Source organism: Amblyomma mixtum, chromosome 9, assembly GCF_055824585.1.
Source record: "Amblyomma mixtum isolate Tamu chromosome 9, ASM5582458v1, whole genome shotgun sequence".
Taxonomy (NCBI): domain Eukaryota; kingdom Metazoa; phylum Arthropoda; class Arachnida; order Ixodida; family Ixodidae; genus Amblyomma; species Amblyomma mixtum.
This window is the reverse complement of record NC_143020.1, coordinates 65,129,742-65,201,830: the sequence shown is the minus strand read 5'-3', so window position 1 is coordinate 65,201,830 and position 72,089 is coordinate 65,129,742. Positions and strand designations below refer to the sequence as shown.

The following is a 72,089-nucleotide window of genomic DNA, read 5'->3' as shown; positions in this document are numbered from 1 at the left end:
ACGGGTGGCTGGGACAGGAACAGCCAGTTGCTAGTGCAGTGGCGCATCGCTTAACCGCTGCGCCACTGCGATGGTAGTGGCATCAGGGCTGGCCGCCATCTGTGAATGCTGAGTATGACCAATTCTCCGAATGGAGGATACGGAGCTCCGAATGGTGTGCGGTTTGGTTACGAACGCGAACTAGATTACACAAAAAAGACCACAATCGCACCAACAGAAACAGTAGTAGTGCACAATCCTTTCGCAATCATAGCAGGTAGGCAGGCTTAAGTGCCCCCGAAAGTTTTTTTTTTGTCTTTCCTACAAAGGCTGTTTAGACTTGCCAAATTTTTGTGCGTATACTAAAGCTTCTCCCATGTTCCGTGTCGAGTTTGCTGTCACTTTCATGGCAGTGACAACGATTAGAAGTTGGCGCACCTTTAGCAATCGGGTACCGCAGTCTAATCAGCGAGACACCACTCGTATTACCGGAAACGGAGCTTTCGTGAGCTACAAAACAAAAATAAAAAGAAAAAGTGGTGTCATCAACTGCAGATTTCGGAAGTAGTCTGCTTGCGTCTGCACCGATAGTTTGGTATGTATTCCACACGTAATGCGACACCGCCGTTCACTTCAAATCTTCTGCTATCGGCTGTACTTGTGTGCAGTGCAACCGAACCTTGAGAGTGTTCACCAGCGCCACCCTCGTCCATAGCGGCGGAGGCATAGTACGTCCAGTAGTACCGCGAGTTCCACGTAGGAATGTGGTCGAACAGTGAGGGCGGAAGCTGTTCAGGAACCCTCCTATGCCACCTATGGCATCAAGACTGCCAGATTCGAGGCCCTCGTTGCAGTGTTAAGCGGACAAGTGAAGGGAAAAGAGGTGCTCGTGGGTGTTGGCTACCGTCATGCATTCCAGGAAAATCAGTAAATGGTATTTTTACGGAGAGCGATAAAAGGATGAAGTTCCCTTCAGTGTGTCTTCGAGAAGACAGCAACGGTATGAAATATAATTTTTGACGGAATCTCACTCGGTCTGGTTTGGAAATTCATGCCGATGTAAAATAAATAACTTAACATTTTTTTCTATGTAATATGACATATGAACGCAGCAAGTTTTATACGAAAATGATGACGCTACAAGAATTCTCCTCCGCCATCCAGCTGTGACGCACTTTTCAATACAGCATATACGGCCGTACTGAGAAAACCTATGGTTTAATACCTTGATGCTAACGCTAAACGCGGTACCCTCTTCAGAACGTATCCTATATATTTCTCCACAGAATTTGTAGAACTTTGCTTTACGGTTTAAAGTTTTACGTTTAGCAGATTCACATCGTGTAAGTTAGAAGGGCCTTCCTTCTCTGGGGATCGGTGTTGCAAAAAAATCGTGGCTGTAAATGATATAAAATTAACTAGACTTGTTTAAGTTATGTGGAAAATACTCGATTCTCCCCCAAGACGGATGCAATATTGACATATTCCGTCACATTACCCAGGCAGAACAATGAAGAAGTTAGTATTTTTAGAGCACTTTCATGACTTAAGCAAGCACATTGCAGCCCAGAATTGTGAAACATGTTGAACCATGTTGGCTTAAAGCATGAAAAAGATCTAATTTCGGCCCATGGTCGGTAATAGGAAAAAGATTTTTAAGTGAGTGACTACATCAATGTGGGTTCCATCGAGCAAGATTGGTAATCAACTGAGAATCTTTGAAAATTGAAAACTAGATTTGAGGTAAGGAAATGACGCAGTAACTGTCTCACAAATCTCAGTGGACAGCCGAACCACGCTGCAAGTGTAGGGATAGTTTAAAGGAGGGAGTGAAAGAAGAAAATAAGAAAGACGTGCCGCAGTGGAGGACTTCGGAATGATTTCGACCACGTGGGGATCTTTAACGTGCTCTGAAACGGCGGGGAATCAGCATGACCACAGCCGTCTTGTTCTCGCAGGAAATGGACAACCAGTGCAGCTCTGCAGAGTGCCTCAGCGCCGTCAAAATAATCACCGCCGCTTCGGACGTTTCTGCTGACCCGTGCACGAACTTCTACGCATTCGTGTGCGGCCACTGAAGGGCACTGGCCCCGCTTACGACGGAGGCGTCCAGCAGGAGCGCCGTCGACCGGAACGTCTCGTACATGGGTTCGCTGAGGAACGATTACATGGCCGTCGCCAGTGACAGCCTGTGGAGGATCGCGGCTGGGTGGACTCCGCACGGCGAGCAGGTCACCCACATGGCACAAGTATAAGCGTCCTGCCTGGAGTTTTTCGCCGATAGGGTACGTGCATGTGTGCGGCACGCCACAACTGCCTACTTCAAGCAGCGCTTGTTAAAGTGTTTTTTGTATTATCGTGTGCCTGTAGGTTCTCAAGAGTGTGTTCGTTCAAAATGAACTCTACATTTACACTTCAGGCCGAACGTTAACTCTAATGTACAGGCAGTTTGAACAAACAATGTGTTCTCAGCAGAGCGTTGTCTTAGGTATGCCGTGTACCACTACTGTTACGGTTTTTGTAATAAACTCGCTGCGCACGGGTAATGAGCGCATGCGCAGAGATAGTAGAACGTTTGAACTTGCCGCTACCTTGATTTCACTACCGTTGTTGACCCTGCAGGTAAATAGACACCTTTAGCATGCCGTGTACCGTGTTACTGTTGCCGTTACCGGAATGCCGGTAGCCCGCGCGCCTTCACTGCGCATGCGCAAACCGCATGGAGGGCGCCAGGTACCAGGTAGCTGCGCACTCGCCTCCCGCATCGAAGCCAATCAGCGCGTGTGAACAGGTGGTGGGCGAGATACCGGTATTCCGGTAGCGTTTAGCAACACAGTTCATGGTACTGCTGAAGGTCTGTATTGCTAAAGGTGTCTAATGCGTGTGCGCTTGCGTCGAGTGCACAGCTAGCGCCTTACGCGTGCATGTTTCAAAGTTGCACGCTGGCTATGAGAGACGTTGTAATGGAGGGATGCGGGTCAGTTTCGACCGTATGGGGTGTTTTAAGGTAATCTTACATCGCACAGCAAACGACCGCATTTGCATTTCGTCACCCTCGAAATACGGCCGGCGCGCTCAGAATTCGATCACGCTACCTTGTACTCAGCAGTCGAACGTCATAGCCACTAACTTAGCCATGGCAAGAATAGTGTAGCAGTAACTTAAGCAGTATAGAGTAAATTTATGCTGAGACTCTCGTTTGAAAGAGATCGTTGTTGTTGAGGACGAGGAGGCAATTTTGATTTTCGCTGGATATATTGCCCTAGCTGGCAAACTATGTGGCAGGCTACTGTGATTAAAGATGACACAACGATAACGTGCAACCTACGTGCACAGAAGGCATTCTTGAAGTTTCTCAGGGTCTATCGCTTCTTTTCACTTCGGAGGGAATGTACGGTGTAATTTTTCACGCTTTTCCATTCTTCTTCACGCAGCCGCTAAATCTGACCACCGCTTGGCGAGCGGCCAACATATTCATCGACCTGTGGCTCAAGGCGAAGACGTTCCAGGAGTCATTTTTCTTGGCCGTGACTCACTTGCTCACTTTACGATTGCTGTCCGCTCTGAGAGTTGCGTACGATGGCCAATTCGTCAACATCTCGCCAGGCACCTCCATACTGCGTCACGTGAGCGCCGAGTTCCGTGACGTGATCGTGACGCGTGCCGTCAAGACGTTGCTGGCTAACAACAAGCACGTGAATGGCGGTGCACATCGTCAAATGCGTGAAGGTGAAAGCCCCGGAAGTGACAATCGGTCTTTCGAAAAGCAGGCGGTGGACGCCATATTGAAAATCGACGACGTCTTCTTCAAATTAGTGGGTAGTCCTTCCAGTGCTCCGGTAGAGGTTCCAGTGCACAAGCTGGACTCGTCCCAGTGGAACTGGACAGGAGTTTTCGTGGCGCAAGCTTCTGTGCAGTTGACGACCTTGCCTCTGACGGCTAGAATTACGAATCTCGACGGCGTACGAAGTATCCTGGAATCCCTGTCCAGCCAGAAGGACATAATGGTCGCCAACATCTACTTGATGCTTGTACCTCTGGCCGAGTTCTTCGCACTCGAGGAGCGTGTTAGGGTGCATCGGCACATACCGGAAGATGATGTCAAATACGAAGTCTGCATCACGGCTTTGGAGACAATGTTCAGAGATGTATATCGCAGCTGGATAATTGCTGAATTTCTTAGTTTTGAGGGTGCGGTCGACATGGAACGCGTTCTGAACGGTGTGTTGAAGGCGGCCAGTATGCATTTGGAGATATCCCAGGGTGCCGTCCTGGACCATGGGAAGATGGTGGCTGCCCGCCTTCCATTTCGAAGTGAGTGCATGGTGACAGCAGTTAGACTGATTATACTATCGCGCTTGGTGTCAGCAGAGGATTGTACGCAAGAATATGGCCCTGGAAATCATCGATTTTTACTGAAACGTACAGTATCATTGAGGTCACGCATACTTTTTGTAAAGTATCCTAGACACAACCGGTATTTACGCTGAGACCACACCTACTTTTGGCATAAGTATTTCAGCTACAACTGCCATTAACTTTGTTGTACTGTTTACCGTGAGGATCGTCTTGATGCGACATTGTTCCAAAAGGTGGCGCGGTGTTTTGGAAAGTTCAGAGTAAGGTATTTCGGTTCTCGGAAACCTTGCAATATTTATACGACGCCGACGGTCGTGAGGATGTCAAACGCAGCACTGTTTACAGTATACAAGCGGCAGCTGTGGAAGAATTACTTCCATTAACACGATTTTTGTTCGCTCACCACATTTCTCGCAGTTGCCAACGTCACTAAACCTATCGTCATGGCCAACTATGGGCCAGACTTCATCGCCAACGCTGTCCGGTTCGTGGCCGGTGGGGGTCGGTCTGTTAGGCCTTTACTGGACTTCGACGTGCTGTCAACTTCCTGGAGTGACGTCGATGTGGTCGACCGCCTACTAATCCCCGATTTCTATTACGCTCAAGTGGGAGAGCACGCGTTCTGAACTACGGCACCATCGGATACTACCTGGCCCGGGTGTTCTTTCAGGCCGGGTCTCCCAGGCAGCACTCTCGAAATAGGTTTCCAAATTATTAGTTTCACATAAGTTGTTCGTACAGTTTATGGCTGGTGGAGCTTGGCGTGCAACAGTAAATTTCGAAACCGTAAGCTAGGTATGCCTAGGCGTTGTAGTATATCTGAGGAACCCCAGAGCGTTGGAACGAATCCTACGACTAGAAAAATGTGCGGTGATCTTGCACTGCGTAACAGCGCAACAACCAACTCAATTTTTCAGTTCAGTAAGACCAAATCAGCACATGATGCCAGCGGGCACATTGCGCCCTTTATATCTCATCTCAGCAAGATGAAGCAGGGCTTCAATAACAAGGCTACATACATATTGCCAGGACAAGCAGTGATTCTTCTACGTAGGCGCACCTTAGTTTTTACCGGTTTCCCTTTTATCAGAGGGTTGGGCCGCACACGCTGCAAACTAGAAATTTTCTTGGTGTTCGGCACAGTGAAACACTCAATTCGTATGTCGCAGTTGATTAGCGAGTTGATTAGCGTAAGAGTTAACTTTTAAATGTACCTACCATGTTGTGTATTTAGCGAAACGTTTTTTTTTTCCTTTTTTTTTGCGAATGCCACTTTAGGAGCTCAGGCTGGGACTTGACGGAGCACATTCACTGCCTGGCCTCTTATGCGAGAGACGCTTCCAGACTCGAGATGACCGGAGACAAACCCTGGTGGGAAGACGTGGTCCAGGTGCGCTGGGCCGCCGAGACCTCCTTCGCGGCGTCCTTGCTGAGTGATTCGCGGCTAGCCGAAGAGAGGGCGCTCGCGCAGCTCTTCTACCTCCGCCTGGGCCACACGTTCTGCGCAATGCCCGGAGGCGGCAGTGAGCGAAGCATTGAGGCGACGACGCTACGGGTGGCCGCCATGACTTTGCCGAAGTTCGCTCAGGCGTTTGGTTGCCCCGTAATGGCGGGCATCGGGTGCTGACACTGTCCTTGCGGTAGAAGGAGACTTACGCGTGCAGAACTCCGCCTTCTCTTCTTGTTTCTTCTTTTTTGGCTCTTTGCCCGCTGAGCAACGAGAAGAAATAGGAGGACTTGGCAAACAAGTTTTTTTTTTAATGCATTTCCAGGAACTACCTAACGTATGCACATCAGGTACTAAGCAAAGCGAAAAATTCCGAAATTTAGCGAACAAATATAATTGACATCGTATGTGCACATTGTTAACATGTGGTCTCAAGAGATGGAAGGGGAACATCCTGCTTTGAAAATAAAGTTTTGAAGAAAAGTGACAATGTGCCGGAGAACAAGGCGGGGAAGTTTGCCTCATGGCACGAGTTTAAGGGTAAATAGAAATAGCAAAAGTAATCGCGGTGCTATGTATACAAGCCTTGAACACAACCCACCATCAGCGCTTCACTGAACATGCTTGTTGACCTAAATGTTACTGTCATAAAACTATTACAAATGCTTTCAATTGTTTTGTCGCCTTCGTGCACTGCCTATAGTGGAAACTAATGGTGGTCTACATTGGAACAGGTTGTGTTACGTGGACAGGATGTGCGCCTTGTGTTTCGCGGAAATTCATTCACATTCGAAGGAACCCAAAGAGCTCGGTGTAATTGAAAGCTGTATATAATCTGCATAATCCTTTCCAACCTCTACGGGCGTCGCATATGGGGCTCATTAAGTTTCTGAGCCAATCATGCTCGAGCGTGGCACAGCGCCGCCAGTTTGGTGCGTTTATGACTTTTTCTTCGAATCTTCTCTGTTCTCAATTTCAACTAATTATGTTCCCGATATTTCCTTGTTTTTCTTTAAAGCAAGCGTAAAGTGTTAGTGCCTTTAACTGGGAATCTGACGCCAGAAATTTTTACCACCTGTCTTGTTATTTTGTGCCTTGTTTGGTGTTCCATTGGTTTATAGACACAAGCGGAATGCGCACCCCAGTTTCTCCTCCTCCCGGTGTACATACAGTTGAACGAGAGGCAGGTGGGATTGACACGAGTGGACCAGCGAGTTAGAGAGGCCCAACAATCTTCGTCGTCAGCAGGTGAACGCTTTTACGGGGACCATAAACTACATTCTCTAGATATTCTAGATATTGTTATGTTCCCGCCGACTGCTATTTTCATACTGGTGCATGATGGATCCAGAACTACAGAAGACCAGAGAGTTCGAAACGGAAAGCAATCCGAAAATAGCAACGTTTCTCCCGCGACACATATGATGGTGAATACGAAATATTGCCAGCGCTGTTTGTCCAACGCAAGAGAACGAGAAGAAACTACGGCAGAATCATACATCGAGGAAGCCAGGTATACTGACGAGAACAATTCCCGACGACTGAAAATGACCGCAACGTCTACAACACGCTTTACCTCAGTGCAACAACGGCGACAGGAACAAAGACGTCGCCGCCGAAAACACACAAAGCGACGAATAAAAAGCGTCCTGGCGTAATCCAATACCCACCACTTCGCCTTCTTCCCTCTTATTTTACGGCACAAATTGAGTTCTGTTTCGTGCCGCCTGTGCAAAGCTGTTGGCAGAGCTAGCAAAGTGTCGGGTTTGAAGGAGGCGATGGTGGCGCCCTCACCTCTCCCTCCAGAGAAGTCCATATTTACAGACACGGGCAACACGCACACGAGCTTTTTTTTTCTCTTCCGCGCGGGGAGCCTGGCTGCTCTGAGTTGGATCGGGGTATTTGTCCATTCCCGCTTCGGTGATGGCGGACACAGAAACAGTGAATGAAGTGAACACGTCCCCTTAATCAACCCTCTTGTGTATACACAGGATATGGACGCGCTGGCCCACGCGTGCTGTCTGGTGTGAGGGCGCCCTTTGACCGTAGAATCATTGAAGCCTCCGCCATTTCTTTGCTTTTCCTTTTACGGTAACAGCTGGAAACCATGCCACAGAAAGAAAGACAGCAGACGACGTGCGGCAAAGAGCAGGCAACAAAGAATATAAAGGAGGTGACGGAGGACTACCGTCCCTGTTTGCCTTGCAGGAGAAAGTGCGATGTTTAGTTCAGTATCGTTTCTTTTCGTCTGGACAGGTTACCTTTTGGTCATTTGCTTTCAGTCGAACCTTGAAACCTCACCGAAGAGGAAGGTTTTCTCTTAGTCGTACACCGTTGGCGTCGGATGGTGGCGTTCACTTTTTGTTGACTTTTATACTATCTTTTCGACCATGCATACGCGTACTCTGCAAACACATGTACACTGCCTTAAAGAACAAAGCCTTTTAGAGGACCCTCTTTCCACAGCATTGTCTCTCTTCCTTTCTCAAAGATCCCTCATTTTCTTTCACCTCCTCTATGCTAAAGTCCGCTCGGTTGAAGGCCGCTGCGGCACTGCTGTCCTTGCCCTATTAAAACATACACGGCCGCTCTATAGACAACGAAACTTGACTGTCCTTGCGCCCGATTTCACTCCCGGGATTCTTCATCGTTTACCATTGGTTGATGGGACGCAGCTGTGAGGCGTATTGTTATTTATTGCTTGCTTTTGGCTCAGCTTCTCAAAAAGACTGCAGTCTGCTCTTTCTGTCGCCGGTGATAATGCTGCCACTTGTCGTTTCTGCACCGTCTTTTATTTTTCGTGGCCAGGAATACACTGCTATCTGACAGCCGATGCGCTAAAAGAGCCATGAGAAATGGAACCTAGTAGCTTAAGACGCGGATTGGAACAAACTGGAGAGGAAAAATTTTAATAAAGAGCTCGCTAGTCTCATGTCCGCCGGGAACTGCCGGCCAGAGTCAGTGTTAACGCACTTGATGCAGTCCAGTATGTTAAAATTACTTTCTCAAAACCGGTTTCCCTGCTCCCTTCGCTCGCCGAAATCAGTGCATAGCTAAAATTGAATTATAGCAGCGATCAGCTCGTAAGGCCTTGACTTCTCGAGGCTTTTGGCAAATTGCACCGATCAGTCTGTGAATAGCCAACATACAGGTTTGGTCAATTCTGCCAATTAATGCTACAAATTTTTGTGACAATACTTTTACGTCGGAAATACCACGCAACCCAAGTCAGAGAAAGCACGAAGAGGATTACATGTTACATGTTTCTAGTTAGCCCAAGAGTACGCAGGGTGTGCCCGAAATCAGTAGTAAAGCGCCGTGCAAAGAGCACAAAGCGTACGCGGTGTGCAGTGGTAATAACACACGAGCTCCCGATCCTCGTATCCTCCTCCTTCCGACCAACATGTCCTGCGTCCTGCACGCCGGCCTGCGTCATGCGGCCGTGCAGCACCATTCCCTTCTCTTTTATACCCAGGGTTTAGCCTACACGGATAACTCCTTCGTGGCTCCTAGAGGTTCCTGCGGCTACGCACTGTACCATCCACACCTCCCTGCTCCTGAAACCCACACCAGCGGGCCGTATCTACACCCTCCAGACGCATTGTCCCTCGAGGTCCTCCTCATTGCGCATGCCCTCCAGTCATTTGTCCTCCTTCCCTCCCTCCAAGCGTACACAGTCTATTCAGACTCACAAGCCGCTGCACAACACATACAGACACGCACACTAATCCCTTTACTCCAACAGGAGGTCGAACGGGCGGTGTCCGCACTGCAGCCTTCCATCATTTTCTTCCGCTGGGTCCCTGGGCATTCAGGGATTGAAGGCAATGAGCTGGCCCATCAGCTTGCCCGCGACACACTTTTCCGGGCACCGTTGATCACGTACCTGGCCCAAGCCCTCGGAGGACGGTGGGCGGCTCACTCTTCGCCGCCTTATAAAAGAAGTCTACCTCGTGCTCCGCCTCGACAAACGCCTTTACCCTCCGCCTCATCCATCACTCACGGTGTCGGAGGCTCCCCTTTTTCGGTACATCCAGATGAATGTAGTCATCACCCCGTCCTGCCTTTTTCGATATCGCTATAGATCGGACCCTTCTTGTCCCAACTGCCCCTGCATCTATGCGGACCTGGCCCATTGCCTTTTCTATTGCAGGGCTGCTCAGCAGTCGGGTTCCTCCCCCCCTCCCCTCCCCTCCTCCTCTCTCTCTATCCATCCCCACCTGGCTCGACTAGCTTGGCGCTGAAGGGGAGGAAGAACAGTGACTTCTGGTCGCCCAGGCGGTCGACATGCTCGGCCTGTAAATAATGGTCGAATGACTATACTACTACTGTTATTACTACTACTACTACTACTACTACTACTACTACTGCTACTACTACTACTACTACTACTACTACTACTAACAACACAGTTACAAGCGACATTTGCAGTGAAGCTCGCTTTCAGTGGGGGGCGTGTTCTTTCAATATATTAGTCCTTTTTTAAGCAGTTATTTAACCAATTTTGAGAAAAACCGTAAAATGCACTCATGCTTTTATGTTTCCCGCTTACATATTCGGGCGTATGAAAGCAGTTGAAAGCAATTGTAAGCACATAAAAGCTTTTGAAAGGCAAAGAATGCGGGCGTATAATTTTAGTGTCCTTTCAAAAACTGAAAGGATAGATTTAGCCAAGGAACAGGCGAAGTTTGGCATCCAGCCCACGAAAAGATAATTCAGGAAATTCAGGTCCGAAACAAGTGAAGGTCAACAAGCCATTGTATCAAGGAAGCACGCTGTTCTCTGAAATAAAGTCGGGATTCATGCTTTACGGTGTTTTCTTTTTTTTTCTCCCTCTCGCCCGTTCTTATGGAGCACAGCGGCAAGTGGAACCAGTCTGCTTATATTTTCCGTCTTCAATGCGATCACGGGAAGACTCTGCTCAAGAAATGAGGTTAAAATAGTACAAAAAGGTGATGTTTATATGTTGCAAGGGTCTGCGGCATCGTTTAAAAAAGGAAAAAAAAGAACGCAGAGGACATGGCAAGTCTCGATGCGAACGACAAAGTTTTCCGAAGGCTCTCTTTTTACAGAAGTCTCGCGTCAGCTAGTCCAACTAGGATAGTAGCCGCCGCGGTGGCTCAGTGATTATGGCGCTCGGCTGCTGATCCGAAAGAGGCGAGTTTGACCCCGGCCGCGGCGGTCAAATTTAGATGCACACGCTAAATTTTAAACTCCCGTGTACTGTGCAATGACAGTGAGCGTTAAAAATTCCCAGGCGATCAAAATTTCCGGAACCCTTCACTATGGTGTCCCTCATAGCTTGAGTTGCTTTGGGACGCTAAACTGCCTCAAACCAACTGCAACAGTAGTATTTTCATTGTTTCCGGTGTTCTTCCTCTTGCTTCCTAGGCCTTTGGCATTTCTGCTTCAAAGAACTGACTTTTGGCAAGAAAGTAATTGATCCAAAATGGAAACAATCTTTCTTCTATTTCGGTGCCCGCACCATATCTCTGGCTTCACGTTGACACCCCACTTGGTCGTTCCGCACGGGCCGCTTTTTCCCGTAGGAAATCATTACCACATGCCACCAAGCGTTGAACTTCCGCGTTAGCAGTTGTGTAACCATCATTCATTCGATAATTTTATTTTTGTATAATTTCTCAACTTAATCATAAGCTTCGACAAATGGGCGGTTAAGGAATAAAGCAGGTTGAATAATAAGGAAAATCGTTTGATATTCAACAAGAAACCTACACCAAGGGCAACACGACGCCAGGATTGTAGCTTGGCTTGTTGTTCATTTGATGTTGAATGAATTTTGACTTTCACTCTACATTGGTCGTGCACCAGCCAGCTGAGAAACATTCGAAACAGATTATTCCGAATATAAGCATTTTTATTCCTTTTGACGCCTAGACGAATTCACTCCAATACTCCAAAAACTTAAAAACTGCGCGGTAAGTTTAGGCCTAACTAAATGAAAAAAGCAACAAACCACTAAAAAATAGCGGGCCAAACAATAAAAACGCGGAAACAACTACACCCCATCCCCTGTCTCGGTGTTCGTCGAAGCTCCTGCGGCGGTGATACTCAGCCGACGCACAACGAGGGTTTCGCATAACCGGCTGCCAAGAAGACGTGAACATTCTTTGTTTGCTTTCAAGGATAATAAACAACTTGACGCGGAGTGAAGTGCCACTCGTGCCAACTTGAACAAGAAGCCGACTCGTTAATTACGGGCGTCGCTGCTAAAGCAGAGCTCGTCGGTGGACTCACTGGCGCTGTGGAGTAGTGCCTGCTTTCAACAACCTTGAGGCGGAGGCAAAGATTGTTTTTCGAAGTGATCTGAAGCCAGGTTACATACTGGTGCTGGATTTATACAGGGTGCTCCTGCAAAGCATTTCCTTGAGGAGTGCGTGTATTGTATGCAGTCACCAGCGTATTGCACTGGCAAACACAATTTGCTTGTGCTATAATGGGAATTTGTACGCACTATAAGGATTCTGCAGGATGGTAAACCAGCGAAGAGAAATGTAAACATGCATTCTACAGATGGAGCTTCATGTGGAGAGGTGGCTTGCAACGAATTTCATTCTGCATGCATACGTTAGATTCGTGGAAGGTCATTGATTTTGCTTTTCATTTTTAAGATGTTATTTTCAATCACAAACTTTTTACATCCACATTTTAATGTCCGATGAAAGCAGCAGTGGTGCACATCCTTCAGTTCATCAGTCTTCCATCCGACCTGCAGCGTATTTTCCCGCTCTTCTGCTCGCTTGTACATCTCCTTGCAAAATGAGTCCGGAATGAGGACCCATTTTCTCGTATCAGTGTAAGACTCGTTCCCGTCAGGAACGCATCGGAAAAGGAGAGCTTTCCGCGAACCTGGGCCGAAGTAAAAGCACGAAAGCTTAGCTCAATTGAGCTCATGCGTGCCAAGAGCTGGAGAGCGACGCATGCCACAAAGTTCGGCACTTTTAAGAAATAGTCAGTGAAAGGCTAATCTGAAAACTAGATGGATAAATGAATAGGTGCACCGATAGACGGTCTGATGGACGGGCAAACGGACGGGCAAACGGACGGGCAAACGGACGGGCAAACGGACGGGCAAACGGACGGGCAAACGGACGGGCAAATGAACGGGCAAAGAACTGACAAACGGATGGACAAACGGACTGACGAACGGGCTGAGAAACGGGCTGACAAACGGACGGCAAAACGGGCGGACAAACGGACGGGAAAACAGATGGTCAAACGGACGGACAAACAGACGGACGAACGGGCGGACAAACGGAGGGACGGACGGACAAACAGATGAGCAAACAGCAGGGCAAACAGAACAGCGGGCAGGCGGCTAGAAAAATTCACCTCAGTCAGATCCCGCGCACTGGACGGAACTACTTGCTGTTAAGCAGACTAAGTTTCAAGCCTCCGCTACATAACGCGCGCAGCGGTTGCCAGTCGGCCGCCGCGTGAAGAGGACGGCACACAACAGAACAGATAAAGCAGCTCTCGCGAGAAGCCAGCAGCGAGGCGATTTCTGCGAAGTTTGTTATAACGCAGCTGCCTCGCGCCCTCCCTCTAGCTGGCAAGCGTTTTTCTTTCCTCGTGCACGTGGTGCCGCACTCAGCGCTAATTGGTTTGGCTTGGTTAATGGGGTTTAACGTCCCATAGCGACAAAGGCTATGAGAGACGCCGTAGTGGTGGGCTCCGGAAATTTCGACCACCTGGGGTTCTTAACGTGCACTGACATCGCACAGTACACGGGCCTCTGTAATTTCGCCTTCATCGAAATTCAACCGCCGCGGCCGGGATCGAACCCGCGTCTTTCGGGTCAGCAGCCGAGCACCATAACCACTGACACCACGGCGGCTCAGCGTAATTGCTCGCTGCGCGCGGCAGGACCTCCGAGCGGCCAGAGCGAGGCTCAAGTGTCGGGATTCAGTAATGACACACCGCCGTTGCAATGGAAGCGTTTTCACGTCCTTTTTGAGCTTTTTTCTCACTGTCCTTGGAGAATCATGAACGGGTTATAAATGATTATTTGTTTCACAGGTGGGCGCATGTACAGTTGTTTACAAGTAGCGTCGAAGGTTGTGCGATATTATATTGAACGGAAAGGTCTAATATTTCCTCAGGTTTTGAAGAAGAGTACTGCACCCACTGGGACCCGCTTGTGGAACAAGCATTTGCCGTGGGGATGGTCGTCTACTCTTCTATATTTAATTTTTTCAGCAGCCATTCATTTTCTCCTCAAGGGTAAAAATTTCTTTCAAAATTCGATACACTTGAACCCACAGCTATTTTAAACATTTCGCAATGTTAACGGTCTCCCAAGCAAAAAGCTGCAGCGACAGCTTGAGGAGGCCTGGCATCGGCGGCAGGCAACAGTGACAGCAGTACAAAAAATTCTATGCAAGATATCTTTTGCTGTACCTGTAAAACAGTCATATTTTATAATAAATTTACACGCAAATGCAAACACAATCTCTATCACATATTTATTAATGAGAGACACAGGAATATAACTTTTGATTCATTTTATTTTGAAAACTTTAGAAACAATATTCATAATCAGTTAGAATCTTAAGGAATACTGGAAGTTCCTGGACTTTATAATCTAATTATTTCCACGCTGAATTGTTAGAGAGTCGCTAAATGCTAGACGTTTTGCGAAATATCAGCACTGCCCGTAAAAGCACAGCGCAGTAGTTGCCGCCGTTATGATGCGAATCTTGTGCAGTCACGAATGCTGTGCTGGTAGCACATACACTTTCTTTAAACTCTGTTTAACCTCCGATAGTAAACGCTGGACGCCGTTGGTCTTACAGTTTACCGTGGCTCCTTGGTGTTAAGGGCGGCTATTTTGTTCTTTTCACTTCCTCCTTTTTCTGAAATAAAGATCTCCTAGGAGAAGGCATCGGCAGGAGACGCCTTCATCGCCTACCTGAATTAAGTAAATTATTGCATTAAAGCTGCCTGCCCTTCCCTGCCATCATGCCATGCCATGGCATGGCTTGCACTGCCCTACCCTACTTTTTTGCCCACCTGCCTGCCTGCCTTTTTACGGCGAGAGCCTAGTCAGTGTTCAATTAAAGCCCGCTGTAGTTGTAGTCGCTGTAGTTGTCCATTCTTGGCATGGCTTCGCCCTCAACCGTTTAGGCGCCAAGCGAAAGGAAGCCAAAGAAAGTGCCAAGCCATTCCTAGACAGAGAGAAGAAATAAAGGCGAATAGGAACGCAGATAAGAAAGAAGACAAAAAAAGAAGACAAGAAGGTGGGAAAAAATGTACGCACGCTGCCTCAGAGAAAGAAATGGACAAGAAGGTTCCTACCGCTTGTTTTAACTAAGTGGTGTAGCCTACTAGTCACTAAAGTTTACAATATTTTCGTTTCGTTCTTGATTCCTTCCTGCGTTTATTTCAATATTAATTCCTCTCTTTCTGTCTTCATTCCTCATGAGCTTAGTACGGTTGCCGAAGATTATTAGCACTTCAGAGCATTCGTGTTCACAGCACTCATCCATACGGAGTTGCTAGAAAGCACGCGGCGGTACTGACGGCAGCCATGGCGTCGTCATTGAAGGAGCCGAACTAAAATTCTCGCTGCCAGTAAGGCATACCATCACTGAGCGCCATTTACGCGGTTGAATGAATGCTTATGTGAAACGGCCGGGACGCGTCGGTCCTTTCACCCATGACAAAGTGACGCAGTGTCTGTATTGCGCCAGGATGCAGCATAGGGGTATGTAGAAGCGCCGCAGGAGCGACGCTGAGAACCCAGTTCTTTATTCGTGCCTTAGTCGCGGTTTACTCGTTGTTCTCTGCAGCGGACGGCTCAGATTAATCGTTGTCGTCGCCATGACCAAAAAATCCATCGTCACGTTGGCCATCACATCCTATTTCAGGTTAAGCTCATTGCGAAACAAAGCACGTTGCAGACCACCTTCTACTTCTTTAGTGATTACCAGCTGTGCTGCCTCTCCTCTTGGCTAGTCTCCATCATCACATGCCAGCAGGGTTCCCAATAACAGACTCTACAGGAACCTCGACTGCCTTTCATCAGCCCTGTCCCCACACGAATGCCATTTATTCGCTGCAGAAGTAGTTGTTTAGCGCTAATTACAGTAGTGCTAGTAGCAGTAGTAGTAACAGTTGTAGATGTAGTATTAGAATAAGTTGTAGTTGCAGTAGCAGTAATGGCAGTAGTAGCAGTTGTAGCAGTAGTAATGACAGCAGTAGTAGCTGCATTATGAGATGTATGACGAAGGGAAATGTCTACGGGCACCATAGCTGCCTCACTGAATAGCCTGCTCCTGAACTATCCTCTGGAAGAAAAAGTAATAGCAGCAAAGACGGCAAGGTGGGACGTTTTGTTGTGGTATGTTGCCTGCAGAGGACATAGAATACGTTTTAGATAATAATTTCATAGTAGCAATCAAGCAAAAGAAATGAACATGGATATGCGGGGCATGTAATCCGAAGCCAGCATAACTGATGGGCCCTTAGGGTGTTGGAATATATTCTAAAAGAAGGGAAGCAGAACAAGGGACGCCAAGTCCAGGAGGGCGGATGAGATAAACAAGTTTTGCTGCAATATGGTCGCAGCTGGCACAAGAGAGGGTTAACTGGAGAAATATGGAAGAGGCCTATGTCTAGCAAAAAACAGCGGTAGGCTTTTGATGCTGATTGTCCTTGTTCTGTTTACCAGACATCTACTAGGCCTTCGATACAACCCATGGCAGGGCAGCTCGGGTGAAAATCTGTGCTTTAAGAGGGCGGGCAAGCACCGAAAACGCCTCCTGCCAGGACAGAAAATCTCTTAAAGCCAACAGTGGAACCGAACTTTACGTGATCTTCATCTTGGCCACAAAAAAAAAAGTTCGGCTCACAAAACAATCTGAGCCCCTCGTGCCCTTCTTTTTTTGTCGCAAGCTCCCTGTGTTACAGCTCTGCCCATGGAGAGCACGAGCCTTGCAGCCGCAATCTCGAGCAAGAGCACGGGCTCCTGGAAGCTCGTGTTCCGAAGAAGCAGAAGGCAGACACGATGCAGCATCCACCCACGGGAGAAGATTTCCTGTCGCCCCTTGGCAGCGGTCGCCCAGGAACCCGGACTTCCGGCTTGCACAGCAAAGCGCTGCGTTATTCCGGCATCGGCCTTGGCTGCGTCTGCGGGGTCTTCCTGGCCATAGCTACCAGCGCGCTGGTGTGGTTCGCGATCCACTGGACAGCCGAGCAGCAGCACGACGACACGAGTGGCACCGAGAAGCCGTTTTGCTGTCCCAACGAAGCGGCCATGCTGTTCGCCGTCATCGACCGCGATCAGGACCCCTGCACCGATTTCTACGCGTACGTCTGCAAGCACGCCCTTGACGACGGCCTTGTTGAGAACGACGTGGCCTACGACATGCTGGTGAGTTTGTACGGGCATATGTGGGAGGATTACGTTGTAGTAGCTGCGATAGATTACACGAAGAAGGCAGCAGCGAAAATTAGAAACCTCTGAGTGGAGATACTCGGCCTATATTCTAGCCCAAGCACTTCACACTCGTTACACTGCGAAACAGGCAGTCAGCGTTCCAGATATCTCGATAATGTTCCTGTCTTTCGTCAAGGGCATACGAGTGAATGTTTTGATAACTTCAGTGCACAATCCCGCGTTGTGCAATTTACGGAAAGGGAAGAGAGCAGGAACTGTCAGATTTATTTCTTCATTGTGAGCACGGATGCATTTATTCTACCGTTGAACAACAGTTACAAACAGAGGGCTTGAAATACAGACTGCGGCGTCTCCGCTCGCGGCACTCCGAGAGGGAACGCGCGGAGCCAGTCAGGGTTGCCAGGCCACTTATGAGTTTGGCTGTTCCAGGCGGCGAGTGGCTTGCACCTCACATCCCACCCCGCCTGCAAGTCCAAGTCCTCTTGGACAGGAACAATAGTCTACTAAGGCAAAGTCGTAGTCAAGCAGTCGCTTGGGTGGTGCACGGTGACGCTGAGGTCGCTGACTCGCTGAACCAATTGGCTGATCCGGCTCATTGGTCATAGGTGGCATTTGCTCGGCATTGTCTTCATCAGGACTCGGGATAGGTTGCACGGCTGCGCATGTAGGCTCCACTAGCACTGGGTCAAGGTACGTAGGGTGGTACAGTTTCATTTGACTTATGTGCAATGTACGCGCATCTGGTGAGGGTGTGGCGGAGTTCGTTATGCGCCGAACGTCGTAGGTGACGGGCGTCCTTTTCCGTGTCACCTGGTAGAGTCCCTTGAACTTTGGCGCGAGCTTTTCAGTTCCGCCAAGTACTGGCTCTTGTCTTCGCACCCAGACAAAGTCTCCGACGTCAAATGAGGCGCTGCTGTGGGTGCGGCCGTAGATTCTCTTGCGGTTCATTTGAGCTTCCTGGGAGTTACTCGCAGCCTCGCTGCGAAGGTCTGGCAAGTTCATAAGCCTGTCACTAATGTCGGCAGCTTGCGTTGTGGGGACTTTCTGATATGGGAGTTTCGGCAAAAATCCAAACAGAAGCTCGAATGGCGAAAATCCTGTACTTCTGTGGCGGGTTACATTGACAGCGAAAGCTGCTTCATCGAGTTTGGAGACCCACAGTGCCTGATCATTGTTGCACAGTTTTCGGAGGACGGTCACAAGTGTGGCATTGGCACGTTCCACCAGTCCGTTGCTAGCTGCCCTGTAAGCTACTGCGAAGTGTATGTTCACACCATGCATATGCATGAAGTTCTTGAACAGGTGTGATTCAAATGACTTGGCATGGTCACACAAACAATCGTCAGGAGCACTGAACCTGTAAAACACTGAGTGGAGATGTTTCAAGGCATCTTTTGTAGAGGTTGTAGGCACAGCAGTTTCATTGTGGAAGTGTCCCAGTATAGGTGCTGTTGTAAGTGCGGAACGAAGGGCTTCAAAGGCTTGTTGACACTCAACTGTCGACTCGAAGTCAGCCTTTCGGATGGAAGCTTGCAGAGGTGCGGCAACTTTCGAGAAGTTTGGAATGAAGCGCCTGTAAAATTTAGCTGTCTGAAGCCAAGATAACAGGTGCTTTGACGAGCGTGGCATGGGCATGCACATGATTGCGGCAATCTTTGATGGGTCTGGCTGTTTCCCTTGTTCTGAGATCATAAATCCCAGAAACTTCACACTGGGGACAGCAAACTTGAATTTGTTCAAAGAAACTGTGAAGCCGGATTGTAGAAGGAGAGTGAGGGTCTCGTCTAGGAGATCGAGAAACTCTGGAAAGTTATCACCGAACACGATGATGTCGTCAAGATATGTGCGTACACCACATCTTGACTGTCGGGCTTTGAGTCGAAAAAATATTTGGTGCATCGCTTTCTGGAAGGTAGCTGGTGCATTTTTCAACCCAAATGGCATTCTTGTCCACTTGAAAGTTCCCTGGTGCGTGATGAAGGTGGTTTTTTCTTGGTCTTCATCTTTTACTTTAATCTGCCAATAAGCGCAGCAGCGGTCAAGGATTGCAAAGAGAGAACTTCCTGCAAGGTCGTCAAAAATGTCATCGGCGCGAGGAAGTGGTTGGTATGTAGTTAACACATAACCTCTTTTTGTCTTTCTGCGTCACGACAATGGCAGGAAATCCCCAAGGTCCAGATGAAGGACGGATGATGTCATTTTGAAGAAGAGATGCTGTTTGGGCTTCGAGGAACTTCCGATCACTGGCTGTGTAGCGGTATGGTTGCCGTCCATAAGGCTTTGAGTCCGGCAGTAAGTTGATCTCGTGCTCGATGCCTTCATAAAGGCCAATGTCATCAGGACTGGTAGCGAAGAGACGTGAGTGGCGGTGCACTATTTTCTTCACTGCTTGCTGCTCTTCGGGCTTGAGTTGGGTCTCGATGATGATATCAGGGAAACTGTTGGGCGTGGATGAACATGGCTCAGAAGGAAATACGCTGCATGAGGCTGGCTGGGCTGGGCTCTTGTAGTCTGCTGGCTGAGTTTGAGACTGGGCTGCCTTGTTGAGCTTGCTCCACACGAGCTCGTGTTCGTCTGGTTCAAAATCCACTTGTAGGGGTTCGCTGGTGGTATGCGGTGGGTCAAAGCGAGACAAAGTTGATGTTTTAAGTATCACTGCATTGGACATACGCGGTTACAGTTCCTCTTAGCACAGCACGATAGTGTTTGTAAAGGGCTGGCAAATAACAGGAAGGCGTGGCGGCTTGAAATGAAGTTCCGCTTGAGCAGCATAAAACCAGTCCTCTCCCAGAATAAGGGGAAGGGCATTTCTCTGAAGGACTGCGGCTTCCACAATTGCAGAGAGGGGGCCTACGCTGATTCGCAAGAAGAAAGATCCCTGAGGCGCGACGGAGCCTCCTCCTACGACGAGAAGGGGTGGCTTTGTCCACGGCTCTATGCTGAGGTTTTCAGCTAGGTGGCAGCGAGGATAGTGACGTTCGAGCCACTGTCTGGGAAGGCATTGATCTCTCCAAGGCCTTTGACGTCAGCAGTGATAACTGCAAACCTGAGCATGGATCCAAGCAAAGGGTCCTCGGGGCGGCCGACACATGCTGTTGGCGCTTTAGGGATTGTTTGCGTCTTGTCTCGGGAGGGCTGTCCTTTCTCAGTGCAGTTGCTAGCCAGATGGCCCTTTTTCTTACAGCTATAACATACTGCTTCGCTTAGGTCTTGCCCTCGTCTGTAGGCAGGTGCACCATACTTGGAAGAGATTGCCTCGTACCGATGTTCTTGGTCAGCAGCTGGTAGGTTTGATATTCTCGGGGGCGGTAGCCTTGCACGGTTTGGTTGCTGGTAGGTGCTATTTATAGGTCGGGAAGGCGGGCGGATGTCTGCAGTGCTCTCGGTCGTGGCTGTAGCACTGGAGGTGATAGGACGCGGCTGTCGACTTGGAATTGGCGCGGATGGCTTTGTTAGTCTAGTCATGCGAGAGTGGTCCATGGCACGATCAACCTCTGAAGCGATGCTGACGAAATCCTGGACAGTCTTCGGGCGTTGAACGACGATCGCTGTAGCCACTTGCTCATCACGTATGCCCTGAATTAAATACTCGATGCGCTCTTTGTCACTCAATGAAAGCGGGCACCTTCCAATTATCTTGAGCTTGGCGAGAGTATAGGAAACCAGGCTCTCACCGGGGCTTTGCTCACGCGCACCGACAAGTTCCTGCCACTGTATAAGCGACAGTCGCTCGCCGAACTGCGCTATAAGCGCTTCCTTCCACTCTGACCAAGTTTTTAGCTGGTGGCCAGTGATTTCCTTCCAGTCAGCGGCTGGGCCACGAAGTTTTGAGAGGGCGATGGCTAGCAGGGTAGCGGGTTCCCAAGAGGCAAGCTGTTGGGTGCGCTCGAGATCGTCTACCCATCGGGCTACGGATAACCCTCCGTCGCCACTGAACGTCGGAAGCGTTGATGACAAGTCCGGCAAAGTTGTTACGTGCACTGCTCTCGTAGAGGCTTGTGACAGTGATAAAGCTAGTTGATTTTGAAGGTAGGCGGTCAAAATCTGCATATTCTGTACGGGGTCGGCGCTGAACACTGGCATAGGTTGAAAAACTGGTCACCTTGAGTTGGAGCGGGCTGCGTCTCGGTGACTGATCCAGTTGTTTCCGGTAGCAGGACTCGTTTTGCGGCAGTGTCAGCAAGGATGCGAGAAATAAGTTCGTCCTTGGAACCAGTATTGTCCAAATTGCGTTGCGATAGTTCATCTCGCAAGAAGTCCACTCTAAAACCAGCGAGGTCCGAGGCGGTGGCTTCCTCCCAGTGTATGAGCGGCATGGCGGCGGCGGCGGTGAGACGGGCGTTGGGCTTCGGCTGCTGGTGCTCGACACACGTTGACTCTGGCTTTCGGTGAAGTGGCTTGCGGCTTCGAATGGGCGGGCTACACCGAGGTTCGGGACGTCGACTGCGCCATATGTGAGCACGGATGCATTTATTCTACCGTTGAACAACAGTTACAAACAAAGGGCTTGAAATACAGACGGCGGCGTCTCCGCTCGCGGCCGAAGGCTCTCTCAGTGTTGCCACAGCGTTCACAAAAGTAGTAGCAGATTTTAATGCCAAAAATCAGCAGAAATCAGTAGATGTTCACATATGTTGCAGTCACTTGTTTGGGCGTGTTTTCTCTACACGGTATGAGTTATTTCTTTAGTACGGTACGATACAGTGGTAGAAGACAAGTGTCGCTATCATAATAACAAAAGCAACGGGGTAGAGAAAGTAGCGATTGTTGCGAAAACATGTGCCCCGCCATGGAACTCCCTACCGCCAGCACCGCGCAGCATAGCGCAGCCGACGGGAACCACGGTGCCTCAGTCAACAGTTCACTACATTCGTATCTCCAGTGAAAGAAAAGTTTTTTATTTGTCTTAGACAGTAACTGTTGTTAACTCATACACTGACAACAAAATACGAAGTGAACATCGAAAAGATAATGACAACATGCAGTGACTTGTAGAGGTTTCTTAATCGGTTCACTGACACCGAATACCACACAATACAGTTAATGATTAAGAAAATCAACGTGGAAACATGCGTCGCCTTCATCTTGGAGGTTTTTGCGCCATGTTTCCATCCTGTTGAGCAGTGGCTTCTCTACACTGATCTTGAAGCACGATGAAGAGGCAATGAGGCGCTTGGTATGCAGCACGGCACATACAGTGTCCGTTGCAAGTTTGTTTCTTTGCTTGGTTTCTAGCATGTTAACAGCAGAAAATACCCTCTCAACCGCTGCACTTGAATGTGGCAAACAGAGCATGGCCGACACGAACTCCTTGAGTGCTGGGAATGCCGAAGTCCCGTCACTGTGTGTCATTCGGAATATCGAGCCCCAGAACTCATGCAACGTTGCTTCTTCGGTTATACTTATGTCTGCGTTCCTGAGGATCCGCCATTCAGTATCTAAGGTCTGCAAGGACCCCTCAGCAACCACATGCGGGAAAGCTCCTGCTAGGGGGGGGGGGGGGGGGGGGGTGCAATTGATGCAACCGTTCCAGTCCTGACAACAATGGGGTCTAGAAGCTCTAAGTTCGCCAAAGAAGGATCTCGGAAGGGCACACGCTTTAGAATCTGCTCTACGCTTTCGATGTAGAAGTCGAGGCAACGCTGCCGAAAGAACTTCCTCATTTCTTTTCGCACCTCACCGCCGCACTCTGCTCACGATCACGCGCGTTCACGGCTCTGCTTACAATGCGCCGGGAGAAAACGAAACCTTATGCCACGAATCCGGCGGCTGCACTAGCTAGCGTATATCTTTCTTTTTTCTTGGCTGCCAAGGGCTCATAGTCAGCTTCTGCGTTCCGGGCTGCAATTTGTGTACGCCGGGTTTCATGAGAGCAAGACACCTAGAAATGCCAAAGCACGCTGCTCGCTGCCAATCGTCCCCCGGGCCTTGCGCACTGGCGCACAGGCGTAGTGAACCTTATCCGACGCCAATAAATACAACACCGCAAAAGCGTTCACTCCTCTTGCAACCGACGCTTAGCGCTGCCACGCCGAAACCCGCCTCTAGCATTGATCCAAGCGGTAAGGCTCGAGGGAGCCCACTTCGAAGTGCCTGTGGCTTCAGGATCAGGTTAGGAGGGTTTAACACGATGAAGTTTCCCTCTTACGATGTAGCTCTACCGTAGCCGTATATTCGATCCTACAAGGGTCATTTCTTTAACCTACACCAGCTACACCAGTGTAGCAAAGCTTCATTGGAGGTATTGGACGTTTGCTACACTGCTGTAGCTGGTGTAGGTTAAAGAAATGACCCTACACTTGACTTCGTGCTAAGCTGTGTTCGTGCGCCACACAGGGTAGATGAGTGAGCCGTTGAACCGGCAGTGGCTGATGCAACCTGGCCATCAGTATCACTATGTGTCACCTAAAAAAAGACACCTAAAGACACTCTGTAGAACCAAAGAGTAGAAGTTTGTGTTCCTTTGTAGTAGGAAGAAAGCAAAAATCAGCAGATTTGATGAGGTTATCACTGAATCAGTAAACTTTTTAAAAAATCAGTAGATCTACTGATAAATCAGTAGCAGTGGCGACACTGGGCTCTCTCCCCGCCTCGGCACTCCGAGAGGGAACGCGCGGAGCCAGTCAGGGTTGCCAGGCCACTTATGAGTTTGGCTGTTCCAGGCGGCGAGTGGCTTGCACCTCACACCATATACACCTAGACATACGGGTCCAAAATATCACTTCTGCTGATATTCCTAGCGACAAATATTTTGACAGAATTGCATCACAGTGTGGTTTGTTTTCAAAAAAGTTCTAGCATTACAGGTTGACAAAATTTTCCACTAGCCGAGTGCACGCAGATGCATGTATCTGGCATCAAAGAGAACTGCTATGTGCACCTAAGAAAAGCGTTAATTTTATGTCAAAGGTAGAATGAATGGGAATAGTGATATGCCTAGGCCTACACTAGTCTGAAGGGAACACTGCCTGTTATATTTGAGTGAGTTTTGGGCTGCAATCAATGCCATCGCCCTTATGAAAGGTTGCCTTTCTCACTGCCTCGAATCGGAGGTTGAAAAACTGGACACGCTTCCATAACGGGTGTCCAGTTTTCTACTTTCGATGCTTTTTACGTTGTGTGTGACCTAATCGTGAGAGTGTCCAGCAACGCCACCCCCGTCCTTGCTGCGCACGTAGTACGTCCTGTGTTATTGCGAGTGTCACGTTGAACAGGATCGAATGTTGAGGATGGAAGCTGTGCGTGAACCCTCTGATGCTACAATGTGGCATCAAGACTGTGAAAACCGATGCCCTCGTTAACCTAATGAGCAGAGAATGGTAAGGAAATGAGGGGCTGGTTACGACATATAATTTAATAAAGCCAACAGTCATTGAAGCCAAGTAAGGCATAGGGTAAAACTTTCTATCTTTTTTACTTGTGGCGTTGATCAATAGGAAATCAATAACGTAATCACTTTATAGCTGTGTTATGTCCGCGGTTGGCTTGATGAAACAAGGCGTTTGCGAGCACAAGAACTATTTATTAGAACTCGACTCAAGCGGTGCGCGCTAGCGGCCGCTCATCGGCACGATCCGAAGTCATCTCCCGTGTCCAGACACGGCCGTCCGGTGCAGACAGGAGAGGGCTGAGGGAAAAGGAGGAAGGGAACGTCGAGAGGTTCGTCGGCCCTTCGTTCACACACGCAACCCGAACACAACACCACGGCGGGAATCGCGCACTTGCTGAACGGTTCGTTTGTCCCCGTCTACGCGTCTACGCGCAAGACACAACACTTCCTCCCCCCTTAGAAAGGGGCCTGGTAGCGGTCAGGAGGCCGGCGTGCACGTGTGGAAGCGCGCTGTAGTACGGCCGTGGCATCAGAAGAGGCGCTTGCCTTTTCTGTATTTGGCGTACACCTTGCGTGTTGGAGCGGTGTGTCCTCCGCCACGATATCCCAAGCCACGGTACCAGGGGCCGAAGGGCTGCTTGTTCGGATCGGTGTCGTTTGCGGCGGGGCCTTCAGAAGACGAAGCTGGTCGAGGTGTCGGCAGGCAATACCCCCCTCCATGTATACGAGCCAGGATCTCTTCCCAATGCGTCTGTCTATTACAGCTGGGGCCCACGCCTGCGGTCCGTGGAATTTTCGAGCAAGAACATGTTGGCCTTTTCGCATTCTCTTAACGCGGGGAAGATCGTCTTCCTTCTGTCCGGTTTCAGGTGCTGGCTCCGGAAGGACGGCACTCAGGTGGGTTCGCAGCTCGCGGGCGAACATGAGCTCCGCTGGGGTGCGGCCGGTTGTGTCTTGCACCGTGCTGTGCTGTTTGAAGAGAAAGCGGGCGATGCTTAGCTGCAATGACCCAGCTTGTTCCTTCAGTAGAGCTCGCTTGAGCTCCGCCACGCATCGTTCAACATGGCCGTTTGTAGCCGGATCGTAGGGAGCCGATGTGACGGCTGCGATACCGTTTTGTCTGAAAAAATGCCTGATCTCCGCTGACACGAAGGCGCTGCCGTTATCAGAGGCGATTTTTCTTGGCAATACAAACATGGCAAACAATGTTCTCAACGCCTCAATGACCGCAGCTGACGTTACTTTGGTCATCTGTTTGACCTCGACCCTTTTAGTGTAGGCGTCGACAATAACAAGACACGTGCTTCCCTCGACCGGTCCTGCAAAATCGATATGAATAGTGTGCCAGGGCTCACTTGCCTTCTCTTACTGCGGGGCCGGGACTTTTGGTGGTGCCTTTCGGTTGTTTTGGCATATATTGCAATTCTGAGCACTTACTTTGATTTTGCTGTCAATTCCAGGCCACCACATAAAGCTTCGGGCGCACTTCTTCATAGCAACAATGCCTCGATGACCTGCATGAAGCAGTGACATAGCATGCGCGCGTAATGCTGGTGGGATAACAACTCGTGACCCATAGGTGATGCAACCGCGGTGCGTATTTAACTCCGTAGCTCTCTTGCGATAAGCGTTGAAGCTTTCTCCCTTTAGTCGGCCCACGTTGCCTTCTTCAATGGCGTTGAATAGCTCCGATAGAGATGGGTCCTCTTGCGTCGACGTAGCAACTGTATCTGCTGTTAGCGGCGGGTCTGGCAGGGCCTCGAGCATCAACACGTCTCCCGGGTTACGTGGTCCTTCGTGGGTCGTGCTCAGCGGTAGGCGGCTCAGTGCGTCTGCATTCTGGTGCTTCTTCCCCGATCGGTGTACAAGGTCGTAGTCATATGCTGACATTTTAATGCACCAGCGTGTCATGCGTAGTGACAACACCTGCGGTATTAACTTCTGGGGCCCCAAAATGCCTAGCAGTGGCCTGTGGTCTGTTATGAACGTTACCTTTCACCCAGCGATGTACTGGCGAAAGTGTCCGGCCGCGTAGACCACAGCAAGCCCCTCGCGATCGAGCTGAGAGTAGTTGCGCTCTGCTGCTGATAGAGTGCGTGACACAAAAGCAATTGGTGCCTCTCTTCCTTGAGTGTCAGCTTGTGAAAGAACAGCACCTACTCCGTAGGGTGATACGTCCCAGCCTATGATCAAGAGCTTGTTCTCATCGTAATGTTTGAGGGCTGTACATTGCAATAGAAGCCGTTTAAGGGCCACGAATGACTCCGGTGGCTTGGCGACCAGGTCCATGGGACCTCTTTTTGCAGTAGTTTGTACAGGTCGTTGGCCACAGTTGCTCGCTGTTCTAGGAATCAGTCATAGAATGTAAGACGTCAAAGAAAGGATTGCAGTTCCTGCTTGTTAGTTGGTGCTCGTGCCTCGGTTATTGCTCGCACCTTGTCATCAGTTTGATGGATGCCTTCAGCGTCAATTACGTGACGAAGGAATTTCACCTTGGGTACGGCAAAACAACCTTTTTCCTTGCTTATACGCCAGTTTGCGTTGGCTAGCCTTTCGAACACTTGTTCCAAACGTGCAGCATGCTCCTCGTCTGATGCTCCTGTGACGATTACACCATCGAGATAAACGCATGTTCCAGGAATTCCACGAAGTATTGTCTCCATATACCTCCGGGAAATTGCAGGGGCTGCCACTATGCCAAATGGCAGTCGTTTGACTTTGTAGAGGCCCTTCAGCGCATTGATGGTAAGCAACTGAGATGCTGATTCGCTCACCTTCAGCTGCTAGTACGCTTGCGTAAGGTCCACAGTGGTGAAAATTTTCCCTCCGCGAAGTGTGCTTAAGACCTCCTCTGGCGCTGGCAGTGGGTAGGAGAACGGCTTGGTAAACCTGTTCACTGTGCTTCGGTAGTCTCCGCATAGTCGTAGGGTGCCATTATTCTTCCGAACTACGACGACTGGCGTTGCCCATTCGGTGTGTTGTGTTGGTTCAATGACACTTGTTCTTGCAATTTATCAAGTTCCGCTTCTACTGCAGATCTTAAGGCAAAAGGCACTGGCCTTGCTTTGAAGAATTTAGGGCTGGCGTCATTGAGCAACTCCAGGTCGACAGGTGGTCCCTCGTGTCCTGGGATGTCATCGGAGAAGACTGTGTTGTACTTCCCTTAAAGGCATTCCACCATTGACTTCGTTCCAGTCTAGTGAACGCCGCCGATGGCGATCCCAACTGCGTCAAACCAGTTCCTTCCCAGGGGGCTGGATCCACTGTTCTTAACAATCAAGAGTGGCAGCTTGCATTTCTAGTAGCGGCAGGCTCTGACCTGACCACGTCCTGAGGTGCGTGTCGTCGTCTCTTAGTCTGGGTGCGTGCTCTGGCCACGTTGTTCGAAAGGTGTCCTCGCTTATAAGGGTGCATGCAGCTCCGGAGTCGACTTCGAACTGGATCAGCTTATTGTGCATGGTCAAGCAGGCCATTATTTTCTGACGCGTGCCGATGTTGGCAATGGTGTTTAGGTCGTACAGCGCTGACGGAGGTGATTGAAACCCTTGTTTCTCAACTTGTGCCGCGACTTCAGAAGCGTCTACGTTATGATTGCGTGACTGGGCCGATTTGCCCTGCTTCTTTTTTGTTATACAACCTTTCTCGATGTGCCCACGCCTGTGGCAAAAGTTGCATATAGTATCTTGAAAGCGGCACGTCTGCGGATTATGCTGTTCGTCACAGCGCCAGCAGCGCTGGACCTTTGGAAGTTTTTTCGAACTTGCCTTCATGTTGTGGCTCTGGTTGTTCGAATGGCTTGTCTGGTGCACTGGCTCGATAGATCGCCGCATTTGTCGCTGCTGCTGCCCCGCACTTTCCGTTCGCAAGACGATGTCATAGGCTTTCGTAAACGTCAGGTCCTTCTCCGCGAACAGGCGCTGTTGCAAGGACTCGTCACGCAGTCCACACACAAATCGATCACGCAGCATGATGTCCAGGCGGAGTATCGTGGGGTTAGTTAGCGACAGGGATGACGTTGCTCCGGCTGATTGTTCGGTGGCTGCTGTGCTCGCAGGCAGCGTTCGAAAGTTTCAGTCGGCAGCCAGTTTCATTAGTGCCGCAACGTAGGCACTTGTTCTTTCTCCCTCCAACTGGTCACGTCGTTATAAACGAGCCCGGCTCTAGACTTCGGATGGCCGCGGGTCGAAGTGTTTCTGCAGTGCAGCTACGATGTCGTCGTGGGCCACGGCAGCTGGAGTGCTCGGCTGGACTCGAGCGCAAACAGTGTCGTTTGCGCTCTAGTCCGAGCGCAGATCCGAGCAAACGCTGGGCTCGGATCTGCTTCCTCGTCGCCAGTGTTATGTCCGCGGTTGGCTTCATGAAACAAGGCGTTTGCGAACACAAGAACTATTTGTTAGAACTCGACTCAAGCGGTGCGCGCTGGCGGCTGCTCATCGGCGCGATCCGAAGTCATCTCCCGTGTCCAGACACGGCAGTCCGGTGCAGACAGGAGAGGGCTGGGGGGAAAGGAGGAAGGGAACGTCGAGAGGTTCGTCGGCCCTTCGTTCACACGCGGAACCCGAACACAACACCGCGGCGGGGATCGCGCACTGGCTGAGTGATTCGTTTGTCCCCCATGTACGCGTCTACGCGCAAGACACAACAAGCTGAAAGATAATTGACTGTGAAGTTAAAAAAAAAACACATGCTGCCCGTAGGACTGGAACCGGCGACTGAACAGAGGGCGCAGAAGATTTAGGTTCAAGATCGAACGACATAACACCAGGGACGTGTCAAATGCGTTCAACTTTTCCTACAGAAGATACTTTACGGACACTTATGAATTTTTTTCACGCAAGGAAAGCCTAGGGTAATCTTTCCATTTTTTGTTTGTGGCGTTGATCAATGGGAAATCAATAATGTAATCACTTTATACCTGAAATATAACTGACTGGAAAGTCCAAGTAAAAACAGCCACATCCTGCCCGCCGGATTGGATCCGACGACAGAACAGAGGGCGCAGATTTGAGTCCAAGATCGAAAGAAATAACACTAGTGAAAGAGTCCCGTAACGCTACCTAAAAGAGAGCAGTTTCGCTTACAACGAATCTGAGAGATAATTAGCACATTGGTGAATAAGCTATTGTTTTTGTCACCGCGGACTTCTGTTTGCAGGCGGATGTTCGCTCCAGCATCATCAAGGGTACCCACAACTACGGAAGTCAGTCTGCAGCAGCGCTCCATGCCCTCTTCACATCGTGCATCCAGGAGATATGGCAGAGAGATATGCGAGCCAAGGGTGCAGTAGCCGCTGTCTTGGAAATTGTCAACTACACCAGGCGAATGAGTGGCGCAGACCTACTTCGTTTTGGGCTAGCGGCTCGTGAGTGCTACAAACTGTCGTTCTTCTTCGTGGTATATCATGGCACTGCTAGCCGAGGAACGAGGATCACATTCGACAGGGTGACTCTCCGGGTAACCCGCTACAAGCGGTACTGCGACGCTTCGTGCAGCGCCATCGTTCTCTCCACCCTTAATGCCCACTTTGGCACGAACTACACCGATGAGGAGATGTCCAAGTGGGGAGAGAAATTACTGCCTGCCAATTCGAAGTTAGAAGCGGCGTCTTTGGCGGAGATTTCGGAAGCTTTCGGTGGTCTGGAAGTTGCGAAGTTCAAGGACATATTGCGCGAGTTTCTTATTGACACTGACCAGCTGGAATCACTTCGCGCGAGCTCCAAGGACACACTCCTTGCAGACATACGGCTCCTAAGCGAGCCACGAAACCAGCCTATGTCCTTGTTCTACATGCTGCTTGTTGTCACTTTGGACGCCATGCGCTCCATTCAAAATGACATCGCAGTAGATTCCCCAACCATGACTAGTGAGAATATCTGTCAGACACACGTGTTTCGAAGCAGCCAACTATGGCGCGTCACATACGTAGCTGCACTTGCAACTCCCGCCAAAGACCGCCAGTTGCACAACATCTTCGAGACCACACGACGTAGGTTCGTGGAATACCCCCGAATCCTGCGGCTGGTCGCGGCCGGGAATGACACGAAACGCTTCCGGCAATTTATCAGCAATATGTCTCTTATGCTACCTGGTGACCTCGTCTTCAGGGAGCCCGCCGTTCCCAATATGTCCGCGGAGGGCTTCGTTCGGAATTTATTCCTCTCGCTGAAGTTCGAGTTCGACACCAAAAAGAAGAAGGCACGGCAAGGCGTTCCCTGGATTAGCGATGACAGCGAGAACAGGGTTGTGGACCGCATCTTTTTTGTGAACGATACTGCCCTCTACGTGACGTCAGCGGGGTACGGTTGGTTGAGTTCGGGCACCATGGACCCGATGCTCGCTGACGCAGCCGTGATTGGAAGTCGTATGGCAGCCCTGCTGTGGACCAAAGTGGCTGAGTGGAAGGGCTGGTCTCGAGAAACGAAGGCAGCGTTGGAATCTCACAGGTGATATATGCCGAAATGCCGCCGCTAATGCTGCAAATAAGATACACACCCCTGCTAAAGGGGCGTCTTACCACGAGTTGTGGCTTTCGGTTACGGTCGCGTGAGATAACACTGACATCGCTTTTTGTGTAGTGGCCAGAGGAAAATTATTATAGATGACTTCTAAACAATATTTCATAACGATTCCATTTAGTTCCGCTTGCAAGATATGTTGAGGCGTCGCTGATGAAATACTACATATTTATATCGTTTATACCCTCAAGGCATACAGCGTTGTAGAGAAGAGTACTAAAGAGTTAACTATAATGAAAATAATAAAAACAAATTTGTCAAAGAGTAGAAAATTATAGCGTGTTCATACCTTACATTGCGTACAACGTTTCAAGATACCGAAAAGTCAGTAATCATGCCAGCCTAACAGGGAATTTTACAGTTATTGGACGTGCTTTGGATAAATGAATTGTGAATATACGCTACAAGAACGTGGAATAGGGCCAACCATATGCGTATAGTGCAGTCGCCTCATATACGGGCGTTCTCAGCGAAAGCGAATAAGAGTTTTTAAAAATAGCATCTCTAACATATCGCCACCACCCACGTCGCATTGTTATATTGCTGCTTGCGGTCACCAGAGAACAGGGGAGTCATGTTAACTAGTAAGTTGTTTAGCTACAATGTATTAGTAAAATTTTTAACTGCTGCGGTGAGGCGCCTGGATACGATTAGAAATTTGTAGCCAGCAGTTGGTTCTGGCTATACCTCTGTTAATAATTTCGAGAATGAGATTACCGTGGGAGCCTTGCCAAAGGAAATTCTTTCCATATCGCGCCCTTCTCTATAAACCCCGCTCGTTCGATGTGCCGTGATGCGAAGTCTGTCAGTCACGTCACTCCGAGCCACACATGTTGAGTGCAGCGGTGAGGACTTCAGTGAGGACGTGAGAGCTCGTCTTGTGTTACGTGGCCCACAGAGTGACGCATTGCTATAGACATCGTTTCGCGGCGCGCGCTTTTCGAAAAGGATGGCCGAAATTTGTTTCGCAGCAGCGCCGAGCGAAGGCGTGTTTTCGGAATTGTAGATAGCGATATGGTTGTTGCTAACGCTTGGCTACAAATCTCGGACTGCAATCAAGGACCTAATTTAAATATATAATTATTTAAAATTCTTTAACCAGTTGATATCTAAAAAACGTTTTTTTCATGTTCGCTTAAGCTACAAGCTACGGTGGAGGAAGGGCCTCACTGCGCAGCTTGTGACGATGACGAATCTTATGAAAGACTCGCAGCCGTGCAGTGTTTCGACTGGTGCAAGCCTGTTAGGCCTCAGTTAGGTTCAATACTTGATACACTCGATGTACTATTCTGGTTCTCTTCTAATAAATTGAGTAGAGTCATCATCATCATCGTCATCAGCCTGACTACGCGCACTGCAGGGCAAAGGCCTTTCCCCTGTCTCTCCAATTAACCATGTCCTTCGCCAGTTGCGGCCACCGTATTCCTGCCACTTTCTTAATCTCATCCGCCCACCTAATTTTCTGCCGCCCCGGCTACGCTTGCCTTCTCTTGGAATCCACACCATTACCCTTAAGGACCAGTGGTTATCTTTCCTGCGCATTACATGCCCTGTCCAAGCCCACTTCTTCCTCTTGATTTCGACTAGGATGTCATTAACCCGCGTTTGTTCTCTCACCCACTCCGCCCTCTTCCGATCTCTTAACGTTAAAACTATTAATTTTCTTTCCATAGCTCGCTGCGTTGTCCTTAACTCAAGCTGAGCCCTCTTTGTTAGGCTCCACGTTTCTGCCCCATAGGAGAGTACCGGTAAGATACAGCTGTTGTATACTTTTCTCTTAAGGGATATTGGTTAACTGCCATTCATGATGTGAGAGAACCTGTCATATGAGCTCCACCCCATTCTTATACTTCTAGTTATTTTAGATTGGCATTTGTGCAGAGAAATTTAAAAAAAATCGCATCGTCTTAACGGAAACCATGTTGAACGTGGTGCCCAATCAATTCGGCTGGAGAAAAATTCGTGGTCCCAGAAAATTTAACGCTGTAAAGTATTGCACAATCGTCATGAGCCTAACCTCATCCACTGATGAAGAATGGCCTCTGATAACTCTTCGATTTACAGTACTCTATGCCATCTCAAGCAATCTCATCTTTGCGAACTTCCAAATTTCATCCACCAGCATTGCCCTCCCATGCACCCTCCTACGCTTGTCCTCCCTTGGACTCTTCTGCGTTGCCTTAACGGAGTAGCGGTTGTCTTTCCTTCTCATTACAAGTTCTGGTGTACAAATCAAAATTTGTAATTGCGAACCGAATATCCTAAAATTGCATTTTTGGAACGAATCAAACAGTGCACGTTCAGGATTATTTCAGGATTAAATGAAATATTTTATTCAGATAAATTTTGAAATGTAGGAACAATTATCGAATAAATGGCAGCAAGTTGAAGTAGGTACGCCTCAGGTTTCCACAACGACTATTTCTGCCGCGAGCAGTCTCTGCGGGGAGGACTCAGCCCCAGCGGATTGGTGCGGCGGCTTTCGTAATGCTTATACCTATAGCCTTCAGTAGTGGGCGCCACAATATGTTTCGGCCAGGTTTAGCAAGATTCGCCCTCACGGCCACTCTTGTTCGCCGTGGCTAATCTCTTGTCCCACACGCGGACTCCGATGTGGCGCTGGTTTTCTCGTGGAAGTCATCAGTAAAAAAAGTGACTTTTTAGTGCGGATGAACAGACGGTCATAAAGTTAATATGCTTACCTATTATTACGCGCGTTCTGGGGGCGGCGAGTTTTGCGTTTTTCGACAGCAGCTGCATGTTGAACTCCGTCAATTTTAACTCCACATGTTCTAAGGAACGGAGGTAGCCTAAAATCAGTGAGGAGAAAATTGGGCATAGGTAAAAACCAGATGTATGCGCTAAAAGACAAACAGGGCAATGTCATCAGCAATATGGATAAGATAGTTGAATTAGCCGAAGAGTTCTACACAAATCTATACAGTAGCGAATGTAATCATCAAGTTGCTGAGGGAGGCAGTCGAGCACAGCAATGGGACATCCTGCCAGTAACGAAGCAGGAAGTAAAGAAAGCCTTAAGAGCAATACAAAGAGGGAAAGCAGCTGGTGAGGATCAGGTAACAGCAGATTTGTTGAAAGACGGAGGAGAGATTTTGCTACAAAAACTAGCCACCCTGTATACGCAATGCCTTGTGACCTCGAGAGTACCAGAAGCTTGGAAGAACGCTAACATTATCTTAATGCATAAGAAAGAAGACGTCAAGAACTTGAAGAATTACAGACCAATCAGCTTATTGTCCGTTGCCTACAAGGTATACTAAGGTAATCGCTAATAGAGTCAGGACAACCTTGGACTTTAGTCAGCCAAATGATCAGGCAGGCTTTCGTAAAGGATACTCGACAATAGACAACATTTACACTATCAATCAGGTGATAGAGAAATGCGCAGAATATAACCAAGCCCTATATATAGCCTTCGTTGATTACGAGAAAGCATTTGACTCAGTGGAAACCTCAGCTGTCATGCAGGCATTGCTGAATCAGGGTGTAGAAGAGTGTTATGTGAAAATATTTGAAGATATTATTTATAACGATTGCACAGCTACTATAGTTCTCCGTAAAGTCAGCAATAAAATTCCAATACGGAAAGGTGTCAGGCAGGGAGACACGATCTCGCCAATGCTCTTCACTGCCTGCTTGCAGGAGGTATTCCGGGGACTGGAATGGGAACAGTTGGGGATAAGAGTTAATGGAGAATACCTGAGTAATTTGCGATTCGATGATGACATTGCCTTGCTAAGCCACTCAGGACAAGAACTGCAAATCATGATCAATCAGTTAGACAGGCAGAGCAGAACGGTGGGGCTAAGAATTAACATGCAGAAAACCAAAGTAATGTTCAACAGCCTAGCAAGGGAACAGCAGTTCGCAATTGGTAGCGAGGTGCTGGAAGTAGTAAGAATATGTATACTTAGGGCAGGTAGTGACCGCAGATCCGGATCATGAGAGGGAAATAAGTAGAAGAATAAGAATGGGGTGGAGCGCATATGGCAGGTTCACTCAGATCATGAATGGTAGCTTACCAATATCCCTGAAGATAAAAGTATACAACAGCTCTATCCTACCGGTACTCACCTATGGGGCAGAGATGTGGAGGCTAAAAAAGAAGGTTGAGCTTAAGAACAACGCAGCGAGGTATGGAAAGGAAAATTATAGGTTTAACGTTAAGAGATAGGAAAAGGGCGGAGTGGGTGAGGGAACAAACGCGGGTTAATGACATCTTAGTTGAAATCAAGATGAAGAAGTGGGCTTGGGCAGGGCATGTAATGCGAAGGCAAGATAACCGCTGGTCCTTAAGGGTAACGGAGTGGATTTCAAGAGAAAGCAAACGTAGCAAGGGACGGCAGAAAGTTAGGTGAGTGGATGAGATTAAGAAGTCTGCGGGGATACAGTGGCGGCAACTGACAAAGGACAGGGTTAATTGGAGAGACATGGGAGAGGCCTTTGCCCTGCAGTGGGTGTAGTCAGGCTGATGATGATGATGTTCCGCTTCGATGCCTTCAATGCTTATTAGGTTTTTAGTTATATCGCACAAGTGCTCAAAACAATAATTCAATTATTTGATTCCTAACCCATTCCGCTCTTTCACTATTCGATTCCTATAAGATTGGGTTCTTAATTACACTATTTGTATCTGATTATGTTCTAAATGCTACTATTACCACGCTCCTAATTGCACGCCCTTACCATGCGTGTTTTTTCCTCTTTATTTTGACGGCAGCATAATTACCTGGCTTTTCTTCCTGGACCCAAGCGAGCCTTTTTCTGTCTCTGATCATTGCACATCTGGTTTTCCTTGCTATAGCCTGCTGCGGTGTCCGCAATTTAAGTTCAACCCGTGTCGGTAGTCTCCGCATTTCTCCCCATTAAGTTACGTGCTGCAAGTTACACCTGTTATTTTCTTTTCGAGGCATATATTTTCTTTTCCAAGAGTCTGAATACCTGTTCTGCAGCGATATCCCTCATTCCTCTACTTTCCCTCTTCCCGCTATGCCACTGATGGGCTTCCGCTTCACTAGTTTCTTCGTTCCCTCTTGAAGTTTGAGCAAATTCGAGGCCTTACCCTCCTACGGTGGCTACAACGCACATTTCCGAAGACCTCCACATCCTACACGATGCGAGGGTGAGCGCATAGTATGAACTATATTTCATTTTTAGTCTCTCCTTTCGGACTCTTCAACGACGACTTGGGAAGCTAGGATGCAAACGGAAATTCTCTTCCGAAATGTGCTTTAGAGGCTCGACAATGGTTGGAGACTACTTGGCGAGCCATCCGTTACATGGATGATATGGATGCGTGGATGCCCGCACTGGTTACGGCGTGATTTTGTTGAGAATGTCATATATGAATGAAGGCTGAACATTTGAAGCGCCCCTTTATTGACTTGAGGACACGTTCGAAAAACTTGCTTGCCCTCAAATTGTGCATGCTACCTCGTGAAGCTTTCGCCAGAGTTACTAGTGAGGTAGCAATGTCTCGTGGCTGAATCAGAAAAGCTTATATAACGCTTGCCAATACGGCGCCGATAATTGAGTGAAATTTTTTCTTCTATTTTCAAGTAATATTTAGGCAACGTGAGTCATTTTTGTTGCCCGTCGGTGTGTGACAGCGGGTGAAATTTTTATAGGTCACGTAGTTTAACCGAAAAATATCCACGTATGATTCAAAAGTACCATAAATCATTTTGGATAGGACTATTGCTCTATCTATATGTTTCTTAATACAACTTAAAAATTAAATATATATGTATGAACACGCACGCATCTTGCAACGCTATATCGCTTGTGCGAGTACTCTAATGCAGCCTTATTTGAGAGCGCACGCTTGTACAGATTCCTAGTTAAATATATTACTTTACTTCGCAGAAGATAACCTTAAAATACATGACGTTACATTTGCAGAGGAGGTTTTTTTCATAATACAAAGTTAACTTTCGTAGCAAATTAATATTGTGCGCTCACCCAGGCATTTTGCGGGATGTGGAGGTCCTCGGAATGGTGAGTTGTAGCGACCACAGGAAGATAAAGTCCCAAATTAGCCTAGACTTGTAGAGTGAATAGAAACATCTATTGAGGCTATAGACCAACAGGCTGCAGGCTTGCTATTTCAGGAGGCGAACGATCTTACTGTGAAACGCCAAAGCATGAAAGCCGCTAATCCCATACAGAATGGAGCAAGTAGAGCTCTCAGAACTAATCAATAAGCACAAGGTAACCGACTTAACGAACTTAATATGGAGAGAATCTAGCATGCTTTAAAGACGGGAGGTAGCCCAAAAGATGGCGAAGAGGAAATAATGTGTAGACAAAAATCAGATATATGCATTGTTAGCCAACCTCCCGATGCGCGGCGAACGCGGGCAGCGGAAAAAGCGCAGTCGTCCGACAACCCTGGGCGACGGGGCGACCGGCAACCCTGGGGAGGAAGACGAAGGAGGAGCAGACGCAAGATGGACGCTGGACCGTACGAACCTATGTAATCACTCTTAGCTAACCTTGCGAAAAAGTAAGGCATCCTGCCGTTAATTCGCGCCCGAACACAAGAGATAAAGCTTATAATCAGAAGTGGGATGTACCGCCTCCGAAAGCCTGGAGCAACGGGCGAGAGGCAACCAAAGCGACGCCGACTACGTGAAGACAGCAGCGGTGAGCCTCCTTCCATTACTCGGACTCCCTGAAGTGAAGCGGTCAGCTAGCAGCCACCCCTAAGGCATCGCCATGCCCCAAGACAGGGAAATAATCAAGTCGCTGACGACGCTCACCGAACAACTAGCCCACGTACAGCTGTTGGCAGCCCAACACCAAGGCAGCGCACTTGTTACAGCAATGCCGGACTTGTCGGCATCCATTCCCGCCTTCTCGGGCACCGCCATAGCGGGGGCCGGAGCGAGAGAGAGCGCAAGGGAGTGGATATCGAATGTCAAGATGGTGGCGGTGCAGGCCGGCTGGAGGGACGGTGTCGTTTTCGCTGTGGCAGCGTCGAAGCTCAGCGGGACTGCCTTGAAGTGGCACAGAGCAAGGGGGAAGCAGCTGGAGACCTGTGAGAAATGGGCGGAGGAGCTGCAGAAGGTCTTTCCCTACGACGAGAGCAACCCGCTTGCCCTCTACGAGAGAATGCTCGGCCGTACGCAAGGTCCACGCGAGTCCGTTGTCGACTATTTTTTCGACAAGAGTTACCTCTGCACGAAGTGCGACATCAAGGAGGACGCTTCGCAATGGAAGAACCTGATCATTGCGGGCCTGCAGAATGCGAACCACGCTGCGATACTGCGGCTTAAAGCAGCAAGCTTCACTAAATCATTGGAGCTGCTTGAGGCGGCAAAAAGCCTCGAAGCAGGGGAGGCAGCCTACCTCAGCTCCCATGGAAGCCACCGGCCACCCAGCCAGGGCGGAAGCAAGCATGTGTCGGCCACACCAGCAGGCGTGGAAACGAAGCCGAAGCAGATCGAGCAGCACTTTAGCGCTGCAAGGGCCGCAGAACCGAAATGTTACAGATGCCGGAAATACGGTCACGTTGTCAGAGACTGTCCGATGCCCGTTCACCGCAGAAACAACGAAACTATAAAGCCGGGGGTTGGGCAGCCATCACAATACGTGTCTGCGTCTTGGACTAGCGAGCTACCCAGCATCAAGTACGTCAAGACAGCGGTGGTCAACCGGAAGAGCTATGATGCGCTCGTCGACACCGTAAGCTCAGTTTGTACGATCAAGGCATCTGACGCCATGGGTTGTTGCTCTAGTTTCGAAGAAGACAACCTGGAGCTCTATGGATTTGGCCAAAGCCCTGTGAAATGTCTTTCGAAATTCAAAACAATAGAGATTGATGGCGTGAAAGGCGAAGACGTCATGCTTCATGTCGTGCCGGATACAGCCCAGTACTTCTCTGTTATCATTGGTCGTACCTGGACGGAGCTGCCTAATATCGCCTATGTCAAGGTCGACAATACATTCAAGGTAATGGACAAAAGAGACAAAACATTCAAATATCTTGAACCCTTCACCCAAAACCAAGCCATCAAAATCACGGCAAAGAACGATGTGGCCCTCGAGCCACGTTCAGTGAATTTCATCACAGCAAATGTAGACCTCGAAGGCGAGACTGACGTCCTGTACCAGCGAAAGAGTACGATCACTGGAAGCGTGTTTCATGTTGCCAACAAGAAGCTCAGTGTGCCTGTGGCAAACACTTCGGACTGCGAAAAGGCTCTGAAGAGGGGGATGATCCTGGGTCGAGGAGAAGAAGTTAAAATTGACACAGCTGAGCTCAGTACAACGAGCGAAACAACGCAAGTGAAGACGGCAAGCGCGGATCCGATTCACGAAGATGCTGTTGCAACAGGTAACGGTGTGAAGAGTGAGGAACGCCAAACCCTACTCAAACTCCTCAACCAACACCGCGAGTGCTTCGCAACGAATATTGATGAGCTAGGCTGCACCAACCTCATCGAAATGGACATTGTCCTGAAGGAAGGAAGTAGGCCGGTTTCTTCTAGGCCCTACCGAACAAGCAAAGAAGAGCGTGAGACAATACAGAAAATTGTCAGCGAGTGGAAGGCAGCAGGAATTGTGATGGAGTCACGGTCTCCTTACGCAAGCCCGGTACTTCTCGTGCGCAAGAAAAACGGCGAACCGCGACTTGTAGTCGATTATCGGAAGCTGAATGCACAGACAGTCAAGGACAAGTACCCCTTGGCACTAATTGATGACGCTCTCGAGCAGCTCGCAGGAAGCAAGCTCTTCACAACGCTTGACCTTGCACATGGATTTCTCCAGATCCCTTTGAAGGAATCTGCAAAAGAGAAGACCGCCTTTGTGACCCCAGACGGAACATGGAAGTTTGAAAGACCCATTTTTGGACTTTCGAATGGACCAACAGAGTTCCAACGCCTTATGAACACAGCTCTGGTAAATCTCCGTAACACCATAGCAGTATGCTACTTGGATGACATCCTTGTACCTGCGAAAAGTTTTGAGGAGATGCTAGAAAGGCTGACGAAAGTGCTTCGAGCTCTCCGCGACGCAGGACTGACACTCCGACTTTCCAAGTCTAAATTCGCGGATCACCAAGTCGAGTACCTTGGCTTCATCATCGGTGAAGGCGGCCTGAGACCGGGAACAGACAAATTAAAAGCAGTCGACGAGTTCTCAGTGCCGAAGGACCTTCATGAAGTCAAAAGGATTCTCGGGCTCACCAGCTTCTTCAGAAGCTTTGTCCCGCGCTACGCAGCGCTGAGCGAACCGCTGAGTCGGTTAACTCGAAAAGGCGAGGCATTTCGCTGTGACGAGGATCAAGAAAACGCATTTCAGGCCCTGAAGAGCGCACTGACATCACATCCAGTGCTGCAGCTCTACAATACGAAGGCGAGAACAGAGGTGCACACCGACGCCTGTGCTAACGGGTTGGCGGGCATTCTTCTGCAAGCGGACGACAATGGCGTCCTACATCCCGTATACTACGTCAGGAAGAAGAGAACAAGCCTTTGTGTTAAATTTCATGATTTGGACAGCCTTCGGACGAAAGCGAGGACGCTTCTGATGCCAGAATGGCCGAATGTTAGCGAACCTCCCGATGGGCGGCGAACGCGGGCAGCGGAAAAAGCGCAGTCGTCCGACAACCCTGGGCGACGGGGCGACCGGCAACCCTGGGGAGGAAGACGAAGGAGGAGCGGACGCAAGATGGACGCTGGACCGTACGAACCTATGTAATCACTCTTAGCTAACCTTGTTAATAAACAGTTCGAAAAAGTAAAAAGGCATCCTGCCGTTAATTCGCGCCCGAACACGAAGATGAAGCCTATAGCATTAAGAGACGAAGAGGGAAATGTCATCGGCAATATGGATAGAACAGTTAATCTAGCCGAACAGTTGTACAGAAGTCTATATTGCCACGTATCATTGCAGTGTGTGTTCGTTCACGCTCAAGGCAGCAGGAAAGGATCGTTATCACTTTTGTTCGTGGCGCGAGAAGCGACCAGACTAATCTCGATTGTTCGCAGCCATGAAAGGCTGCATCTAGGTTTTTCCAGATTACCGTAGATGATCTGGACCTGTTATCTGCAAGTTTCCTTGCCGGCTTTAAATTGAGCGATGCCGCGAGCAGCGGACATTCGTAGTTCGACGACCGACGAGCACGCTTGTTGCTTACGCCGCCGCCGAGTGATTCAGTTCTTTTGAGGGCGCAAGTCAGCCCAAATAAAGAGCTTCGTTTACAAGTCTTTCTGGTGTCTTCCTGACCGCTGGACTGCCGTCACTACAACGTGACAATATAGTAGTCAGTGGAATTAGGACGTTAAAGGGAGAGTATTTAGCGTAAAGCCATGGCGCTTCCCACTAGTAAAGAAAGATGAAGTAAAATAAGCCTTAAAAGCATTCCAAAGGGGGAAAGCAGCTAGCGAATATCGAGTAACACCAGATCTGTTGAAGGACTGCGGGGATACTGTACGCCGGTAGCTTGGAAGAACGCTAACATCGCCTTTATCTATAAGAAAGGAGACGTCAAAGACTAAGAAAGTCACCTAGCTTACTGTAGTACTGTACTACTGTAGTAAAGCTTACTGTAGTAGTCGTAAAAACATTTATTTGGGAAGAGAAAAGTTGGGGGATATAGGTTGCGGAAGCGATACATTTGCAGGTTCAGGCTTGGTCTTCCCTATTTCACGATCCCGTAGGCCTCCGCCGCAGCCTTGGCCTTCGTCACCCGCATAAGCTGTATGCTCGGTTCGGAGTCACTCAGGAGGGCTTCCCACTGCTCTAGATTAGGGCTATTTACCTTAGGTAGTAAATGGCATTTTCAAAGCCCCAGGTAGCATTCTACGTCGTAACACCCCCCCCCCCCCCCCCCCCCCCCCCTGTGTCTACCGGCCACATTTTGTGATATATGGCTCTGCTTGAGTAGGTGTCTGCCGTCGTCGGAGCGTGGTGGCCTCCTCTCTGTTGAGGTTGTCCGCCGAGCACAGCACTTTTTGCGCGCTCCCAACAATGCCTTCATTGCCTCGCCGAAAGATTCTGATGTGCTGAAGGGTTCGACCGGCAAACCCGCCCTCCGCTTCGTCAACTCTCGCGCAACCCTGACGGATAACCGCGTGTGCCGTGACATTTCCCTCAACCCCACTGCCGGGGATCCAAATATTGGAGTTTTCTGTGCCTGTGTTGTTTTTCTTCGGAGAGGATCCTCGCGGCTTTGCGGCCGATGCTTCCAGCTGTGTATGCCCATAGATGCAGCCTGCAGCCTGAGTATCCGTCGCTATACACTAACTCACTCTCTATCAATTGGCCTCAGTCAGGACTACAGCCACGGCGATTTCTTCCGCTGCCTGCTTTGCCTTTGTGCGCACTGACGCACCGGGGATTATTTTTCCTTTGGCGTTCACTACAGCTACCGCCCTCGTGCTTTCCACCGTTCTGTGCTTAGACGCGTCCACATACAAAACCATCTGTTTTTTCTTTCGGAGCCTGTCCAACTCCGAAGATCTCGCCGCCTACTTACTTTGTGGTTCTTCGTCTCCATGCTTTTCTGGGCACCGGTTTAACCAAGAAAGTGTTCCTCCTTTTCCTGTTAATGTCTGTTTTCTCTTCGCCCTCGCCTTCTGCGGGATATCCCAGCTTTACCAGTAGTGCTCTAACAGTTGCCTACAATATATTTACTTGGTAATCGCTAATACAGTCAGGACAACCTTAGACTTCTATCAACCAAATGATCAAGCAGGCTCTCATAAAGGCTACTCGACAATAGACCATAATCGCGCTATCAGTCAGGTGACAGAAATTTTCTATATATGTAAAAAGAACTATATATCCTTCACTGATTACAAGAAAGCCTTTCACTCAGTCGTAACCTCAGCAGACAGGCAGACATTACGAAATGATAGTGAAGATCAGCCTCACGTAAAATTTCTGGAAGATATCTACAACGGCTGCGCAGTAAACACAGTCCTCCAAATATCGGCGATAAAGTTCCAATATCGAAGGGTGCCAGGCATTGAAACAATCTCTGAAATACTGAAAGAAGTTTGGGATGGGAATAGCTGCGGAGAATAGTGAATGGCGAGTACGCTAGGAGCTTGCAATTCACTGATGACATTAGCTTGCTAACTCATTAAAAGGATGAATTGCTAAGCATCATCAGTGACTTTGACAGCGAGAACAAAACGGTAGCTCTAAAAATTAATACACAGAAAACGGAAGTGATGTCCAGCAGTCTCGGAAGGGAATGGCCGTTTGCAATTGGTAGCGACGTGAAAGAAGTTGTACTGGAATACGTCCAATGAGCGCAGCTAGTGACTGCCGTTCCTTATCACGAGAGGGAAATAACTTGAAGAATAAGAATGAGGTGGACCACAGTTGGCAGGTTCCCTCAGATCATGATGGCTGTTTACCAGTATCCCGCAAGAGAATAGCATATAACAGCTCTATCTTACCGGCACACACCTACAGGGCAGAAACGCCGAAGCTAACGAAAGGTTTTAACTTAAATTGAGGACAACGCAGGGAGCTATACAAAGAAAATTATAGGTGAAGCGTTAAGAGACGGGAGACGGCAGATTGGGACATGGAACAAACAAGATATAATGACATCCTAAAACAAACCAAGAAGAGATCGCCTAAGGCAGGGCATGTAATGCGAGGACAAGATAAACGGGGTCGTTAAGGGTAACATTCTGAACTACAAGAGAAGGCAAGCGTAGCAGAGGGCGGCAGAAAGTTATCTGGGCAGATGAGGTTAATAAGTTCGCGGGGATACTGTTAACGCAACTTTCAAAGGACAGGGCCAGTTGGAGAGTTATGGAACAGGCTCTGTTCAGCAGTGGCCGTATTCAGGCTCATGATGATGAATTAGTGCACAATTCTTGAAACAACGACATGCTTAAATGTTAAATATGGGCGTGTTATTTCCTGTTTACGAGTTCTGACAGTAGTTTTCACGCAGGCAATGCCTCATCGGCAGCTCTATCGACCTCGATGTGCTCGATAGCGTGTTTTCACTGGTGGGGCTCAAGCACGGGCTGGAAATCGCTGCCATTGTCGGAGCGGCAGGCACCGTCTTTACAGATGACGTCACACCGGCGGCTCCAAGAGCAAGCTGGTACAAGATTCGGGACGCCTGGAGCCTCTACCGGATGTCAGAAGCACAATTCTTCTACGCACGCCTTGTGTACTTCCGCTGCAGCCTCACCGCATTCTTCGTTCAGCCTTTGATTAACGAGCTGACAAGAGGCAACGCTGACTTTGAGACCGCATTCCAGTGCCCGGCGAGCAACAAGTCTAAGAAAATCAGCGACTGCATGAACCTTACTGTGCCACGTAGCTGATGCACTGTGCAGTGAAGGGACCCTTGTGAAGATGCAACGCGCATGTTCACCTTTTAGCCTATTTTTTACGGCCGCTCGACAGGTAATTTGTTTCTTTCTTCGATCAGAGAGGCTCTCGCGGTTGATAACTCCGTTGACATCCGATCATTCATAGATAAGTATCAGAGATCAGGTGATTACCCAGCTTTTGTCAGTAGTTTATTCATCATGCTTAAGCTTGTTTAGTTCTGTACCTTTCAGATTAACCTCTCGCTTCTGTCTGAAGGAAAGTTATACACGTATAGAAAATGTTAACCGAATATTTTTCTCGGAAAGAGCTTTTCTGCTCCTGTGATTGTTGACGGAACTAGCCAGCTTACCTCGCCAACCACTAGACTCATGCATCTGTGCATGAAAATTGAAACAGCGTATAAACAGACCCAAAATGTGTCATTGTTTACCTCAGTAAACATTCTATTGCTCTGCGTTGCACTTTTCATTTGTTTTTCAGCTACGCGCAAGTCAAAAGTACAATTTTGACGACTTTAATATCCGCGTGCACTCACCGTTCTCCACTTTCTTGAGTGTACCAGGATCATCTCAAAGAACTCCAGGCGGTCGAATTTTCCGGAGCCCTTGCCTATGGCGTCCCTCATAGGCTGAGTCACTCTGGCACGTTAAACCCCGATAAACCGTAAACCATAAACTTGAGGAGTGTGCGAGTAAACTTGTCCCTGATATTGGCAACATGGGTATCCGCGCTGACTCACACAGGCCATTGTCGGAGGTGCTGCTTACTGTAGACTGTGGCTTTGAAAAGAGCATTTCTCACTCATAGCAATGAGGCTTATAGCGCACAGTTCCCAGCTCCACCCTTTTCTCTCCAAAACATGTACTGAAAATGAAGTTATTTATTTTTATGTCCGCATCGTCTCGATTTCCGCATGAATACAAGCACAGTTGTTTATTGCGTGCTCCATATCTGTCATCGATATTGAGAGAAGGAAACCTGGCGTAAAATAAGTGGATTCTGAGGTTACCTTACGAGTGGAAAGCGATTGCTTCGGATTTCACATCCGTCGCAGCTTCTGTTGCAACTTCTGTGTGTGTTTGCGACAATTCGTTTGAAAATTTTATCCATCAACAGCCATAGTCCTGTTGTTTGCGGCAGTAGTATATTGTCACGTAGTGGTGACCGCAGTCCAGCGAGCAGGAAAAGAATTGCTTCTAAACTAAACTCTTTACTTTGGCTGACTTGCGCCAGCAAAGGACTGAATGAGTCGGCGACGGCGTAGGCACAAGCGAGCTCGATGGTCGGCGAACCGAATTCCCGACGCTTTCGGCCGTGCTGTATTTAAAGCTGATAGCCAACTGTCGAGATAAAGCGTGCAAAGTTACTTAAACATTCTGGAACAACGCGGAATCAGCAATGCCTGGATGCGATCAATCGAGATAAATCTGGTCGCTTCTTGGATCAGAAACAAAGCGAGAAAGCGGCGTGCCGGCAGCTTTGAAGAATGAACAAACAGAAATTACAAAAATTCGCGGCAATATAGTGCAATATTTGCATTACAGCCAAATATACTAAGTTCGTGAAAAGTGGCGCCCATTCCTTAAGAGCTCTATCATGCGCGTCTATTTCTGAAAGCAGGCCTACCACGGCGCTTTGCATGTGTCCAGGGCGCTCATGTTTTGCTCGCCGAGAACCTTGCAGCCAAACATCAGCTTCAGGGACGGAATCAAACTTATCGGGGTGGAAGCATTCACGGCAGCTGGTGGGAAGTCGGCTGCCTAACTCAGATACCTAACGGTGTATACTGCACAGATTTGTGGCAATTGAATTGGATTGAAAAACATTTATTGCGTCGAGAACAGGTTGCAGGAGACAGGTACTAGATAGCCGCTAGCCGATGGCTGGCGGCGACCTAATTGGCCAGCTCGATTGCCCGTACTTGAATCTTGGGGTCCGAGCTGACCAGCAAGGCCTCCCACCTGTCGGGAGAAGGGAGCTGTATGAACTCCGCGGGAGAATACTTCCTCCCACCTTCCTCCCTCCTCTTACGGCGCGGTTCGGGTGTCCACCGAGATTGCGACAATTGCTTCGCCATTACCTTCCCTCAAAAGCGAACTTTCAACTTTGCACTATGGGAGAGTTTCAGTGCCCGAAGAATGTGGGCACGAATCCTCCCAACATCCCTGTCTTCCATCCCACAGCGCGCACGCTGTGTGAAGACGACGAAGGCCTCGCGAGGTACAGTGTTAACGTAATGCTTACGTGATCATAGAAAGAAGCTACGCCGGGGTCGTAGTGGGACCAGAGTAACCTTGCTATGCTGTAAAAGTCATTGCTCAAGAATTGTTTCCTGCCTACCACAGCGCCCGCCGCGTTGGCTCAGTGGTTAAGGCATTCATCTACTGAACAGGAGTACCCGGGTTTGAACCCGACCGCGGAGTCCGCGTTTCGATGGAGGCGAAACGCAAGAGGCACCCGTGTGCTGTGCGATGTGAGCGCACGTTAAGGATTCCCAACCGGTCTAAATTCTTTTTGAGCCCTTCACTACGGCGTCACTTATAGACACAGTCGCTTTGACACGTTAAACACCCATAAATCATAAAACACTATTAGCGCTTCTCGAGCGCCACTTGACTGTAACTTTGACAAACATCCCGTGCTCCACTCTATAGCGTTACGAACGATATTTGGTCAAATGATGCTGTCCTTGACGAACGCCGAGTGAGCCTCTAAGTAACAAACAAAGAGACGTCTCAATGAACAGCACTCCATGGTCTGAAAAGGCGATATAATACAAAAATAATAAAAATAAACGTAATTCACCTCAAAACACTAGTGTGTAATTCCGTAGGCGCCAAGTAAATCAAGCTCAGACGGCGCTTACGCATACTTCCATTTGGGCCGTCATTCACGGGCTGATATTTCTGTTCCTGCATATCTGCCATGCAACACGAAAAAGCCGGTAGACAGCTCGCGAGGAGCAGCTTACCATAACGGATTTGGCACCGTCTGGCTTTCCGCGCGTTAAGGACAACACAGCGGCACAGGCATAAGCAGGTTCCGCTGCTTTTAAAGCAACTTAAAAACGAGGATAGGAAGGTTGTCGCTGAGCAGATAATCTCTTCTGCATACACAGCTCGTCTTAGAGTGGTTTAGGGGACCAAAATTCATGAAACATAATCCTGTGGACTTAGCGTGAGCGGATGATTAAGTTGGATTTAGTTCAAAACTTAAACCAACGTAATCCACTGGAGAATACGCCCTCGACACCGACAAATCCGCACACATTGTCGTTAGCGCTAGAATGATTTTCCGCCGTCTCGCGCTTATATGGGGAAAACGTAAAACAAATCAATTTCACGGTCATATCTTTACCATTCGCGCTCTTGCCGCATGCATCTTTATCTGATATGCGGGACCACAGAGGGCACTTGGTTTAAAGTTTAAGTTCTCGACTCGCGCTTTAAAACGACTACTGTATTCGTGAACAAAAAAAAATCTTAGTACTTTTTCCATGCGTGCCGCGTCTCCCACCGAATAGTATGTGCCACACTTTTCGAATAATTAACAAGTTGCAAAGCGCAACCTTTGTTTTATCTGTGTTTGTGTTCAGAAAACTGGTATGGGCGACATCAGCGTGTCATCGGCTCCGAAGCAGAAGGTGTATGGGGAGGAACGAAAAAAATGCTGCAATTGTTATTGTTGCGTCACAGCATTTTTTCATGCCAATACTAACGGCAAATGTATAAATTGCAGGTGCTAACCACGTAGAGGACGATGCTCTTTGAGGCGCTTCTAACGGTGTTTCTAAGAGATGGACACATCCTTGAATTCTCACACCCGTCTTTCCCACCTTTAATATTAAGGCTGCTATAGACTAGTCTACAGATGGTCTATGGACCATCTATAGACGGAAGAAAATTAAGGCAGTCATAGACTTTAGTCTACAGACAGAATATAGACCGTCCATAGAAAAAGGAAATTAAGGCGGTTATCGACTTTAGTCTATAAATAGTCTATAGTGCATACGCGAAAAAATTACGGCGGTTATCAAGTTTACTCTATAGACAGTTAACAGACTGATGGACTGTTTATAGACAAAAGTAAAAGTCTAAATAATGGCTTGAGAGTCTACAAAATGTATATTGAAAGTCTGTATATCATTTTTATACAGGAGGGATAACCCAGCAGAACGGTACCAGTGAGCGCCGATCAGGTTTGGTTTGGTTTATTTTATGGGGCTTACTTTCTAAAGTGCCTCAGGCTATGAGACACACCGTAGTGAAGGGCGCCGGAAATTTGGGCCGCCTGGGGTACTTTAACGTGCACTGACAACGCACAGTGCACGGGCCTCTAGAATTTCGCCTACATCGATATTCGACCGCCGCGGCCGGGATCTATCATCTTTCGGGTCAGCAGCCGAAATCCAAAACCACTGAGCCACCACGGCAGAACGGTGCCAGCTACTGCCGAATATTTCGGTTAGTTGCATGGCACTCAAATCAATAAGACCACCGGAATCCCGATATATACCCAACGGAAACAGCCTAGAGAAGCGACAGAAGTAATAAAACGGTGCCCAAAGAGTATAAAGTGAGGGGAGGGGCGTAAGGCGGGGTTCGGGGATATGCACCCTAAAAGATAAAACAGGCAACAGCCAATCGACAGGAAGCACAACACAACACCGAAAGATGTTTGCATCGAACGATCAAGCCTCGTCCATTTCGTGCAACTCAGCGAATGTTATGTCGACTGCACACATGGGGCAAGAAGAGGGGATAACCAGTAGGGCTGAGCAGATTAGATTACTTTGTACAAGCTTCGGAGCCAGATGAGACAACACTATAACTTTGGGAGTTACTGCTCTACCCGGGTTCGTTCTTTGACCCGCGTTCTTTGTGTCCCGTGTTTCCAGTTTAGCAAGAGATTATGCGAGATTGCATTAGATTGCATCCGATTACCAAGTAAAAAAAAAAATTGGTTAGGTGAAATTGTGTTGAATCCATAGCTTCCCCGCAGCGACGGAAGTTATCAGTTTCGTGCGTTGCATGATCTGACAGTTGGATTTTATAGATAAACTTTCAGTACCTGCCTCACCGTTCGGAACCACTGGAACCCTAAAATATCTCATATTTCTTCAAAGCGCGATCAGAACGGATTAAAAGATTTTATGAACCTTTCTATTCAAATCAAGATGCATCTAGATTTTTACTTACCGTTTTCCGTACACTCTGAAGGCGACGGGCGTGGAGCCACTTATACATCATTACTTTTCCTCGATATAGATGCTCAGACTATTTGTGAGGAACGAGTAAATGAGATTTGCTTTGAGGTTTTCACGTACGCAAAACTTTTTCTTCAAGTGCGAAGGAATGGACTTGGAGAAAATGCGAATCAGATGGGGGACAGTAAAGTAACAAAGAAGGGCCGGCGAGAGTTGTTGAAGGTAAAGTGCGCAGGTTTAGAAATCGACGAGCTTAAAAGAGTTGAATGTGTAAAACTTGCAGGTAAAGCATGCAAAGTCTTTTTGGGCTAGCATTTGAACTAGTGATGTCATCGCCGATTGAAATCTCGACGCCCTTCAAGCTTCTCCGCGCATCACAGCGCCAAGTTGAGGGCGCATGATGACGTCACCGAAGGTATCGGTGGAATTCCAATGCACAAACACCTACTTTGAAGGAAAAAAATTAGCTGGGGTATAGCTCTAGTTAAAAGTTTAGCTCTTTACGGTTTAGAGTTTAGCTCGGGATACGTCATCAACATGGCGCCCGATGCGGACGCATGTGCGCGCTGCTCGCAGCCCATTCGTGGTAGGCAGCAATTTTTGCCGTGCGCGTCTTGCAGGCAGCGTTTTCACTGCAAATGCATCAACATACAGGCCGAGGAATACATCCTCATGGAATCCGGGACCTGCAAGTACAAATGTGTTCATTGCGTGAAGCGGCGTGATCCTTCGGCGGCAGAGCTTATCGGCGGAGCTGGCGACACGGAAACGCCTCCCGAAGTGCAGCGCTCTTCCGTGGATTTTCAAGACTCAGATTCCATCAGTGCTTCTCCGAGTGTTATCTTAATGCTACAAAAATGGCTAGTCGAATGGATGCGTAAATTTATGAGGTGCGACAGCTTCGAGCGGAAAACGCGCTCCTGCGTGTAGCTTCGAGTGGCCTGAGTGCATCTGTTCGTACCGCCAGCCAGAGTGAGTGTTCGCATTCCGACTGCCCGGAATCTCGCAGCTACGCTTCAGCCGGGGCGGCAAATCTGCCTGCTGGAATGTCGGCCCCTCCATGGAAGCTTCCTGCTCAGGACCAGAGTACTCATCTGCCACGCCCGTCGAAAGCGGTGAGCTAACCACTTCGGCCTCGAGCAACGTTTGGCACAGCTAAGCAGTCCATGCTTGCTTAAAGTAGCGCCCAAACTACCGGCGAAGAAAAGCTTATTTGTTTCTCGCCTGGACCCGATAACAATGGCGTCGGACATACAGGAACTTTTGGCGGACACAGTAGGTGACAAGCTTGTTACTTGCACAAAACTGAAAACGAAGTACGATACATATTGCTCCTTCCACGTTTCTCTGGATGAGCATTTATTTGAACTTCTGAGCAAACCCGAAGTGTGGCCTGATAATTGCTTATTTCACCCTTTTTATGGAAAGCTGTGGTCCTCACGGCGCTTTCATGACCCTAACGGTGCTCTAACTACATCCGAAAATGGCACAAGAAATTAAGCTGTATCACCAAAACACGAGAGGGCTGCGAACTAAAAGGGAAGCTCTCTTCGCGAATGCATACGCATGTGAGTATGACATTATGTGCCTGACGGAAACATGACTAAACTCATCATGTTCAAGTGCGTCTTATTTCTCAGATGAGTACGCTGTTTTCAGGGCCGAAAGGGTGTATTCTGACAGTATTAAATACGGGGGCGGAGTTCTGATAGCCCGCCGTTCTGCGCTAAATGCATTTAGGAGACCAGACCTGGAGACATACGAAGAATGTGTGTGGTTGGAAATTCCAACGTGTGACAAATCGCGCTATCTAGTCGGCTGTTACTACTTTCGACCAAATTCTCCTCCTAACGTTTTTACCGAACATTTTTTCGGATATTGGGGAAAAATCGTTCTTTTCGAAGTACAAGGTTCACATCTACGGGGACTTTAATCTTCCTTCCCTTAGCCTGCCTTAGGCAGCAGAGACTTGCAATGAACTTTCAATTCACATATTTAAAAGATATTGGACATCTCGATAAGCTTTAAATTCACTTGCACGCTACCTTCATGTAATTATTTATTAGTACCTCAAAGGCCCACTAGGGGTATTACATGAGGGGTGGGCATACATATCATTGAAGAAAAAAATCAGTGATGAATGATTTGAAGTATTCCAGGCCAAGATGGATGAAAGCTTCAGCGGGGAGGTCGTTCCAGTCTCTTGCGGTCTGGGCGAAGAATGATTTTAGGTGCGCAGAAGTAGATGCTCGAGGTGTATGAACAGCTTTCGGATGACTGATGCGAAGTGAAAGGCGGTATGCAGGGGTGATAACAGATTGGCTGAAATGCGAATTATAGAACTTGTGGAAAAGGCAGTCTGGCTATTTTTCGACGGGATTCAAGGCTGGGGAGGTTAGCTTTTGTTTTCAATGCTGTTACGCTCGTATGATATGAGTAATCAGAATATACGAATCTTATCGCGCGGCTCTGGACGCACTCAAGGGTTTTGGCTAGGTTAATTTTTTGGGGGTCCCAGATTGAGCATGAATATTCAAGTTTAGGACGGACAAGAGTTAAATAGGCGGACAGTTTTACGGAAGCAGGTGCCAAACGCAAGTTACGCTTTAGATAACCAAGAACACGGTTAGCTTCGTTGGTTATGTTCATTATGTGGGTGGTCCAAGAGAAATCCTGTGTAAAGCTAATACCTAAATATTTATATGAAGATGCGTGTGTTATCATGGAACCGCGAAGGGTGTAATTGGGAGTAGGATACGATTGACGACGATGAAATGATACTAGCGTTGTTAACGTTTAAAGACATCAGCCAGTTTGCGCACCACTCTTCCACAAGTCCTATGTCGTACTGCAGATGGTAAGTGTCTCTGTTACAAGTGATGCTCCGGTAGATGACGCAGTCGTCGGCGAACAAACGAACGGTGGAAGATAGATTACTTAGGAGGTCGTTGATGTAAATTAAGAATAGTAGAGGTCCTAAAACCGTGCCTTGAGGTACGCTGGAGATAACAGGGGAGATGAAAGATGCATGATTGTTTGCCCATACAAACTGCTGACGGTTAGTCAAAAAATTCCGGAGCCAATCGCACACTAGTGGGTGGAGGTTTAGGCGCGAAAGTTTAAATAAGAGGCGTTCATGGGAGACTTTGTCGACAGCTTTTTCAAAGTCTAAGAAAAGAGCGTCGACGGGCGTGTTCGTCTCCATACTAGAACTGATGTCATGAGTAAAGAGGGCCAGTTGGGTAGAGCAGGATAGGTTTTTCAGGAATCCGTGTTGAGAAGGGTCAAAAAAGCTGACAGACTGCAAGAAGGTCATGATGTGTGAGTAAATTACGTGCTCCATTAATTTAGAGGGAACGCTAGTGAGGGAGATGGGACGGTAGTTCTTACTAGACGATGGGGGGCCTTTTTTGTGTACTGGGATGATTTTCCCCACTTTCCAGTCGTGGGGTACAATACCGGACTCGAGTGATTTCTGGAAGATACGACAAAGAAGAACAGCTGCAACGTTTTTAGTATTCTTGAGAACTTTTGTGTTAATTTCATCTATACCAGCAGATGAGGTTAGTTTCATAGAATCAATCAACGCGATTATTCCGTTAGGGTCGAAACGTATGTCAGGCATAGGGGGTTAATCAAAATAAGGATAGTCAGGCATGTCGCCTACAGGATCGTGGGTAAAATTGGATGAAAAGGTATAACTTCATGCAATCTTCATGCAGTGAACTTCGTCAGCCCATTTGTCGGACTATGCACTCCATCAGTCCATAGGTTACATCAATACCCGCCATTGCATCCTTAGTACCAATTTCATGGCCGCATTTTATCTTCGTATCTTTTTACCTCTTCCACACTGCTCTCCTTCTGTCTATATCTTCCTAATTCCCCTCCCTACGCAGAGTAGCATGCCAGCGATCTTTAAACGCCTGCTAAATTCTCTATTTCATTAAAGAGTCTCTCTCTCTCTCTCTTTCTCTAAGGTAGGTTGGTCCACTGGTTTGGTCACTAGTGAGTGCATAGTAACTCGAGAAAAGGCCGAATTTTTAATTGATTTTAGTAATTTTCATGGTTTATATCAATGTAATACAATGAGGAACTGTGCTGGAAACAGTTTAGACCTAATTCTATCTAATGTGCCTCTTTTTGGCGTGCAAGTGGTGCGCGATCCTCTTGTTCTGGTATACAAATATCATTGCCCGTTTGCCTTGTCGTTCTTTTTGTCTTTTCGTTCAGTGCGTGAGCTGGTACCAGAAAAATTTAGATACGCGTATGGCAATCACCTTAGGCTGTCCAATGATCTTCTGGCTTACGACTGGTCAGAAGTGCTTGAGATTGAGGATGTAAACACAGGCGTTGAGCTACTTACTTCACTTGTACTGGGTTTAATTAAAAATGTATACCTCGCCGTAAATCGAAGAATTATAGATTTCCTTGCTGGTTTTCGCACGATTTGAGACATTACTTGCAGAAAAAACAGAGGTATCACAAACTCTACGTGAAATCATAAAGGGAATATTGGTACCAAATATATTCATTGGGCACACAAATTGTGAAAAACTGATTGCACGTGATGAAGCCGAGTACCACAAACTTCTTGAACAGAACTTTAAAAAAGAACCAAGCAGTTTTGGGGATTTTGTGCGCAAGCAAAGAAATGATAAGGTTAGTGCTGCTGTGACAAAAACGCGCGATGGCATCTGTTTTAAACCTCAAGATGTGTGCCAAGCTTTTGCTGATCAGTTCAGCTCTTGTTTTGTGCGCCGTGATAACACAACTGCTATTATCACTCTTGAAGACAGTGCTGACTGTTTAGCTTACGATATTGTCAGCGAGCATGAGGTTCTTTCGGCGATTCATAAACTTAAGCCAAAACTTTCTACAGGAATCGATGAAATTCCAAGCTTCGTTATCAAAGGATGCGCTGACATTTTTGGCCCTGTGTGCCGCATTTGTTCAACTTATCGTTGCGAACTGGTGTTTTTCCTTGTCATTGGAAGTTGTCAGTAGTTATTCCTGTATTCAAGTCTGGCGATGCTTGTGATGTAAGCAAGATTCGACCTGTGTCACTAATTTGTTCTTTGCGAAAGTTTTTGAAATGGTTATGTACGAACGCATGGGCTCATACTTCAAACAGAAGATCTCTATTCTGCAGCACGGTTTTTTAAAAGGTTGATCTGTGGAAACGAATTTATGCAGCTTTCTTGATTATACCGAACCACAGGTATTTAATCGTGGTCAGGTAGATGCAATCTACTTTGACATGACTAAGGCCTTCGATATGGTTTCCCATGTATTTCTGATGAAGATGGAAAGATACGGACTTTGCCCCATGTACTGCAGGTGGCTCAAAAGCTATCTTGCCAGCCGCCGTAACATGGCCCGATTTTCCGGCTGTGTGTCGAACGAATTTCTATCATCTTCGGGAGTGCCTCAAGTCTCCAACTTAGGACCGCTGTTGTTTTTAGTGTTTGTTAATGATTTGCCGTTAGGTGTCAAGAACTCTAGAATTTTGCTCTTCGCAAATGGTTTCAAATTATTCCGTAATATTCGAGATATTGAGAATTGCCGCCAATTGCAAGCTGACATTAACAACGTCGAGAATTGGTGTTTGGTGAATCGCTTAAAACTGAATATTAAGAAGACTTCCGTCCTGTCTCTAACTAGGAAACGCGACACAGTTACGTGTGATTATACGCTTTTGGCGGGTCAAATTTCTCGTCTGGCCCTTGTACGAGACCTTGGTGTTGTTGATTCAAGGCTTGATTTTAGACTGCATGTAAATTTAATTGTGTTACGCGGATTTAGGCATATTGGTCTTATCTCTAGACTAACAAAAAAATTTCGACGGCACGAATGTCTACGCACTCTATACTGTGCCCTTGTGAGACCGCGTCTTGAGTTCGCGTCAGTAGCCTGGAATAGCGTATCTGTCGCCTATTGCACGAAAATAGAAATTGTCCAGCGTAAGTTCATACGCATCTATTATGATAGATATATTAGTCGCCGTCGTTTCTACGACTATGATTCTCTCTTGGCAGATCTCAGTATGTGTATCCTTGGCGACAGGCGGCGCATACGTGACGTGCAGTTTCTGCAAAAAGTCGTGCGTGGTTTCATTAACTGTAGGACATTACTGATGTCGCTGAATTTTCGTGTGCCGCATGCAAATGCCCCAAAACGTTTCGATCGACACATTTTATCCCGCTTTGCATGCCATCTGTGCAATGACTCGTTTACAAATCCTGTATAACAAAACGTTTATTGACAGGGACATATTTGCCTAATTGTTGTTTTCATGCCTGGTTTTAAATGTCTTTAAGTGGTCATTCTGATGTATCTGACCGAGTTTGCGCTCGTTTAGGCCACTTGGCTGTTGCGGCACGCTCAAATAAACATATCTGTCTATATCTGTCTATCTAAACCGGGGAAGTTGCGTAAGCAAGCAGCAACTGTTTTGCCCAAGGCGAACGCGCGTATTTATCCCCCGTTTCCCTCCCGCTTCCTCTCTCCTCTCACCACATTCGGACACATGCGTCGTAAGCGTGCGACTAGGCGCGCGGCAGCGGCGGCGGCGCAGCGACGGTCCTGCCGCCTGGTGGAGCGCGGCTGAAACGGTTGCTATGGCAACGGCGCTCCATCTGTTTGACCTCGCTGCGGCTGAAGGTCAACCGTGGCCACCGCCGGGAGCTACGCGACGGCTCCAAACCTGGCGCAGTATTGCTTACGCAATAAAAACCAACACCACCGAAGGCAAACCCCGCCGAGGGTTGTTTGGCAGCTTCTAAAGAGGCACGACAGGGTGGGGCTGCCGACAGCGGTAATTTGAAATCATACCTTCCGTGACGTCACACTGAACTTCCCCGCACTCGTCTGCCGCATTGAGGAGAAGCGCAAAATTCAATCGTCGGTTTCGTCAATATTTTAAATGCTAGTGCAAAAACACGTCATCATTTACCTGCAGCCTATGTAGATTTGAATCCTTGAATATAGCAAATTATTTTAAAAGTGGTGCAGTTGCCCTATAAGAGTATTAGCTGTAGCACTCGGCGTTCAGCAGCATGTCAACGCTGGCCATTGTGCGTCAAAAGCAGAGCAGTTTTATAATGTGGTCATGTATTTCGCAATAGACTGCAACCGATGAACCGTAAAATACGGCGACTTAATAGAGGTTTAAAAGAAAGAAGAAAATGGGGATATAATAAGACCGACTAGGGCAAAACTTGTAATGTACTATGCAATATTTGACTCTCGTGTTAAATATTAACTTGGTTTGGGGTACAACGACGCAAACTAATATTCAGAAGGTTTGAATATTACAAAAAAAAAAACGCGGTGAGAGCAGTCGCCGGTGCTACATATTTAGCACCTACAAGTTGTTTATTTTTGAAATACCGCATTATGGATGCCATAGTCATCTATCAGTATCTTGTGATTCAGCTGTATAAATCCCAACTACACCGTGACACTAAGTTTTTAACCGACCTTTCGAATGCAGGGGAAAATGCCGTTCTTGCATACTATGCATACTATGCATACTGGTATGTACCGTGTCCACGCACAAATCATGGAAGTGGTTGGTTTGGTTTATTAGGGTTTAACGTCCAATAGCGAGTCAGGCTGTGAGGGACGCCGTAGTGAAGGTCTCTCGAAATTTCGACCACCTAGGGTTCTTTAACGTGCACTGACACCGCACAGTACACGTGGTTGTAGAATTTCGCCTCCATCGTAATTCGGCCGCCGCGGCCGGGATCGAACCCTCGTCTTTCGGGTCAGCAACCGAGTGCCGTAACCACTGAGCCACCGCGGCGGGTAATTGTGAACTTCAAACACTAAGATGTGTAATACCGTCGTTCATAAAGAGATACACTTTCACTAATTCATCCATTCTATCCGTTTCATATAACTGCAGCAAGTCTTCTGTTCGCTGCCTTCGGGGGAAAGTTTCCCGCAGTCTCCCAGCAGGCGAATGAACGTCCTCGAACTCCCCCGCCGGACGCACGAAGCACGAGACCTGTGTCGAGGACACAGCCACCTTTTAATCAACAGCAATCGCTTGACCTTGCGCAGCGCCACTCCATCCGGCGACCCGAGTACAGACTCAGCAACTGGCCGCCGCCGCCGCCGCCGCCACCGTCGCCTCTGCTTCCGCCGCTGCCGCCGCCGTCACCAGCCCTCGCCTCGTCTTTGCTTTGCGATGAGTCAAGTCTGGTACTAATTGTTCCCAGACCCGTGTGCTCCGATCTTAACAGCATGCACACTCTTGTCAAGTGGAACTTCTCGACACGCACACAACAAGCACAAGTCAAAAGAAGAATAACGGGCAAAATAATCTTGCACTTAGGCACATAAGCAAGGCACATTAGCAAGCACCACTCGTCGTGCTGAAAGAGATAGGAAGTTTTCAATTCAGTAAAACAAGCTCTAACGTACGCGCCTTCCCACCGGAATAAATGGGTATAACATGGATTGTATACACATATAAAGTCTCGGGTTAAAATATGCGCATCAAGCTAGCACCGTTATCGAACCCTTACGCACGCGCAAACACAGACGCAAGCCTCCGCACACGCACGCAGGCAGGATTCGTATGGTGTCCACAAATTTATCACCGAAAAAGCGAGCCGAGTCACGTCTTCGTTACACATGTGCGTACGTGCCTCTCGATCCCTGCGGAGAACTCACGGCGGCGGCTTGCGCCGCGCGGAAACAGTACGTCCGTGGCGCTGCATTCGCACTTCCGCCGAGGTTTTGATGCACGTTATCTGGCCTTGGATTTTTGTCCAAGGCCAGATATTTTCTGGCACGTGTACGAAAAGACGGAAAGAAAAGGTATGCGGAATTGCACAGCCGTGTTTTCTCCGCTGGGACTAGGTACACTCTTGGGTGCAGAGCTCGACCGTGCCTAGGGTTTTGTTTTCGAAACGATGGTCTCATGCCAAGATTAATTAAGTTTATGGTCATAATGACAGCAAAAATAATGAAACTTTTTTTCAAGTGTATGTTAATGTCGTTTCTGCGGCATCGTGAAGCTGGGAAATAAGACCTACAGTAACATTATCAATCCCGTGCTTGCGATACGAAGAGGACAGAACACGTAAAATGTTTCCAGAAAGGGAACTTTCCAGAAATTGGGGTGACCGAGCTCCGCTTTAGTTTTTTTCCTGATGCCTTAGAACAATGCAGGCACATTAAGAAAAGTGCAGGCGCAGAAATCGCCAACACGGAGCCTTGTAGACGTGTGGCATGCGTGCCATGTGAAGCGTGACGTAATCTAGGGGAGCGGCGTTGCAGAACATAACTGCTGACGCAGCGTACGTGGGGGCATATTCTGCTTTTGCTTGGCATGTAGTTTGCGGGGCTACGGCTCCTAAAACCTGGTCTTTGCCGCAGCTGTGGCTCAGTGGTTATGGCGCTCGGATGCTGACCCTAAATACGCGGGTTCGATCCCGGCCGCGGCGGTCGCATTTCGATGGAAGCGAAATTCTAGGGGCCCGTTTACTGTGCGTTGTCAGTGCGATGTCAGCGTTCTCAGAAGACTCGTCTATATTTATATTGTCGTACCTGGCTTATCCGTCGACCTGAGCGACTTCCCTCAGATAAAAATCAGCTTGAAGAGAAACCTCATGCTCCGGCCAAGCCTTTTTGCGCTTCCGAGTGTCCAAGGGCGTCGTGAAAAGTTGGGTGGAGACGCCATCTTGGCTCCCTCCCGCTCCTTGGAAAAGCTTTCATGTTAGCGTTTTGTAGGGTTAAAACACTGCATCGCTCTATTGTTTCGTCGTGGCGCTAGTGGGCCCAAGTCAAATGACTCCATGAAACTATTTTCTCTACTGCTTGCGTGCTTGTTGCCCCTAAAGGAATGCTGCTCAGGAAACTTGGAAAAAACGACGCCGAGAGATGAGGGACAGCTAAACTGCCGTGCCATCAAAATCTTTTTTTTTTGTTGCGTAAGCCATACTGCGCCAGGTTTCGAGCCGTCGCGTGGACCCTGGCGGTGGCCAAGGTTGACCTTGAACAGCGTTGCTTCAGCCGCGCTCCGCCAGATGGCAGCACCGTCGGAGCAGTTTGCTCTGTCTACGACAGATGGCGCCACTAGGAGGTCCGCCACTACTGGGCTTCGAAGCCGGCGTTAGCAGCATTGGCACGCAGTGCATCGATGGCATTCGAGTGATATCGGTTAGGCAGTGAGCCTCATTTCGAGTCAGACCACATAAGCAAAAAATAACACCATGTAGGAAATTGGTCGGGTTGGGGAATCGAACCAGGGTTTCCTGAGAGAGAGACGAGCACGCTAACCACTCCGCCATGCCAGCTCGATAGCTTGGAATGATAAAGGCGCGTCTAGTGAATACGGTGTCTTCTTTCACTCCCATAAGCAGCCGAGCAGGGTCAGCAGCCGAGCACCATAACCAGCGAGCTACCGCGGCGGCGTAGGGAAATTGCTGTTCGCTGAATTTTATAAAAGTATTAAAATCATCGCTACTGTGGAGGGACTAAACCATTGCGTTGGATTACTTGGCAGCAACCGAGGAAAGATATTGTATAAGTGGCTAAGAGTAGAAGCTTTAAAGGAGGTCGGGTAGACTCAGTAGCAATCCTGGGCAGGGAAAGGATGCTGAGCCTCCAAACCGATCAAATAAATACATCCACCTTCTATTCAGAAATGAGAAGGTTGCTGAGGTGTATCAAGAAATGAAGCAACACAGTACATAAAAATGTAGAGTTTCTCGAGATAACCTGCTTCGTTTAAAAATCTAAACAAGCAAGACCTGTCAGCAATTGCATCTTCACCCAAGAGTTGCAGGAAGAAAAAAAAAAAGGAGCTACAAAAATCGAACCTGTTAATCACAAAGTATTGGCCCGAGTTTCTACCATAATACCTTAGAACAAAGCTAAAAAAAAGCATTAGCCCTGAACACCCAAGCAACCGCGCCACTCCTTATGCAAGCACTTTGGTATCGTCCCTTTCGTTATGCGTTCCTTCATTGGGAGCGATGGTTTTATGGCTGTGATTTGCTGATACGCTAATTTGCTGATATGTAGCATGGCGCTAAATGAAAGGCGACGAACTGTAGTTATTAGGGCTCACAAGGTTCTTTTTGCAGCACCAATCACTTCAGCGTTTCTGTCTCAAAAGCGAGCAACCACTCGCAAGAACCGACGGAATATGAGAACCTTTCAGCTACCGCAGGTTGCATAATGAAATGACAGGATGGGGCGGAACCGATAGCACGTGTGTACGCCTTTGTTGATCTTTATTCCTTCCCTACCAATATCTTCCCTCCCGCGGCGATAAGGTAAATACAGAGTCGCAAATCTTCATCTCGTTTTCATACACGGTTGCTCTGCATAGGCCGAACCACCTGGACATTTTCACTCCCAGAGTAATTTGTTGCCATAAGAGGCGACGAAGCTGAAAGGGAGGTAGAGAGAGAGACGAAATGACGAAATTTAATTACTCTCAGGCCCGGAACCTTGCCCCACATGAAAGGCGTAACGAGCGGCAGTCGATCCGAGCATGACAGCCGCACGAATGCAAGTGTCTATAGTTGGGTGCATTTGGGTTCATTGCGGTATAGGACCCGGCCACGGCGCGCCTGGCGCCTTTCATGTGGGGCAAGGTTCCGGGCCTGAGAGTAAATAACTTTCGTCCTTTCGTCTCTCTCTCTATCTCTCTATCTCTCTTTCAGCTTCGTCGCCTCTTATGGCAACAAATTACTCTAGGAGTGAAAATGTCCAGGTGGTCCGGCCTATGCAGAGCAACCGTGTATGAAAACGAGATGAAGATTTGCGACTCTCTATTTACCTTATCGCCGCGGGAGGAGAGTTGTATGTCATATGGAAGACATCCTTATCTGGGGCTCACACTAAATAGAGCACGAGACACTTTGCACCGTTCTTCAACGACTAACTGAGGCAGGTGTCACGCTAAACGAGAACATGTACCTGTTTCACCTCTCCGCCTTCTATTCAGAAATGAGAAGGTTGCTGAGGTGTGGCAAGAAATGAAGCAACACAGTACATAAAAATGTAGAGTTTCTCGAGATAACCTGCTTCGCTTAAAAATCTAAACACGCAAGACCTGTCAGCAATTGCATCTTCACCCAAGAGTTGCAGCAAGAAAAAAAAAGGAGCTAGTTGTATGTCATATGGAAGACATCCTTATCTGGGGCTCAGACGAAATAGAGCACGAGACACTTTGCACCGTTCTTCAACGACTAACTGAGGCAGGTGTCACGCTAAACGAGAACATGTCCCTGTTTCTTAGTTACTTTGTTTAGGCGTCGATAATCAACACAAAACCGTAGGGTCCCATCTTTATTTGCAACTAGGACCACAGGCGACGCCCACGGGCTCTTCGATGGCTGTATCACGTCGTCCTGGAGCATTTCTTATACTTGCTTTCGAATTGCGTCTCGTTCCTTTGAAGATACACGGTACGGCGACTGGCGTAATGGTCTCTAGCTTTCGTCGACTATATTTCGGTGTTTTGTAATCGGCGTTTGTCTGACTCTGGAGGTTGACGCAAAACAGTCCCGGAAAAAGTCAAGGACAGTCTGCAGATTGCGTTTTTCACTAGGCAGGAGATTCGGGTTCACGTCGAGTTTAACAGAAGCATTCGTTGACCCTACTGATTTCGTAGTCACCGTCAGCGAGTACTCTCCGGCGCATTCCCCGAGTTCTTCAAAATAAGCAATCGTTGGTTGGTTGGTTTATGGAGTTTAACGTCCCAAAGCGACTAAGGCTATGAGAGACGCCGTAGTAGAGGGCTCCGGAAATTTCGACCACCTGGGGTTCTTTAACGTGCACTTACATCGCACAGTACACGGGCCTCTAGAATTTCTCCTCCAAAGAAATTCAACCGCCGCGGCCGGGATCGAACCCGCGTCCTTCGGGTCAGCAGCCGAGCACCATAACCACTGAGCCACCGCGGCGGCTAAGCAATCGTTGTGTTGGGCCGCTAAACGTTGGGGCTCACAACCGAAATTTGCGACCAAAAGCTCGGCTCGCTTTTTGTTTTTGTTTTTTTATTATTTATTTATTTCATACTGCAGATCATCTTACAGATCCAAGTAGAACAAGATAACACAGATACACGGGTAACAAGTAAAATAAAAAGAAATAACAACTAAAATCGAAAGAAAAACTAAAAATAAAAATAAAAAAGGCATGCAGGATGACTATGCGCTTACATTTTATCATGTCAGAGAATTCCACTCACTGATGGTACGCGGGAAAAAGGAAAATTTAAAAGTGTCAGTTCTAGCAAAGTACGGGGTAAGTGAACCGGGATGATGGTGACGTGTGATGCGTGTAGCTAAAAACGATAAATAGGGTGCAGGATCAAGAGCCAGTTTGTTATTTATGAGCAAGGAAAGAAATTCTCGTCGAATATTTTTTCTTCTTACCTCAAGAGGTTGGATACGGTTAGATTTCATTAGCTCAGACGGAGAATCAAAAGGTGAAAATTTAGAATAAATGAATCTTATGGCTTTTCTTTGGATTCTTTCAATTTTCTTAATATTAGTATTAGTAGAAGGATCCCACACCACGCATGCATATTCGAGCTTAGGCCTGATTAGTGAGTTAAACGCGAGAAGTTTAACCTGAGGGGGAGCTTTGGAAAGTTTATTTCTTAAAAAATAAAGTTTGCGAAAGGCGGATGAACAGATATTTTCCACATGTGAATTCCAGGACAGATTGTTAGTTAATGTTACACCCAGGTATTTAAAACTAGAAACTTCCTTTAGTGGTGTTTGTCCGAGATGGTACCTGTGCTCAAAAATATTTTTTTTACGTGTCACGCGAAGGAAGTTTGTTTTTTCTTTGTTTAAAGCCATGTCCCATTTCTGGCACCAGGTAAGGATGTTAATTATAGAAGTGTTTAGGTCAATCTGGTTATTTGAACATGTAATATCTCTGTACAGCAAGCAGTCATCCGCAAACAATCGAATCTCAACGCCCGGAACAGTTGTGTCGACGATGTCATTAATATATAGTAAGAACAATAAAGGCCCAAGTACGCTCCCCTGAGGCACTCCAGAAGTGACTGAAAGAGCGCCCGATTCCTCTCCATCAATCGAGACATACTGCTTACGGTTAGTTAAATAGTTTGAAATCCAGGTAACTAATATCTCAGGAAGGCCAATAGATTTAAGCTTTAGAATTAATTTATCATGAGGGACTTTGTCAAAAGCCTTGCTAAAATCTAAAAATATTAGGTCAACTTGGCCATTATTGTCTAAGCTTAATGCAATGGAGTGAACAATTGTTACTAATTGGGTTACTGTTGAATATCCTTTACGAAAACCATGCTGAAATTTGGATAAAATGGAGTGCCGATTTAGGAATTCATTTAAGCGATCAGCAATGACGTGTTCAATTAATTTACAATAAGATGAAATAAGGGATATTGGGCGGTAGTTTGACAGCATTAAACGATCTCCTTTCTTAGGTACAGGGATGATTCGGGCGGTCTTCCAGTCAACAGGCAATTTCCCAGTTCGCAAGGATGCTTGAAACAGTACATACAAAAACTTTGCAACCGATTCGGCATATCTTCGCAGAAAAATGTTAGGAATGTTATCAGGGCCACATGCTTTTTTGGTTTTCAAGTTCAGTAGCATAGAAAATATCCCAGCGTAAGAAACAAAATTGACTTCGATGTCATGAAACTGTGCGACTATTGGGGTACATGAACTGGAATTCGAAAACACGCTTTGAAAATATGTATTAAAATGCTGTGCAATGGCTCTCTGGTCTGTGATTATGGAACTGTTGACTGATATCTGTGACACAACAGCTTTTTTTTCGGTTATGTAATTCCAGAACTTTTCTGGTGCGTTCTTTATAAAGTTTGGTACAGACGTACTGAAATAGTAACTTTTGGAATCGCGGACTGACTGTGAAAGGATCTCCTGTAGTTTCTTGATTATGCCAGGTTGCACTCGCTGCTTTTTTAATCGTTTGATTTTGCGCTTCTGGTGTATGATGTCACGCGTCATCCATGGAGTCTGTTTGTTAACTTTCTTACGTTTGCTCGGCACAAAGTTATCAATGCAGTAGTGGCACATGCGCTTAAAACGGTCCCACAGGATGCAGGCGTCAGTGTCACCGAATTCAGTCAGACAGCTTTCCATATAATCTACTATGCATGCGTCATTGGCACGGGAGTAATCTTTGAAAGTCCTAATCAAAGAATTGTGATGTTTCTTAGGCAATAAAAGAGGAAAGCTAACATCTACTAAATAATGATCAGAGAGCCCCTGCTCAACTTGTACAGAATATTCAGCGATATCACGTTTTATGAATACCAAATCTAGAACAGAACTGCTCGAACCATGTCTATAAGCCCGCGAGCTACACACACTTGCCGACCCAGGAGCAGCGACATGTTGGCTTCAGCAATACCATGAGTGCCGGCGCTGTCATCGCACTCCACAGTTACAAACATGCTGGCTCTCGACGGAATCACCACGTCACCATCGCAGACCCGCAACTTAGTCCTGCGTTCCTGGGGTTCGTCACCAACAGTGCGGTGTGCGGCAAACGAGACGATAAGCTCCTTAAAGTCGATGACAGCCCCGTATTCCCGAGGAAATCCAAACCGAGTATCAGGTCTTTAGAGCACTCTGGAAGCACAGCAAAGCAGCCGGGGAAAGTGACGCCGCGGATCTGAATTCACAAGGTGCAGACGCCGGTCGGCGTCACAACATGGTCGCCGGCTGTGCGGATCTGCGGCCCAGTCCAAGGTGTCAAAAGCTTCCTGAGAGTCGTGGCTAGCCGGCTGCTTATCACAGATAAATCAGCGCCGGTATCCACTAGTGCGGTTATTTCTAAGTTATCGGCGGTTACTGGTATTTCCGTTGAAGCCAATCGCTGGGTCTTCGTCGTTGGGCTCGACGGGTGAGGTGGTCGTTGGTCTCGTCGTCGCTGCAAATCGTCGAGTGGAGGCTCTTGTCTCTTTACAGCCGCGGCGGCCCTACCCCCGGAGGACGCCGTCTTCAGTTTTCCCGCCGTGGGGACGTGCCTCTGAATTCGCCAGAGGTTGATGGACGGCTGGGAGAAGAGAATCTCCGTGGCGATGGGGCTCGAGACTGACGTTGCGGCACAGTCGGAGCCTGCAGGTTGGAAATCAGGTAGTCTTCAATCTCCTGAGGTCGCTCGCCGTAGCGTGGGCGAGGAGCGTCCGAAGCAAAACCCCTTAAACCCATTCGACGGTAGGGGCAGTGGCGCAGGATATGACCGGGCTCACCGCAGTGGTAGCAAAGTGGCCGGTTCCTCGGCGTTCGCCACATGTCCGCTTTACGCATGGCGGGCCAGAATTCCTGCGGCACGGTGGTGGGCACAGCAGGTGGGACGGCCAGGACACGTTTCACTGTGAGGCGCCAGGCAGCAGCGGACTCCCGAGGGCACCACACCGAAGAGACGACGAAGAAGAAGCACTGGCCGCCACCATGGCTAAGGCTAGCCATAATAGCGGTTAAGGGAGTTCAGCCGGGAGACGGCGCCACGAGAGTGCCCAGGAATGTGGCAATATGATCTGTTGGTTTCCTATAAGTTTTATTAGGCAGTTCATTCAAGCTGCCCTTTTGCACTACCCTTCTGGAATATACCAATTTTGTTTTCCGTCTTCTACTGAAATCCTCTACCCCGCACCTTTTGCCCCGATGTAATGTCCTGACTAGAGAGAATGTAGTAGTCTGTTAAATAAATAAATAAAATAGCCTAGCACCAGCGTGTTATGGGGCGTGCCAAGTAGATGCGACAGCACCATGAATGTCGCCATTTTAGCGGTTAACGTGACCAGAACCCAAGTTAACTCGGTGAGTTTAAAAACAAGAAAGCAACGTAGTGTGCGCATGCGCGTAATGGGCTAACGACGCGCTTCGTTCGGCGGGGCGGCGACCGGAGCGAGGACATCCAGGCGCTGTTTTGACACCGGCGTGCTATTACCACAGCGCGGCGCTCAGCAAAGCACGACCGGCTGGCCGCCGTATGTGTCGGGGGAGTCGCGCTGGCTCGAAAACTAATTACTGTACAGTGGCCCGAACCACGAGACCAGAGCGTCTTGTGGTGAGTGCAAAAAAAGGGAGGAAGCTATACGTAAAGATTGAAGGGAAGAATGCAGCGCATAAAAAGAAAGAGAATGAGGACAGAAGAAAAAGGAAAGCAAGCAACAAAGAAACGAAGGCTGAAGCCAGAATGAAGGAAGTAAATGAAGAAAGAGAAAAGACGAACACTAAATTAAATAGGCAACGAAGTACTCAAGGAAGGCTTGACAACTTAATGAAAGGTAGAAGGAATGAAAGGAAGTAAACAAGCAGCAAAAAGATATAAGTTCTACGTGTTTTGTTTGATCTGTAAGTTTTTAGTTTATATAATCTGTAATATATGTATTTCTTTTGTTGATGCTCTTAAAAGTGTTGAGAATGATGTCTAGCATTCTTTATACTAACTTACTGTCTTTATTTTTGTATATTGTTGCCTGCATGTTTGTATACCTTTTTTTCCATTGGACCCGTTACTAGCCGTTGGCTATGGGTCCGGGCAGTGTTTGCGTACATTTTTAATGCAACAAAGACCAATAAATAAATGAAAATGAAAATGAAAAAAAAATGAAAAAAAGGAAGAGAAAAACGAATGTCTGCGAAAACAACTTGTTTCGAGCTGCGCGCGAAAATTCGGGCAGAAAACTAAGAGGATATATTGAGCCAAGCAGTAGGCGCAGTTTTGCATCCAGCCTGCGATAAGGGAATTAAGGAAATGGAGGTCCGAATCGAGTGAAGGACAACAGGGCATTGGTTCAAGGAAGCGCGCCGTTTTCTGAAATAAACTCGGGATCTGCGCTTTACGGCGTTTTTCTTTTTCTCTCTCTCTCTCGCCTGCGATTATGGAGCACAGCGGCAAGTGAAGCCAGTCTGCTTAGATTTTCCGCGTTAAATGCGATCATGGGAGGCCTCTGCTAAAGGCGATATTCGTTTGTTGCAAGAGTTTGAGAGGTTGTTTCGAAAAGGAAAAAAAAAAAAAACTCAGAAGACGTCTCGAACCAACGACAAAGTTCTCTGAAGGCTCTTTTTGCCGAAGTCTTGCGTCAACAAGTCCAACTAAGATAGTTGGACTAGTTGGCAAAAGGCTTGTGCTAGTCAAACTAGAATAGGAGCCGCTGCAGTAACCCAGTGGTTATGGCGCTCAGCTGCTGACCTGAAACAAGCGGGTTCGGTCCCGGCCGCGGCGGCCGAATTTCGATGTATACGCGAAATTCTTGGCTCCCGTATACTGTGCGATGACAGCGCACGTCGAAGAATTCCCGGCGATCAAAATTTCCTGAACCCTTCACTCCGGCGTCGCTCAGAGCCTGAGTTACTTTGGGACGTTAAAGGGACTATGAAATAAATTTATTGAGATTACGTAAAGAGAGGCAATCCATCACTCGTCATCCCAGCGCAAGAATTTTTGAGCTAGCATCAACAACAACGAAGTTATAGACGATTAAAAATCACGCTCCTCCTCTCCCCCCTCAAGTCGTACGCGCGGTGCAGCTTAAAAAAATTAACAAAAGAGCTCCTGGACTGGGCACCGCCCATGAATCCGTCATTCGCTGACGTTCGGTTTACGACTTCCGATTGTCGCACTCTCGAGGAGCAGCGTGCGTCGGCAGCGTCTCTCCGGTCTCTGCGCTTTCTTGGCTCCCGAACTCGCGACAGAAAGAGGCGGCAGAGGTAAATACAAAACATGCGCGAAGGCAACGCCCTTGCTCGCACTTGCCCGAGGGGGTCGCGCGGCGGCTCGAGCAGGCGATTTTCACCGCTACCGGAAGTGTGCCCGTGACGTCGTAGCTGCCGCAGCTCGAGCGAATGACAGCGAGTGGTGGCCTGCCGACGTCATGGGACTAGTGACGTCTTTTTTCCCGATTTTGGTTCCAAAATGGCTCACTACGAAGACACCGAACGGCCCGCAAATTTTAACAAACACGATTTTTAAAAATTCATAATAAATTGCGGGCTCAGTTCCGAAGACTCATACTTGGTGTCAATGCTTCTGAGCATCATTTCTAACATTTGCAAGCGGCTTTTAATTCTTTTCATGGTCCCTTTAAGCTGCCGCAAACATAAACCAACTACAACTGTGGTCTTTTCTGTTCACGGCGTTGTTCCTCTTGCTTCCTGGATCTTTTGGTATTTCTGCTTCAAAGAACTGACTTTTGGCAAAAAAGCAAGCGATCGCAGATGGAAGCAACCCTTTCTTTATTTCAGTGCCCGCGCCACATCATAGACATCCCGTTGAGACCCCGCTTGGTCAGTCCTCACGGGCCGCTTCTTCCTGTAGGAAATCATTACCACATGCCACCTAGCGTTGAACTTCCGCGTTAGCAGTTGTGTAACCATCATTCATTAGATAATTTTATTTGTGTATAATTCCTCAACTGGATCATAAGCTTCGGCAAATGGGCGGTTTAAGGAATACAGCAGGATTGAATAATAAGGAAAATCGTTTGAAATTCAACAAAAAAACTACACCAAGGGCAACACGACGCCAGGCTTGTAGCGTGGCTTGTTGTTCATTTGATTTTGAGTCAATTTTGACTTTCACTCTCCATTGGCCATGCGCCACCCAGCTGAGAAACATTCGAAAAAGATTCTTCCAAAAATAAGCATTTTTATCATTTTGACGACTCAACGAACCCGCTCCAATACTCCAAAAACTTGAAAACTGCGCGGTGAATTTAGGGCGAACTAAATGAAAAAAGCAACAGACTACCAAAATATAGCGGACCACAGGATAAAAACGCGGAAAGAACTGCACCCCATCCCCTGCCTCGCTGTTCGTCGAAGCTCCTGCGGCGGTGACACTCTGCCGACGCACAACGAGGGCTTCGCATAACCGGCTGACAAGAAGAGGTGAACCTTCGGTTCTTGCTTTCAAGAATAATAAACAACTTGTCCTGGAGCGAAGTCCCAGTCATGCAAACTTGCGCAAGAAGCCAATTTGTTAATTACGGGCGTCGCTGCTAAAACTGAGCTCCCGAGTGGGCTCACTTGTTCTGTGAAGAAGTGCCTGCTTTCGACAGCCTTGGGGCGGAAGGGAGCATTTTTCTTAGGAGCGATATGAAGCCAGGTTATATACTGGTGCTGGATTTATATAGGGTGCTCCAGCAAAGCATTCCCTTGAGGAGTGCGTGTATTGTATGCAGTCACCAGCGTATTGCACTGGGAAACACAAATTGCATGTGCTATAATGGGAATTTGTACGCACTATCAGGATTCTGCAGAATAGTAAACCAGCGACGAGAAATGCAAACATGCAGTCTACAGATGGAGCTTCATGTGGAGAGGTGACTAGCAACGAATTTTATTTTGCATGCATACGTTAGATTCCTTGAAGTTCATTGATTTTACTGGTTATTTTTAAGATGATATTTTGAGTCACCAGCTTTTTTACGTCCACATTTTAGTGACCGATGAAAGCAGCAGTGGTGCACATCCTTCAGTTAGTCAGTCTTCCCTTCGTACCGCAGCGTGTTTTCCGGCTCTTCTGCGCGTTTGTACATCTCCTTGCAAAATGAGTCTGAAATGAGGACCAATTTTGTCGTCTCAGTGTAAGATTCGTTCCCGTCAGGAACGCGTCGAAAAAGGAGAGCTTTCCGCGAACCTGAGCCGACGTGAAAGCACGAAAGATTAGCTAAATTGAGCTCCTGCGGGCCAAGGGCTCGAGAGCGACGCATGCCAGAATGTGCGGCACCTAAAGAAATAGTGTGGACTAGTCTGAAAACAAGATGGATAAATGAATAGGTGCACGGATAGACGGTCGGATGGATGGACAAGGGTACTGAAAAGTGTACGGACAACGGCACGGAAAAACGGACAGACAAACGGATGGGCAAACGGACTGGCAAACGGAAAAACGGACATACAAACAGACGGTCAAACGGATGGGCAAACGGACGGGCAAACGCACGGACAAACGGATGGGCAAACGGACGGACAAACAGACGTACAGTCAGGGACAAAGGTCTCCGGACCACGTGTTCCTCAAACGAAGCTTATAGCTCTACTATCAGAGAGCGGCTGGGAACCGCACTTGTGGAGATGAAAGAACAAAATTTAACTTTTACCTCCACAAGTGTGGTCTCCTACCGCCCCCTAATAGCAGAGCTATCGTCTTCGTTAGAGGAACACGTGGTCGGGAGACTTTTGTCCCCGAATGTACAAACGGAAGATGTACCAACTAGCTCAGATCACGGTTTTTCTACAGTACAAACGGACAGACAAACGGACAGACAAACGGACGGACAAACGCACCGACAAAAGGACGAAGAAGCAGCAGGAGAAACAGAAAATCCGACAGGCGGCTAAAAAAATTCAACTCGATCAGATCACGCGCCCTGGACGGAACTACTTGCTGTTAAGCAGACTGAGTTTTAAGCCTCCGCTACATAACGAGCGCAGCGGTTGCCAGTCGGCCGCCGCGTGAAGAGTACGGCACACAACGGAACAGATAAAGCAGCTCTCGCGAGAAGTCAGCAGCCAGGAGGTTTCTGCGAAGTTCGTTTTAACGCAGCTGCCTCGCGCCCTCTCCCTGGCTGGCAAGCGTTTTTGTTTGCTCGTGCACATGGCGCAGCACTCAGCGCTAATTGCTCGCTGCACGCGGCAGGAACTCCGCGCGGCCAGAGCGAGGCTGAAGTGTCGGGATTCAGTAAAGACACGACGCCGTTCCAATGGAAGCGCGTTCACGTCCTTTTTGAACTTTTTTTCTCAATGTGCTCGCAGAATCATGAACGGGATATAAATGGTTATTTCTTTCGCAGGCGGGCGCATGAACAGTTGTTTGACAAGTAGCGTCGGAGGTTGTGCGATGTTATATTGCACGGAAAGGCCTAATATTTCATCAGGTTTTGAGGAAAAGTATTGCACCCACTGGGACCCGCTTGTGGAACCGGCAGATGCCGTGGAGATGGTCGTCTACCCTTCTATATTTAATATTTTTAGCAGCCATTCATTTTCTCCTAAAGGTAAAGCATTTCTTAAAAAAAATTGATACACTTGAATGCACAGTTATTTTCAACATTTCACAATGTTAACGGTCTCCCAGGCAAATACCTGTAGCGAAAGCTTGACGAGGCCTGGGAGCGGCGGCAGGCAACAATGAAACCAGTACAAAAAGTTATATGCAAGATATCTTTGGCTGTATCTGTAAAACAGTCATATCTTATAATAAATTTACGTGCAAATGCAAACACAATCTCAGTCACATATTTATTATTGAGAGACACAGGAATATAAATTTTGATACATTTTCTTTTGAGAACTGTAGAAACAATATTCATAATAAGTGGGAATCTTAAGAAATACTGGAACTTCCCAGAGTTTATAACCTAATTATTTCCCCGCTGAATTGCCAGAGAGTCGCTAAATGCTAGTCGTTTTGCTTAATATCTAGACTGCCTGCAAAAGCACAGCGCAGTAGTTGTCGCCGTTATGATGCGAATCCTGTGT

At 47.9% G+C, this 72,089-nt stretch overlaps 1 protein-coding gene and 1 pseudogene across 1 annotated transcript; both read left to right on the top strand.

Moving 5' to 3' along the window:
- The first annotated feature begins 1,910 nt into the window (after positions 1–1,910).
- On the top strand, positions 1,911–6,032 carry LOC149329398 (uncharacterized; annotated as a pseudogene).
- Positions 6,033–16,814: 10,782 nt separating this feature from the next.
- LOC149329397 (uncharacterized) lies at positions 16,815–44,380 on the top strand. Its single transcript, XM_089562199.1, has 3 exons — positions 16,815–17,180; positions 29,692–30,980; positions 43,999–44,380. Exons 1-3 carry the CDS (start codon positions 16,815–16,817, stop codon positions 44,378–44,380), a joined length of 2,037 nt encoding a protein of 678 aa, XP_089418325.1.
- Positions 44,381–72,089: the final 27,709 nt, after the last annotated feature.

What these genes read in the sequence shown, in the direction of transcription:
- LOC149329397 (XM_089562199.1), top strand. Translation starts at nt 16,815, where the DNA reads ATGCAGCATCCACCCACGGGAGAAGATTTCCTGTCGCCCCTTGGCAGC. An exon ending in ACGTGGCCTACGACATGCTG is followed by an intron (nt 17,181 to 29,691) that starts GTGAGTTTGTAC and finishes TTCTGTTTGCAG; the next exon opens with GCGGATGTTCGCTCCAGCAT. An exon ending in GCAGCGTTGGAATCTCACAG is followed by an intron (nt 30,981 to 43,998) that starts GTGATATATGCC and finishes GTTTTCACGCAG; the next exon opens with GCAATGCCTCATCGGCAGCT.